General features: G+C 38.7%; 3 protein-coding genes and 1 pseudogene across 4 annotated transcripts; 2 read left to right on the top strand and 2 right to left on the bottom strand.

The window, feature by feature from the left end:
- Nucleotides 1-6,282: 6,282 nt before the first annotated feature.
- Nucleotides 6,283-8,318, bottom strand: LOC131691169 (small ribosomal subunit protein eS4). Its single transcript, XM_058977372.1, has 4 exons — nt 8,196-8,318; nt 7,481-7,739; nt 6,902-6,999; nt 6,283-6,843 (listed from the first exon to the last, which is right to left on the bottom strand). The coding sequence occupies exons 1-4, from the start codon at nt 8,196-8,198 to the stop codon at nt 6,415-6,417; spliced, it is 789 nt and encodes a 262-aa protein (XP_058833355.1). The 5' UTR covers nt 8,199-8,318; the 3' UTR covers nt 6,283-6,414.
- On the top strand, nt 8,239-11,762 carry LOC131688073 (reticulon-1-A-like; annotated as a pseudogene).
- A 9,129-nt stretch (nt 11,763-20,891) lies between these two features.
- On the top strand, nt 20,892-34,929 carry LOC131693525 (serine/arginine repetitive matrix protein 1). 2 transcript variants are annotated; one of them, XM_058981430.1, is made up of 6 exons: nt 20,892-21,273; nt 21,427-22,544; nt 22,601-22,671; nt 22,728-22,917; nt 22,979-23,503; nt 32,714-34,929. In XM_058981430.1, exons 1-6 carry the CDS (start codon nt 21,262-21,264, stop codon nt 34,434-34,436), a joined length of 3,639 nt encoding a protein of 1,212 aa, XP_058837413.1. In that variant the 5' UTR covers nt 20,892-21,261; the 3' UTR covers nt 34,437-34,929. The 2 variants fall into 2 exon arrangements, with proteins under 2 accessions (XP_058837413.1, XP_058837414.1); XM_058981431.1 differs by having other exon boundaries at nt 22,776-22,917.
- Nucleotides 34,930-38,505: 3,576 nt separating this feature from the next.
- On the bottom strand, nt 38,506-57,008 carry LOC131689422 (paternally-expressed gene 3 protein). The gene is made up of 3 exons (XM_058974502.1): nt 56,507-57,008; nt 39,317-41,599; nt 38,506-39,251 (listed from the first exon to the last, which is right to left on the bottom strand). The coding sequence occupies exons 1-3, from the start codon at nt 56,510-56,512 to the stop codon at nt 39,000-39,002; spliced, it is 2,541 nt and encodes an 846-aa protein (XP_058830485.1). The 5' UTR covers nt 56,513-57,008; the 3' UTR covers nt 38,506-38,999.
- Nucleotides 57,009-72,089: the final 15,081 nt, after the last annotated feature.

A 72,089-nucleotide genomic window follows, 5' to 3' on the forward strand; every position in this document is an offset into this window, starting at 1 on the left:
CAGCTGCAAGCTGTCTTACCATGCTGGAAATGAATAGACCTCGTTATATGCAAGAAAACTGATGCGATTCGCCCGTTGCAAGGATAGGTGGTTTGAATTTCTGTTGAGAGCAAGCTTTTTGTTTCGTCTCAAATATCGAGGTCTAACAGGATAGTTTCTTGATTAACTTCCGAATATAGAGCAGTTTTTCAATCGGCCGATACGAGTTGTGATCGAAGGCCGGTTTTCCTGATTTTGGAATGACAATGACGAAGAAACATAGAATTACTTAGGGTTTTTAATGTTCTAGGAAGTGTTGGGAACTCCTTTCAAATGTATAGATTCCATTTTTATTGTACATGACATGACAACTATATACAAAAAAAGAAATCTTTATTCGATTTCTAGAATTTTGTAAAAGAAAAACGGCCACATCCAAACTTGAACCATCAGAACCAGTAATCGGCGATTTGAGACTTAGTTTGGACGTCTTGATCAGATGGTGGGTACAGTCCGCACCATGTGTAGGTAGGATACTTTATGCCCAAATGGTCTAAACACCAAAAAAGGTTGCGAAAAAAATTCGAAACAGCCACGGTAATGTAAATTGAAAAACCTGTTTTAATCCACCTAGTGGTGCAATTTCGCCCTTTATCCAAACTATGATTCATTAGGTGGTTTTGTTCAATAGAATTGTGGAAATGTCTATTACATTCTTATTTCACTTAGCACGTATCCCACGACTACCACGAAAGTAGACCAGACTCATATAAACATACAGGGGAGACCGGGGCTAGTTTGCGGTGTTTTCAGTTTCCATTTTATATCGCTTTGATGTACAAAATAGAACATGCGCCTGTAGCTAACAGCCCAGAATTTTATCAAAGTGTTTGTTGCATTTTCTTTTTTTTTATAGACAAAAATGTGTCACGCAGAAATCCCGCCAATATACTCCGGCCGCGGGGTAAGTTGGCGGTATGTATTAATATGCCAGAAAATGGAGATTCAATTATATCAAAGGTTCGTGCTGAATGCCTTTTCAATAAAATTGTATATTAACCGACAATTGACAATATATTTCAGTCTCAATACACCGGCATTTTACTTTGACGCGTATTCCATATTAAGACTGTGTTGTCAGATGAATTAATTAAATAAATAACATATTCAAAAGCATATTTTTGAAATTCTTCAGGCGATTGGCCGAAGTAAATATCCCCTGGATTGACGAAAAACACAAAGTTTTACTTTGGAGTGAATTCCAAAAATAAAAATATTTGAAATAACTATTTTGCACTGTAAATAGTAGCGTCAACTTGCCCCGCGTGCGTCACTGCCAACATACTTCAATCGCTTATTTTTCAAAAAAACTATTTAAAAAATAACTTTAATTCATGGATAGATTTAATATCTATACGGATACTGAAAGCGCTTTTTACGCACTATCGAAAAATAAAATCAATTGGGAAATAGATTTAAAATCACCCTAATTAACACAAAGTGTTCAAATTAAAAAAAAAATTACTTGGTATGCACGACAACACAATGCCCACAACTTTTACAAAACAAAATGTTAAAAAAATACAATGGATAATAAGTTTCACATAACTTGAGCTACACAATGAGATGCAGTGCTATATGTCTAATAGAAACGAAAACAAAGAGATTCCCCAACCACCAACTAGCCCCAGGCTCCCCTAATATTTAATTAACTTAATCGACGTGAGTTCAATGTTATCTTCATGTGATTATATTTTGAAATGTTGGTGAAATGGGTCTGGAAGTGGAGCGTGTGGTGGTTTAGTAGAGTGGGAGTGGAGGATGCGTCAGAAATCCTTCATCTTATTTCGATATACGGGGTGGATGAAGGGAATGCGGATGTGAGGGTGGTCCAAAGGGAGAGGTGTGATGAAGGAGCGAGGTGTGAGGGCAGGCGGGAAGGGGAGTGGGGGTGCTGAGTGGCGACACAATACTCAACCGCAAATGTTGCCTTTCATTTGAGACTTGGTTTGAGAACATCGGTTCAGTCATCACCGAAGAACCGAAATAACTTATATTGTGGAATATGCCCGGAATCCGGGACTTCCGGAATCTTCGATGTGGACAATATATCCAAAGAATGTTTGATTGGCAATCAGTGATCTAGACGTGCGAATCGATGTAATTTGGTGACCATTTCAAATAGATTTTAGCCTCTGCGGTGTTACGATTGTACTGATTTATATGGGAAATTCCAGTGTAACCTTACTAACCAACCTGTAACTCCGGAACCAGGAGTCAGCACCAAATGAAATTCAGCAGCAGTCAACGGCATTACTGTATCTTTCATTTGAAATCAAGTTTGTGAAAATCGGTAGAGAATTCGCTGGGTAACAGGTGTGATATTAGCTTAGGAACTTGGCGAGTTCCCCGGTGGCATCATGAACCGTCATAGGTGGCCAATGTGGTCAAAGCTGCTTTGATTGATCATTAGTGATCCAGACCCGCAAACTAGAGTAATGTTGAACCCATTTTAATATGTTCGACGTCATTTGGACATCATGGTTGTACCGGTTTATATGGGAATTTGCTGGGTGACCACACTCTTCAACCCGTAACTCCGAAACAGGAAGTCGGATCAACCAAAAATTCAATAGCAGCTTATGGGAGCGTTGTACCTTTCAGATGAAACTAAGTTCGGTCCAGCCATCTCTGTGAAAATTGTGTGAGTTTAAATGACACACACACATACACACATACATACACACACAGACATTTGCCGATCTCGACGAACTGAATCGAATGGTGTATGATACTCGGCCCTCCGAGCCTCGATTGAAAAGTCGATTTTTTCAGTGATTGCATAGCCTTTCTTTATATGAGAAAGGCAAAAACTGTTAAAATCCACCTGGTGGTGCAATTGTGCCTTTCTCATTTTTCCAAACTATTATTTCATGGCTGGTTATGTTCGTTTCAATTGTGGAAATATCTAGTTCACTTTGCACCTACACACAATGGCTCGCCAACCACGAACCTGATGAGCTACGTGTCGACGGTGAAACACTTGAAAACAAAAAATATCATACTTAGTTAGCCTATAATTGTAATTTGTTTACTGAGGGCTTTAACCGGGTGGTCATTCGCCCGTTAATTAGCCTAATCAGCATTATTTCAATGTTGTCTTCCTGCTAACTAACTGTATCACGCGAGGGTGGGTGTGCGAGGAGTGTGAAAAACCCACGATATTGTGATATAGCGGTGGTATAAAGATGATGTGGTTGAAAGGGGGAAGGACATGAGTGATGGATGGGATGGTGGTCTGAGGAGGGTGCAATGAGGGGTCATCTAAGAGGAATTTAAAGTGGTGGTGACAAGAGAGGGGGAGGGGGTATAACCCCTCTCCGTACACTCCTAGCTAGCCCCTGTTAAACTCCAGAAAGCTTGCAGGTCGAAAAAAAATATTTGGGATTAGGTTGATGATTTTCAGAGTGATTGCATATCCTTTCAATATGATAAAGGCAAAAATTTCTGTGTGGTCGCACTCTTAAGCCCATAACCCCGGAACCGAAATTCCGATCAACTAAAAATTCAATAGCAGCTTATGGGAGTGTTACACCGTTCATTTGAATCTAAGTTTAAGCAATTTGGTTCAACCATCTCTGAGAAAAGTGAGTGAGCCTAGAAAATACATACACACATACATACACACAATCGAACTATCTCATCAGAGACAGAACTACCTTGTCAGAGGCAGCCTACGTGACAGCTGGAACGATTCCCATTAACCTTCTATTCGAAGAAGATTGCGAGTGTTATAGGGATTGAGGCACGAGAGGAGTCTGTAAACGAGCCCGAGCTGACACCTTAAGCAAGTGGCAACATATGTGGGATAGCGCTGTAAACGGTAGATGGACCCATAAACTAGTTCCATGCTTGTCGGTGTGGGTGAACATAGCACACGGTGAGCTGAACTTGCACATGACGCAGTTCTTGGTTGGAAATGGCTCTTTCAAAAAGTATCTGATCAGGTGCGGCCACGCTATTTCGCCGTTCTGCATCGCGTGCGGGGATGCAGAGGAAATGCTCGAGCATGTGGTCCTCGAATGCCCGCGATTCTAGCACGAACAAGGCAAAATGAGAACCATTGTCGGTGAGGACGTTAGCATGAACAATATTGTCCAAAGAATGTGCGCTGACAAAGAAAAATGGGACGCGATGAACAGAACAGTTGTTCAGATCATATCAGCGTTGCAACGAAGCTGGCGAGAGGAGCAACGACAGGAACGCAGCAGTAGACGGCCTCGGGTCGTCGAAGCATCGATGAACTGGAAGTTTTACTCCAACTGGAATCGTCAGACCAAGACACACTTGACAAGTCAGTCTGAAGAAGAGAGACAAAGTAGACAACCGGGCGCGACCGGAGTAGGCTAGATCCACCTCCGGGGACTAGACTGAGCGCACCCATCGTCGACGGTAGGTCGTCGGGGCACCTGAGAACCGGACACTTAACCGACAGCATCGAGATATCGGTTTCGAGAGAAATTTCAACGTCGGGAAATTTCTCCGTTGGAATAGGCTAGGCCTACCGCCGAGGACTAGTTCTAGTAGATCGGGAATTAGCACCGGCAAGTGGTCGTCGGGGTGCCTGGGAACTGGAAGTCACCCTCAACCCAGAACCTCGGCATCTGCCCTGGTAGCATCGGTTTCGGAACATCTTACACTGCCGGGGAACTCTTCGTCGGAGTAGTAAAGATCCACCGTCGGGGACTATTCCGAGTAGTCCGTAACGAATCGCCAGCTTGAATCATCGGGGCAACTCCACCCGGAATCGCTGGACTGACCTCGGCATTCTGCCAGACGGCATCGAAGCAAGAAAAACGCGTCCGTTAACGGCTGCGGGAGACATTCTTTCATCGGGGAACTCTCCGCCGAGGTAGGCTAGCTCCACCGTCGGGGACTACGCCGAGTAGCACCGAACGCGACAAACCACCAGTATAGGGTCGTCGGGGCACCAGTGAACCGGAAGCCACCCTACAACCGGAATCGCTGGATCGACCACGGCATCCAATTGCTCAACGTAGAGAGGAGGGCATGTAGAATATCATGCCGTGCAGGACTGATATGGCGGTTATGAGACCAGCGAACTAGCACGACCAGCAAGACCTGGAGTCAAGCGGAGTGCATTAGCACGCCTCCCCCTGAAGTAGTCATTTTAAATGTAGGACTCCTTGGTGAAGTTTTGAGGAGTAGGATTCAGAGTTATCTTCTTTGTTCAGAGTCTCTCACTCTGGAACACGGTGGACGAAATCGGTAGTATGGCCTAACCACTGAACGTGTGCTGGGGCGGCGTAAAAGCTTTACCGCCAAGTAAAACAAAAAACAAACTCACATACAGACATTTGCTGATCTCGAGTGAGTCGAGTGGGATATCACACACGGCCGTCCGGGCCGGGATTAGCTAGACGATTTTCAGAGTGAAAGCATATCCTTTCTATATGAGAAAGGCAAAAAGTCGATTTTCATCAATAAAAACTTTTTTTAGTTAAAATAAAATCTCGACGTTTCAAGCATTTTAACGATATTTAACGTCAAAACTACGAATTGCATTTTTAAGATTTCATTTCCCCTCCATAAAAACATTTTATTTCCGGCTTATATGAGAATTTCATACGAGAACGGACGGTTCAGTCTTTATTTCCGGAACCATATAAGCGATCTGTAGTAAAGTAGATCCACCGAAGCTCGCCAGATATTTTTAATGAATGTTGATAATAGTCCTACTTCATATCCCCACAAAGGTGTGAGCTGAACGATTTGCATAGAAAATTATTTTTTGGCACATGTCAAAACCAGTTAACAAAACAAACTATTCCGCACACAACCAGGGTCCGTTAAGAAAATTCGCATCCCGGAAAGATACTTGATAGAATCGGGAATTGAACCCAATGTCCTCCATTTTCGATAATATTCTGTAAAACTCCTCCCGCCTAATCAAGACGATTTATCAACCAAGCTCTCGTTCGATTAATAAATCAATAGTAATTCTTCAAAAGGCTAATGAGACTTTTGTAAACAAACTTATTACGCTCATTTTTCAGCTACAGAGTTGAATTTTATGAAAAATACACATGAATCAACATCTTTGCCCTTGGTAGAATCAATTTCAAATGTTTTCTGTGTTGAAATGATAACAAATTAAGAGAAATCAGCAAAACAAAAGTTTGTTTACAAATCTAATTAGCCCTATTCAAATGTTGATATGGAAATTACAAATTTATCATGGAATCTTTAGAAGGAAGATGTCATCGTAAATGATTGAAAAGATTATTTAGCTTTTCATTACTCAGTTATTTTCAGCATTTGAGTACAGCTGTAGAACTTCAAATAAACCTTCCGAAAGTTACTTCCTTGCCACTTTAACTGAACAAATATAACACTCGTAAACTTTCGGGATGTTTAGTGTGCAGCCTTGCTAGCCAGTCGTCGGTCGCGTTCCTCGGCAATGGACAGCTTAACACCCTTACCCTTCGGCAGCGAGATAAAAGCTTTGATGCTCTTGCCGATGATGAAGACATTGGTCAACCGAGTTGCGAAAACGTGCCCAGTGGAATCCTTCACGTGCACAATTTCGAATGATCCTGGATGCTTCTCACGCTGGATGACCGTACCGCAACGACCCAAATTCCTTCCGCCAGTAATCATACACAGATTGCCCGGTTCGAACTTGAGTACGTCCATTACCTTACCGGTGGCGATATCGTACTGAATCGAATCGTTCTGGTGAATGATCGGGTCTGGATAGCGAATCGTACGTCCATCGTGAGTTAGAATGTAGGGGACGCGTTTTGGTCCGATTTGGACGCGTTTAACTTTCAGAAGCTTGTACTGTTTAAATAGAAATGATGAAAATCAAAAGAATTAGTCAATATTTAGTTATACTAACTTTGGCTTCCTCGGGGGTGATACGATGAACAGTGAAACGACCCTTAACATCATAGATCAAACGGAAGTTCTCACTGGTCTTGTCAATAGTGATGACATCTGCAAAATAGATTTGACATGTGAATATCTAAACACTAAGTATAAAAATACACAGTCGGATTGTATACACAACATAATTTTCAAGCCAACGAGAAAAATGAACTTTTTATACCGCACGTATCATCCGCTTCAAAAAACTGATTGTTTATTGTTTATTATTAATCGTACGATAGCCTGTCAGTTTAGTACTATAAATCAGGTCAAGGAACTATAACGATAGACTAATTCAATAAAATCGCCAAATATTTTCCATGATCTGAGTTAAAGGGTATGCCAACAGGTTATTTTATTAATAATTAACTAAAAAAACTAGATCTGTACACCGTCAGTAATGTTATTAAAGAACCACCAAGATTTTTAATGACCGTCGACGGAAGAGCTGCTCTAGGCCAACATATTGACAGATAACCCGCAGAATTTCGTGTTATTCTGCTTCGATAAGGCCGAATCTGCAAAATCACTGGTGACAACTAAAACTTACCCATGAATCCAGCTGGATAATTTGGATCGGTGCGAACCTTGCCGTCAATCTTGATGTGACGCTGCATCACAATCCTTGTGACCTCATTGTTAGTCAGGGCGTACTTCAGTCGGTTACGCAGAAAGATTACCAAGGGCAAGGACTCACGCAGTTTGTGTGGACCAGTGGACGGCCGTGGTGCAAAGGTACCACCGGTTTTGTCCAACATCCATCCTCTAGGAGCATTCAAACGCTTCAAATGTTTCTTGGGTCCGCGAGCCTGTAAAAGTAAAAGAGTAATAAATAGTGGCAGTATTCTTTCCGAAGCAGTATCATTGGCGTAGTGACAGATTGAGCTGACAGCTGAACAAGGTTTCAAATAAACTGTAAATATCTCTATTTAAACAAAACACAATATTTACTGCTAAATAAAGCTATGGATACACAATTCGTCAAAGTTATTGCTTTAAAAAACTAACTATCAAAGCTTATTCAGCTTTATAGCCAACCGCAAATGAACATTTCGATTGCCAAGCTTACATCAACAACCAATCACATGCGGCTCCAAAAACACTTCATTTTTTCAGCTATATCGCTATGAACCACAAACAACTTAATGCCCGAGCCACTAGTATGTTCAGTTTATTCATTTCAACATAAAATTAGATGAAAAACAGGAAATTTTGCAATTGAATACGCCAAAATACCACAGCGAACAAAGTTACACGTTACTTACCATCTTGACAGTTTTGGACGAAAAGAAAAGTACACAAGACAAAATGCCGGAAGTTGTCAGTACAAGTTCAGTGGATCCGGGCGATATAATTTGACACTAGTAGCGCCGCTGCGTTTGTAGGCGCCGCAATAATTTGTGATGTTCAAAAACAGGGCCAAAGGACATTGTTGAAAAACGGTGTTCTAATAAACGAAAAAACAAATCAGAGTGCTTAATAGAAATCTCGATAAACATATGATTACGGCTTAAAAGCCAACTGTCAAAATTCTCTTTGAAAGGAAATTCCGAAAAAACCGTTACTGGCCAAACACAGTACACAGCAGTTTATGAAAAAGAAAACTTTTCTCTTTTGTTTACTACCGACATCTGTGATTGGTAGGTAACGGTTTGTCCGAAATTTCCTTTCAAAGAGAATTTTGACAGTTGGCTTTTAAGCCGTAATCATATGTTTGTCGAGAAATGCATAACAACAAAACCAACTTAACGTTGACCATACCCTAATAAAAAAAATACCCGAGCTTTAACCCATATAGTGCGATAATTCCACATATTGTTTGGATGATACTCTGAACAGGTCGTTTGGCTAGATGTTTTTTAGGGTAATCTATACTGTAACAGTACAAAAATTTTGCAATAACTTTCAGGAAAGTTCAATGATTCAAATACAATAAACATTTATGTTTTTGCAGCAAATCAGTGCAGCTAAAATCAAGTACAGACTGCATGGTTGACGACTTTAATTTTTACTCAATGTGTTACCACTGAGAACTGACATACAAGTAAAGTTTTCAACTTGTGTAAGAAATAAAACTGTCGCTTTGAAATGACAACAGCAAGTAGCAACTTGCCACTGGCCGGCGCTTCGATCGGCCAGCAATCGCTATACGAGACTTGTGTGCAAACTTGGATACAATGGTCTCACGCATGCGAACCTGTATGCGATGGTGATTTTCAACGTATTTTCATTTAAATGTTTACACAGGTTTTTCGGGAAAGTTTGTTCCAGCTTATATGTCTCTGTGGTATTACTGAAATTTGTACACGGTAAAGATTATTACGTCTAATCCTAATGATTTTACATTCGAATCAGTTTGCCGTACACTACATAAATTGAAGTGATTCAACATTGATTTTCTAGTGATTGACGACTCGCATAAAAGTGATCTGTCTTTGAAATATCTTCAAACCAAAATTTGTATCTTTTGCAGTAGCACTACTGTCCATATCTATTGAATTTGAATGCTCTCAACTTTGTTGACAAATGTCAAATTTATTCAACAGCTGGCCAGTGCTCGACACTTATTGCCAATTTCTTCACTTGGATAACTTCAACTGTACACGTATATTAGTATTTATGTAGATTCTATGTCTACATAAATACTAATATACGTATCAAGTTGAAATGTAAGACTTCTGATTAAATCACTTTTGCTCTAACGGCTAATTTCTTCACTGGATGAAAACTGGTTTTCTCTGAAAACCGGTTTTCTCTGAAAACCTGTTTCCGGGTTGCTGTTGGTGAATTAGCCGAAAACCGGTGTATTTTCAACATCTCGTCATGGGGAAATTTAAAGAGCTATACTTTGTTTTCAGGTCACCAAATGAACCTGAGAAAGGACGTCCCAGGAAAGAACCAGTCGGACTCTTTGCTGCAACCAATATTTTCAAATTGAGGATCGCGACATTTACATGTTTATTTAAATTGACATAAGATTCATGAATATAACTTAAATTCAATGAAACCCTTATTTTAAAAATTTTGAATTCAAGGATAAATAAGATAAATCTTGATGTGGTATATAGTTGATTCCAGTACGGTAAACATTCAAAAATTCAAAACATGAGACGACCACAACGGTGTGCAAAGCATTACAATTTGAAGTTATTTGCTGTTGATTTGATGCTTGTTTCGATACGAACGCTCCCAATAGATTTGCACTTCGTTTTTAACTGTTTGGCAAGTAGTGCGAATTCAACGGTAAATCATTTTACATTAACATGATGATTTTTTACCGTGTAGTTGTAGTTATTCCACCAAATCGATTTGGGTTGCTGTCAAAGCTACTCCAATCGATTGGGTGGAAAAACCAAATACAAATATGTTAATACGGAATGCTCTAACGATTTTTCAAGGACACGTTGTATAACCCAGGTACACCGATAAAGGTACACTGTCAGAGTGACAGCATACTTTGATGAAATATTGCCAAACCAGCAACACAGCTTTTGCTTTGTTGTTATGTTTGAAAATTTATGACAAGCACAACTGCACAAAATCAAAAGCTTGAAGTGCCATCCGGTGCTCCTGCTGCTGCTTCCGATAGTGTAGAAAAAGATATATATTCAGTGTTTTCGCCAGTCACAACAAAAAGGAGCAATTCGTGGAGCCACAGTTCGAAGACTATCAGCTGGTGTGGCTGCTTGTGCTGTTGCTGCTGATGCGACTGCGGCTGTTGCTACTCCCGATCCCGCACCAGTTGCGGCCCCGCTCCCGGTTGTCACCCCAAAAGCGGCGACCCCGGTGAGACAATCATCGGAGGAAACGCCAAAACCGGTAGAAGCTTCTTGCAGTAAACCTGCTGAGCAGTGTATACAGGCGGAGAAATTGTTCAAGCAGTTTGGTTTGGATGCTTGGTTCAAGCCGGAGAAATTGCATCCGAAAGTGAAATTCCTGATCTACTGGCGCGATGTTAAGAAATCAGCAATCGTGTTCGGCAGTGGCCAATCCTGCTCGCCATGTCGCTAATTTCGCTGATCAGCGTTTTCTCGTACGTTTCGCTGCTGGTCCTTTTCGGAACCGTTTAGTTCCGAATCTACAAGAACGTGCTTCAGGCCGTACAAAAGACCTCCGATGGACACCTGTTCAAAGAATACCTGGACTTTGCGCCCTATCGCAGGAGAAAGTACAGCAGCTGATCACGGTTGCTGTAGCGCATGCCAGCGCCCTGCTGTCGGAGTTACGCCGTCTGTTCCTGGTGGAAGATCTAGTCGATTCTATCAAATTTGGCGTTGTCCTTTACTGCTTAACCTATGTCGGCGCCATTTTCAACGGAATGACGTGTGTCATCATTGCATTCGTTGCACTCTTCACCTTGCCAAAGGTCTACGAAAATAACCAGTCGATTGACGCTTACTTGGAACTGGCCAGAAGCAAAATTCTGGAAATCACAGAAAAATTAAAAGCGGCCGTTCCTCTGGTCTAGAAAGCTTAATCCTATAAGGAGAAATAAGTTGATAGCTTGTAATTGTAAAAGAACCCTTTTATTTTTTAATTTATTTAACATGATAACTTTCAAACAAGTGAACAAGCTAATGCAACCAACCACAAAATAAGATGCGCAAAACACTTACGAAAATCGAATATTTTATTTTGAAATCAATTTGATGGAAATATATCCGTTTTAGTACCAAGTCAGTGAAGCATGGATTCTAGATTAACGACTACGTTCTTACTAAGGAAAACCATGTTGACGACGGAAAAAATAATAAATAGATGAAAAACAAAACGATTTCTCCTTTCGTTTCATTTGATTTAAATGCCGTGATTTCTGGATGAGATCCGCGAAAACACACATTTCAGAAAAACAGGACGCATATAGTCATTATATTAATCTTTCAAGGTCCAAAGCGGCGCAAAAGCACTGTAGATCCGTCGCACGAAGTGTCTGCCAATTCTCCTTCGGAAGCGCAAGGAAATCCGTGGTCGACTGATTTGCGTGTGTAACTGGACGCTACTAATACTGGTGCGTCTAATACTGCCCAAAAACGCGTACACTATCATCACAGACTAACAGACATAACACTATGAGGGAATTCCCTCAAAAACATCGATCCGACAATTTTCACAGAACACTAGCTCCACCTTTTATTCACAGTCCCAAACACTTATTTACTGGTGGGTTACCCCTCAGGTTTGGGAACAATTTTTCACTAGTGGTCTATCCCCCATATGCTTGTTCATATGTCAGTGGCGCCATAATTTCAAATGTGGCCACAGTCCCAACTACAAATATATTTAAAATGACCGTTAAAGCGGGCGAAGCTTTGTTTTTGAGTGTTATGTCAGTTAGTCTGTGCTATCATCACCACTTGCCAAAAACATGCCGAGGGCAAATTGCTTAAGGTACCCGGTGTTGTAGCTGGTAGCTTTAACAAGTTATTTCAGCTTCCGCAAATCGCCTATTCTTCGTCCGTCTCTAGATCTCTCAAATTTCTGTCGAATCGCTTGTGTTTGCCGCTCATTTGGTACACGACGTTCTGCTGATGCTTGAATGTTTGGCTGCAGATTTTACACAAATACATCTTCTCCTTCACTACGGTCTTTGAAGCCTTGCATTTATGCGCACAGGTATACTTTATACCACAATCGCGACAATCGTGCAGCCAGAAACTTTTCGCCGATCGGTAGACCTTGCCATGTACTCGACATTTGTGCTCGGGCAGCACGCCGACTTCGCATCCTCGGTATACCGTTATGGTTGTGTTGGGTTCACAAATTGTAGGATTGAGTGAACCCTCGTTCGCAGTATTCGCACACGTACGGAGTTCTCCCTGATGTGTATCTTAAGCGTTACCGATTGAGTGAATGTTTTCAAGCAGAAAGGTGTTCACCTGTTTACAAAGATTATCATTATGTGTGCGTGTTACTACAATTACCTGTATGAGTCTGCACGTGTAGAGTAAGTTTTTGGTTTTCGCAAAATCCTTTTCAACAAAATTCACATTCAAAGGACTTTTCTCCTGTAACAGTAAACATTATATAATTAGAATTTATGGAAAGACATGAGTAAAACCTTAACCTACCCGTGTGCTATTGAATGTGCGTTGTTATCAGGTACTTGTCTGCAAACCCTTTATTTCAATGTGGACATCGATGCCGAATGGGTAATGAACAATCCTCATTTAGCAGCAAATCATCAAGTCCCAAATTACTTTGTTTTATCTTGTGATCCGGATCCATAAATTCGACGAAAACGCTCTGCAAATCACTCATTTAAACTTTTTCCCCTCCCATCCCGCCAATAACGTAAATCTTCCCATTTGCTCCTCTGATGCGCATTTCGGGTTTCGGTTCCAAAGAAAAATGTGGTAATTCATCAGCATGCGTTTTCGATATCTGATCACTCATTCTTCTTAGCTTGGTCGAATCTGAAAGTAGCTCTCGGAAATAAGTAGCTGATGTATGAGTGTTCGGCGGCATTTGTCACATGTAATGTAGCTAGATTGTATTAGCGAGGCGATGGGGGAGTTCAGCTTCGTCAGGACGCACCTGATTTGTACCTTTCGTTCTTCCGTAACGGCTAACACGTGTCGAAAGGGTCATGTACATAAGCCATCGCTGAAACTACACCCGCCGGAGCTGTGGCAGTAATGAGGCTACTTAACTGTAGAAATGACAAAGTACATAAATAAGTGAGCGGGAAATGCAACTAGAATCCATACCGTGTACATCGCCGTTTTTCATATCCAAAAATACAAGAGGATTAATTGTTTTTCAAAATTCCGTGATAATTAATTTTTCTTCTACTACTGAACTTGTCACTATAAAATGAAAACAAAGAAATGAAAATTTCAGCATACTTTGATCGAACAGCGTTTCCAGTTTTATTTTTCTTCAGCAATTCTGACCTGTCAACACGAAAGAGATGAATAGGGTAGACAAATTTGATTGCTTGGTGAGTCAAAAAACGATGGCACTTTTGTATGGGACCTTGGCGTATTTAATTTGTATTTGGGAAAAACGATGTTGTCTGTTGTCAAACTCTGTATGTTGTGATACACTTTCGGTTCGGTATTATCAACGACACGACCAGAAACTTAGTGAAATATTTTGACGAAAAAGTGTCCGAATAATTTATCGCCAGTTACCAATGCATTGACTCGCCCCTCGGTAATGATGAAAAAATATTTTCTTGGGCAACACTGCTTTGATTTTGATATGCGTATCCTAGCAATACATGACAAAAATAAACAAAACATCTAGTGAAAAAATGGATTGAAGAGCCGGACTGGATTTGTTTGACTGGTTTTTGTGAGTTTAAAAGACGTTATTTGGTAAAAAAATACAAACATTGCTTCATAAAATACTTTCGTTTCAGCGCTCACAAACATTTGACTATTGTGACTGGCAGGATTTGTATACACTGAGTTTTTTCCTTAACTTGAATTAATACATCGGCTTCTGAAAGTCGAAAATTTTCTTAGATTGATTCGGGGTTCCACAACTTGCCTATAATTGCCACAACGCTGCATTCTGCAAAAGTTGTTCTTCGACCCGACTCAGCTGGATTTGTACGATTCGGTTGTAGAATCGTAAACAAATTTCGCAGCCTGTTCACGAGACATCTTCGGCTGTGGGATGGGAGAAAACTAAGCCGCTAAAGTCCTAGTATTGAAGATCTTGCTCCTGAGGACCTGAGATGTGCGGTGAAAGTCGAAAATTCCGCTGATTATCCCGATGAAATGGGTGTTCATCAAAATGTGTAACCGTCAAAAATGCCAATTATGCATAGCTCATTAGAATTTTCGCTCCAAGGACATTTCTTGTTCTATAAAATTTATTTATTGGAATTATACTTATTACAAAATATCTGTTGCTTACGCTTACTCTAGAAAGCAAGGTCAAAAGCAAAACTTTTCACACAGACAACCAACTATAAATCTTACTATTCATCTCAATTACTGACCTTACTTTACCATTATGTCTAATGCTACCCATTAATTAACTGTATACTGTTGCTCCCCAATGCATTGTGAAATATACTCAGTCTTATTCTGCATTACGATAGATCGATTTTTCGAACGAATGTCATTTGCCTTCTCAATAACGACAGCAAAATCAAACGGGTGTCGGATTCGATCGTATTACATTCGTTCGAAAAATCAATTAGTTGTAATCCAGAATAATTGATGAGGGAACTTTTGATGGGAAGCCAGTTTTTTGAGCTGCAGAAATATGTTCACTGCCGTTTATATAAAAGTAGATTTATTAGTTGTAGCAGATTGTGACAGAAAGACAAACTGACAGATCTGACGGAGGCGGCATGGCTATACATTCCGCTGCAGTGATTGCGGATTGGATTGTGTGGATTGCGCCACTTTCAGGTCATTCGCCGCATTGTCACTAAACACAGCTTGCGGATTTTCTTCAACCAAGTAACTGTGTTTGAAACGATTCTTAACCGGTATCATTGTTATCATCTGTAACAAAAATGTATTGAAATATTGCAAAACACCTATTACGTTACATGACCCTACCATCGGAACCATTTTAGGGCACGGTAGCAGAAAGTTGAATACAGCGTCCACTTAAGATCGGGTCATCAAGGTGGTGAGGCACTGAGTACATTATCAATGATCATTATAAAATCGACCATAAGCTAACCATCTTCCAGTATGTATGTTTCGTGTATGCTCCAGTCCATCATGCTATTTTTTGGCTTTGGCAAACCACCAGTCATTGAGCGTATCGGTAGTGGAAACGTTTTCCTACAGCAATCAGCAATTCATTGATATATTCACCCTAGTCGGATGCATCATAAAAGTCCATCAAATAATTAATTTTTGCCTAGTTGTACTATTTCAACGGAAGCACCAAATTCAATACCTGATATATTTGAATTACCCCGGCTGGGAAGCGGAGATCCGGATTATTGCTTGGAAGATATTTCAGAAACTAAATACTCCGATCACAAAACTAAACATAAAAATGTTTCAAAGTTTGTTCTTTGAGAGTTGACATGCTGAAAAATTAACAGAAATACTCCTAGAGAAACTGAAGAATCCGAATCCGAACACAGGAGAGAATCCACAATTTTTTTAAGTGTTACATGATTGCATCGCAAATGCATGCATTTACACTTATACGTAAACGCAGCCTAAGGTCGTCTTTAAATTGCTGAAAATAGTAGAAAGATTAGCGCACTATAATCGCAGAGAATTTGAGAAGAGTTTCTCGATCCTGAACAAATGTGGTGATTTTTCTCTAGTCCTTCCGTTCATTAAAAATGTAGTTATTTTTCCTTGGCCTGAAAAAAAAGTTTTAACTATTATTATCTACTTTAAAGAGCAAACGATTTGTTTTCTTGCCAATTTGTTTTTTCTTGCGTAACCATGGGTTATTTGGAAAAAATAACAACAGACTATTCAGTGTTGCTAGTTTCAAACATTCTCTACCCAAAAGTCATATTTGACAGTACGAGTTACCTGAGTCACTGAGGGGTAGTCAGATTTGCGATGCAGTTTTAGAATGCCAGTGTCTAGTCGTGTCGTTGGTATTATAGTATCGCGAATGAATATTAAAAAACAAAAATATTTTCAATGCGCAATATATGAAATTAAGGGTGCTTACAGAGTGGCCGCGAGAAGCTGAGCAGGGGCTGGCACTGACATTAAAATGCGAGATGCGAGAAAATGGAACCTGTCAGAGTAAAAGCAGGCAGTCGCCGCCGATCCGCTCAGCTTTCACTCTGACATCATCCCTTTGGTTTGCAGCAAGCAGGTTTCTCGCATTCTAATGTCAGCATCAGCGCCAGCTCAGCTTCTCGCCGCCACTCTGTAATCACCCTAAGAGCCTGTTCAAGAGCGTTTTATTTTATATAGGAGTTTCAAAACAGAACTGGAGCAGAAACAGTCCCATCACCAGCAGAACTTTTTGTTTTATAATTTCGAACAGTTTTGTTCTACAATTTAAAATTATTATTCGAAGCACACATTCCCTGGGGAAAAATTATTTTCTGTCCAGTAACGCTGAAGATATAACGAGACATGAACTTTAACCTTTGCGTCCCCGTGATAATTTTCACGCATCAATTTAGGTGCTTAGGGGGTCATATTCAAAGTTGGAACACGAAAAATGGAAAAAAATGAATATTCTGAACGTACACACTTTAGAAAATATCTGAGCGAAATTTCATCCAGTCGGAGCACTATCTCGGAATGAAGCATTTTGAAAAATACCGTTGCAGTGAATGTTATCTTAAAAACTATTCATCCAATTTTTATAAGTTTTTGAATTGTTTGTATCTACATTCTCGTGTACTTGAACGGTTCCTTTTTTAACAAAAAAAAATTCAATTCTTTGCAATGAATTTTTGTTTAAAATTTTGAACACAACAGAACTCAATTTTTTGGTCAACATGGTTTTTTTACAAGAATTTTTTTATTGGGAAACCGATCCGTTTAAATACACCACAACACATTTTTCTTCAGTAATCGTTTTAGTTTCTGAATTTCAGTTGAGCGGTTCGGTTTGGAGAGCGTTCATCGCAAACCTCTGCCAACTTCGGGGGATGGGCCATAACTTCGACAACCTTGAACAATCTTATAAATCCAACTTGTTTTTTCTATCTTCGAGAGTGCTACCAGTTTGTCTTTCGCTTTTTCAAATGAAATTTGCATAAAACACTTTAAAAATCACCAACTTTGCTCACTTTTTCGCCAAAACCTTGTATAGAACCTCTTAATTCGCTCTAGTTTTAACAATTGTCAACGGATTTCAATCAAACCAGTTACAAATGATCGGGAATTTGATCTAGTTTATTAGCCTGTATACGTTGATTAGGTCAGATAGCCGGTTCCGGATTTATTCGGAAATTTCGGGTCTGTCCGAGGGTCATTTATGCTGCTTTCGTTATTTTTTTTAATGTCTAGCTTTAAGTCTGGCATTGCTATACCCAACAAACATTAGGAGCTGAACTATAAGACTACGTGTTGATTTAAAGCAGATTAAAGGTTATGTAAGCTGAATAAAACTTTCGCTGAACTATTTAAACATTAACAGTTTATTCAGCCTATTTAAAATCCAGTATTCGCCAGTTCCAACTAGGCTGAACTATACTGCTAATAAATGTAATAGCGACAATATTAAAGCTTTTATTCAACCATCTTAATTAGACCGAATTGCGAGTTGAATAAACGATGCTGTTACCAATAGTATTACCTTTAATCATTAAGCTGCACTGCATGTCTTCAAAAGGTTGTTTCTACCTTTACATTTGCCGTTGTACCACCTTTGACTTTTAGCTGAATTATGTGTTTAACAAAGGTAATTGTAACTACTGCAAAAATTGACGCGGTTAGCAAATCATGAGGAATGACAACCGACCTGGGTTCGAGTCCCAATACACACACAATATTTTTTTTTACTATTAAGTGAAGGATTTTTTTATTATTTCGGTATATTCCAATTGAGATGTTTTGCATATATTACAGTTAAGGAGCAATAGATCAATAAATGAATAAAGAAATAAAGAAAGTTTATTTAGTTTTTTATATCTACTGAGTTCTCACCACGGGAAATGCACGATTTACAGTTTTTCAATGTACAAGCTTACCAAATCATACGCGCCCTCGTTTATGTAAATTTACCTTTTAATTCGAAACGGCCTGTTTACTTGTGAAACATGAATATTCTCATATTGAACACAAGAGAAATTTTTTGTTCCAACGTCGCTATAAATTTTTGACACCAGCATTGTTACCATGATTTTTTTCTATCCATCGTCTTGCAAACAAAGGTACAATGAAATGATTATTCACGCTGGCGAACTTAGTTGATATAAATAAATAAACTATTGAATTCGAACAGAGACTTCCGCTTACAAAAAAAAATCACAATGGAAAGAAAATCATTTGGCAGGGAGTGGTAAATAAATTGAGGAGATTGCCACCTTAGAATTATAAATGACTTCAATCCATCATTCAGTTACCACCACTTTCGTATAACACCCATTTTTACTTATCTAAATGTTTTGTGACAACCATAAATCCTCACCTTGGAAACAAAAACGACTATAATCAACATTTTTGAAATAAATAAATTATCTAATTTAAAATTCCCGAATGTTCTAAAAATTATTAATTTAAAAAAAAATTAAATAAAAAAATTATCGTAGGTTGGGATTCGAACCCAAGCCGACTAGGTTCACTCAAATCTATAGAAGGCTACTGTAGCCTTTGTACAGACTCTATTCAGCAGCCTAGACTTGTCGGTACATCGGTGAAATCTTAAGCATTCGATGTATGCAAGATTGGTGCAGACAGTAAGGTAAGTGCTTAGTATTCAACAGGTTGCTGGTTCGGATCCAGGTACGTGATATGATATCCAACAAGGTAATACAATTTTTCTCTAACTGTAACGTAACACTAATAAAAGAATATGGCTTCCAAAGAGATTGATGGCGTGTGTAACTTGAAATAAATGTCTTTTTTAACAATTTTCCTATGATAATTCTCTCAGCTGAATAGCGGTAACGAAAAGGTTTATTGATAAAGCTGAACTGTGGTTTTCTTCAGGCTGTATACGTGCTGAAGAATTGTTCTTTCATGTGTCTTAATCAGACAAGCTGAATAAATTCTCCAAATCCCGGATGTTTAAGGGTGGAATAAACGATATATGATTACACGTATACTTCCAATGTTCAGCTAGAGCTGAATAAAGCAACTGTTAAAACGTTTATAAAACCACGAAATGTTTGTTGGGTAGCCCGTACATTATTAAAACTTATATGCGAACCCTTCGAAGTCACTTTGGGATCGTAATGGCCATATCCGGGTATTCTGGCATCGATTCCGACAGACTTTGAGGACCCGATTCCCGGAATCAGTTAGCCTTATCCGTGGAAGATTTGAACCAGTATATACATTTTTTGACACATCAAATTACATCAGTTTGATGATCTACGAACAATGTATTCACGTTTTAGGTCATCTGGACACACGAGGACATTTTACGACCGGTTCCGGATATTCCGGAATCAGGTTCTTCGGACCAAACATTTTTTTGTGAATATACCTAGCCGATACGATCCCAAAATGACTATAATAATGCCAGACTTGAAGCCAGACGTTGAAAAATTTATGAAAACTGCATAAATGACCTTTGGACGGACTCCATGGAAATTCCGTATAAATCCGGAACCGGTTATCTGAGCTGACCAATACATATAAACTAAGAAACTTGAATGAATTTGCGCTCGTTTGCAAGTGGTTTGGTTGTAATAGGTTGACAGTTGTTTAAACTAGAGCCAATTGAGTATCTAAATTGATGAGTGAAAAGTATCACGGGGACGCAAAGAAACAGAACACCATGCTAAAACTGATGCTGGGGAGAGGCAAGTTCTAGTTTTAAAATATTCAGTTTTCTACTTACAGAACTGTTAAAATTATGAATCTAAACATTATTTTGTTTTCAATAATTTATTATTTAAGCAAGAGAATAATATCACGTCATATTACCGTACTCAATATAAGAACTTTGTAACAAAATGAACGAAATTCGTTCTAAATACGAACGAGGAGCATTTTAGTTTGCATCTAATCAGAGAAAGTGTGCATTGTTGTCTTTTGTTTACTGCTGCTGCTGTTTGTTGATAACATTTCAAGAGATTTTGTATACATACAGAGTTTTATAATAGAAAACCTCGTTTTTTCACCGATCGATGCGGGTCTGTTTGACAACGTCAATATCGCTTGAAATGTTATCAACAAGTAGCAGCAGCAATAAACAGAAGACAATTCTGCTTTGATGCCAACTAAAATGCTCATCGGTTGCATTTGGAATGAATTTCGATAGATAAGGATGTCAGTTTCCAGGATTTATTACAGTGTAGGCTAATGTGATGTTCGTTAGCAACGCTTCATTTTTCATGTGCATAGCTCTTCGACTGCAGTCCATTCCCTCGTTTGAACGGCACAAACTGTCAGATTCGCTGTCAACAAAGTTGCCGAAAAAATAGATCGCATTTTTTTTTCAAATTTTTCATCTTGGTACTGTAGAAACGAAAATCGCCATTTTGCATGTGTCGGTTCTGATACGGGAAAAAATGCTATTACAGTTGGAAAAGTGCAGTTTTTCCTTGAAAGGGTAAAGCCCTTTGTGTTTTGAACCGTCTTCTGAAGAAATTGTGAAAGATTGAACGGTTTCTATCGGTATTATCAGTGTAGCATCGAGCACTAGATCGTTTGGCGAAAAGCGGTGGTGAAAATTGATTTTATTAAAGCTTTGATATTGAATCTGTGGCGGATAACATTTTGGGTTTGATTGGTGGTATAAAAAATAATTAATATGATGTTCACGGTAAGTTTCTCAACTGATTCGATTCTTTTTACACTCAATCATCTGGGAGGGGCGGCGACCCACATCTTGGGTGGCGCAGTAAGAGTGGCTTTATTTTTGGTCTTGTTTATCCTTCGTCCGAAAATAATTCGATTTTTTAACAATAATTCTCAGGGAACTAATCAACAACAGGACACTCGCTTCAGTGACAAGGAGAAAAAGTTGCTGAAGCAGATGAAGTTTGGCGATAGTTTGAACAAGCGCGTGGACATGTCTAAGGTTAAACTAGATGTACTTCGGCCGTGGATCAGCAAGAAAATAACTGACATGTTGAATATTGAGGATGATGTGATTGTAGAGTTTGTCTACAATCAACTTGAGGAAGAAAAGTATCCCTGTCCTAAAAAAATGCAAATTAACATGACTGGATTTTTAAACGGAAAGAACGCGCGCGTTTTTATGGAGGACTTGTGGAGCTTGTTACTATCTACGCAGGAGTCCGAAAGCGGAATACCCGCTGAGTTTATTGAGCAGAAAAAGGAGGAGATAATGAAAAGGGAGGAGGAAACAAAGTTGCTGGAAGAAGTTAGGTCACGAAGATCGCGTAGTCGTGGAGGAAGCCGCGACAGGGATGATCATCGAAAATCCAAGAAAGAAATACGTCCTATGTACAAACCGGAACCAGAAGATTATCTCGATGACGAAGAGAAAATGATTGAAGATTTTATCGAAGCAGATGTTCCGATTTCAAAGGATAAAGAGCACAAAAAACCAAAAGAGGAACCCAAAGCGATCCCAGCAGGAGAAGCTAATTTTTTGGAAAAGTCTCCAGAGAAATCTCGTGAAGCTCCAAAATCGAATGACAATGCTGATAAGGGTCGTCGGAAGTCTCGTGACCGTTCGCGTTCTCGAGATCGCCGTCGTTCCCGTGAAAGACGCTCGTCTAGAGATAAAAAGTCTTCGCGGGACCGGAAACCTTCGCGAGATCGAAAGCCTTCGCGAGACCGGAAGCCTTCGCGTGACAGAAAGACTTCGCGGGATAGGAAACCTTCACGAGATCGCAAGCCTTCGAGGGATCGAAAGCCTTCACGAGATCGTAAGGCTTCACGAGATCGGCGCAGATCAAGATCACCTCGTCGTTCGCCAGATCGTTCTAAGAAGCGCAGTCGTTCGCCGGATCGGTCTAAGAATCGAAGCCGTTCACCGGATCGGTCTAAGAATCGAAGCCGTTCACCGGATCGGTCTAAGAATCGAAGCCGTTCGCCGAAAGACAAACGGGATCGTGATGTTCGGTAGGTATCTTGTGCTAACATACTCGCGAGTAAATAATTAATATATCTTTTTACAGAAACAGTGATCGAAAGCGCTCTAGAAGCATATCTAGAACTAAAAAGAATGAGCCGCGTGAAAAACCAACCGGTAAGATTTTTGTTATATTTATTTTTTAGTGCGTATAATTACTTACGTTTTGCTAGACAATGGAGCAATATCAAAGTTACAGTCAAAGCTAATGAACTTTGCAGAGGGTAAAAAAATATCTCCTGCTGTCAAGCGTCGCAGTCGCAGTCAGTCGACATCACGCTCCCGGTCCAGATCCCGATCGGTAAGCCGAAAGAAGAGTGCCAGCCGTTCCCGATCCCGCTCCAGATCAAAGTCAAAACCAAAGTAAGTTTGTTTGGTTCGCTTTTGTGTAGATAGGTGATTGTTATAAAGTACATAATTTCAGAGTTGTTAAGGGAAACAGAAAATCGCGTTCACGATCAAAGGTTTCTCCCCATAGCTCTGGTTCTTCGCGTTCATCCTCCAGTAGCCGCAGTGGCGATCGCAAGAAAAAATCTGCGGTTGCAAGCGTCGGTAAGAAACCACGTAACGGTAAAAGCCGTAGTCGTAGCCGTAGTCGCAGTCACAGTCGTCGGGATACTTCAAGATCGAGAAGCCGCTCCCGCAGTAGTAGATCCTCGTCGCGTCCGAACAAGACGGCAGATTTCGAAATCCAAAAGAAAGAAAACAGTATCCAGAAGAAACGTCACTATCGATCAAACAAGGACTCGTCGGACTCGGAGTCAGATCGTGGTGGCAGAGGTGGCGCTAGGAAGGGCGATCGAGGCCGTCGTTCTCCAAGAGGTAGAAAGGACCGTTCCAGATCCAGGAACCGTTCCAGATCACGCAACCGCTCACGTTCCAGAAATCGTTCCCGCTCACCGAGGCGCTGGTCACGTTCACCCAGAGACAACCGCGGACGATCCAATCGGTATGTATAGAAACCCTTCGCTATTGTTTATTTCATCGTTCACTAGACCCATCTCTGGTACCAGCTTATTGTTGCCTACTTGCCTTTGTTTTATGTTAAATATTCAAATGAACCATCATTTGATCTTGCTCCTCGTTTTTCTTTCTCTTGAAAGTGTTACCTTATTTGTGCGACCCTCTCAATTTCCTCAGTTAGAACAGCAAAAGTCGAATTCAGGCGCTTACAAAGGGCCGATCGGGCTCAACTGCTTGGGTTCGTTCGTGACCATTGCTGACCATTTGGGTGTGCATCTGCCGACTGTGGCGCTTCGATTGATTGATTTCTGTTCAGCCCAACTTGTTGCTGATTTGATCTTCGGCGGCGGATGACATTTGTTCCAGACATTTTGAGAAACAAAAACAACGAAACTATCCGAAATATCCGATATTGGATCCATTGCACGATTCGGAAGCTTCCAGCCGGTGTGGTCTATGATGACAGGTCGTGTCAAGATGCACTGAATACTATGATGACAACTGCCAGGAAGTACACGCTGCCCAATACCGTCCTATCCGAAATAATATCACTTTATTCATCCTTCAAACGGCGGTTCTTACGTGTCTCAACGGGTAAACCAAACGTCAGTTCACATGGCGTTGCTAGCAGCCAACCATCTTTACGGGTCCACATTCTTTACCGCTGAATGGTTCGATTTGATTTCAAGCACTCACACAACATAGATAAATTCGGTTTCAATCTGGACGAGAGATATTCACACTGAGACGAAGAAGAAAAAAGATGATGAAGAAGAGGTAGGCGAGTAAGTTTTGCTCAAACGAGCGTAATTTTTCCGTTTTTAGATACTCAATGAGATAATTTGTACAATCCAACTAATATATGGTTTTGGTGCCCGGAAAGTGAATCAAATCGCAGCGGTAAAGGTTTATCGGAATTGACGTTGATTTCGAAGTAGATCGTTTTTTTCAGGATTAACATCTTGCTAAGCAGTATTCCAGATCATTACAACAGGTCATTGTCGTGGCATTGGAGCAGTCTGTATTATCCAAACGTCGGTTGGTCTATTTCTTTTTAAAATTAAACTTACATTTAAAAAAGGACACGCAGATTGTGCCATTATTTTTTGCTAGTTTTTTCATAAGCAAAGTAAAACTATTTTAGTTTAATACTACGCTGGAAGAGGACATGAATCTATGAATAAATATCCCCTTCAACTTTGGCATTTTGAATCTGGCAGGGGTCGTAATCTTAAGAGGGTCCTCTTATATAATTGTGCAAAAAGTACCGACGTGTGCGCTATTCTGCCAAATGTTTATTAAGGTTAAATCTTAAATAAAATTTTTCGAGTGCATGGCGTCAAAAATGGAGCCGCCATTTTTGACGCCATGCACTCGAAAATTTTGATTTCATAGATTTAACCTTAAACATGTGTTTTGAAAACCGATTTCTTCTGCAGGCTCGATACAGGTCGCAATTCATCGTCTATACAAGCAGAAAACCAAAACGATAATGAAGAATACATTCGAAAGAGGCGCGCCAAGACAAAAACATTAAAAAAATGGCGGCCACTTGAAAATAAAGTATCGTTTTTTGCATAATTTTTCCACTTTGGCCGGCTGTAAAAAATCGTTAATTATCAAAATATTGTGATTTTGTAGGATACAGCGCCGGGAAATGTTGTCTTCTTTAGGCGGGTAAATCGCGAAGAATGGTTCAAAAGCGAGAATGTCGGGAAAATTTTGTTTTGAGTGTCGAAGGTTAAATAAAAACAGTTTTTTGTGTACAATTTAAGTTGCTCGATGTATTTGCCTAAGAATAAGTGAATTCATAGGTTTCTAAGGTCACTAAAACCGAATTTGAAGTTAGATTTGGAAAATTCAAAATGGAGGATCCAATATGGCGAACTAAAAACAAAATATCAATTTGAATGAGACTTTGCATATATGGCTTTTGGGGTCGCTGAACACGAATTTGTGGTCAAATTTGACAAATTCATGATGGCGGATCCAATATGGCGGCCTCAAAAAGTGAAATATTAATATCAATGAAACTTTGAATATAAGGATATATGGGGTCACTGAAGACGAATTTGAGGAGAGATTTGAAAATTTATATATTGTCTTCGAATTAATTTTCGTACAGACTGAAATACTATACTAACTTAAACCTATTTTCAATTTGAACATTTCTCTACTTAAATTAAAGTCAAAATGATGTAAAACGCTATTGAAGAGCTCACAGCAAACATCTACCGGATTATTCTGGCCGTACTGCGTGCGATGAGTAGAGCGCCGAAAGAAGTCCATTCTCCGCAGAGACCTACTAGGAACGTTGAAGTGCAGCTTACCGAGAAGCAGAGGGCAGTCAATGTTGTCAGCGAGAAGATCGAACACAAAAAGTCGCTGCAGAAAAACTCTCCTGTTTCGTAGCGTAGGCAGGTTGATAAGAGCACAACGATGCTCATACGGTGGTAGTTCAAATCGATTTCGCCAGGGAAGCCGTCGAAGGGCATACCGGACGAAGTTCTTTTGCACCCGTTCTATGCGATTAATGTGTACGGTGTGATACGGGGCCCAAACGATAACTCCATACTCTAGAATGCTGCGTACCAGACTGATGTACAGTGCCTTCAGGCAGTAGACGTCGTTGAAATCTTGGGTGTTTCGTTTGATAAGTCCTAGTACTGCATAGGCTTTAGCAGTTACTGCATTGAAGTGTTCGATGAAACGTAGCTTACGGTCAAGTATAACACCAAGGTCCTTGATTGATGAAACTCGTTCTACTGGTGCAGCGCTCACTGCATACTCAAATGTAATTGGCGAGAGTATTCGTGTGAATGTGATTATGTTGCATTTCTGAATGTTTATAGTCATTCCGTTTCTATCACACCAATTCATGATTCTATCTATGTCCATCTGAAGTGCACAACAATCTACCAGAGTTGTTATGATGCGATAAATTTTCAGATCATCTGCGTACATCAACTTACATGATGTCAATTCGCTGCAAATGTCATTCACAAAGAGCACGAAGAGAAGAGGTCCAAGGTGATTCCCTTGAGGTACACCCGTGATGTCGAATGGGTCTGAAAGTACAGTTACAATATGGCGGCCAAAAAGTGATTATGAATAATGTTCATGAAATTTTGATCAAAACAAGTGTTTTCGAGAAGAATGAACAAAAATTTAAGATTAGTTTAGAAGAATTCAAATGATCAACTTACGATTAATCCGCCATGCCTTCTTCTTCCTCAAACCATTGGTTTCTCCTGGATTCGCTGTTTTCGGTTAAAAGTGGTCGCTGTTCTTGCGGCGCTGCTTAATCGCTGCTCAGCCTTCTTGATTCGATAGTTGTTCATGGTATCAGCGTAGTTGTATGTTGTCAGACCAACAGAAATTTCCAATGTGTTCATTACTTTCAGCACACTAGATTAAATTTTTTTAAATTTTCAAATTTTTTGCGCAAATCGCCCGAAATACTTCTAAGAATAGATTCCAATAGATGAACCCAAGGATTTTTGATATCATAGCATTAATAAATTAAATAATATACAACCTTGTCAAAATATCGCGCATTAACACACAAAAGATAGCGCTTCCCAAGCCCTGTACGACGGATTGGTGTACCTAGCGCGCAACGCTTCTATGAATGACGTCATCATCGACTATTTAAAGAACGGACTTGACCAGACACGCTCAGTTCCCTGGTAAACGGCTGGCGAAGCAGATCACTGCGCTGTGTTTTTTACAGCCAGTGTAGCTGAGCTAGAAGTCCGTTACACTGGCTGTGGAGGGACGCTACCCTGTGTCGTCCAACAGGCGACCGCCCCAACTGCTTCCTAAATGCCGCTGTAATGTTGCCAGTAAATTTTTGGTTTAACTAGCACATGTATTTGCTATTTTCGCATGAAATTAAGTAATGTAGTGGTAGTAATAAGCTTCCCATTTTGGTTTAAACGCAAGGACAGCTTTTAAAACAGGATTTGATTAATTAGTTTAGCTCATCTAAGCAATTTTATCAATTCTGTAATTTAAAAGGAATTTTACGGAACTTGGTGAATTTGGCCCCACTTGCAACTGGTATAATCAACCTCCACAAAGTGTTGCATAACGCAGGGCTGTTTTTGGAACAAAATCATTCAGCCCTTCGCTATGCAAAATCACGATATTATGACAGATGGGCTAAGCTCGGCCGTTCCTTTCAATCGGGAAAGGCCACGTGGAATTTTGGTGAAATGCGCTAATAGTGTCGTGGTGGTACTAGTTGTCTCTTTCGCTCTACCCATCATCATCAGCGTTGACTCATTTTGCATTGTGCGCTTGGGTTCAATGGTTGTGGCGAATGTGTTGGTAGGTAGGGGAACTGGCGGTAAAATGAACACGTTAAGCAAAGTCATTATTTTCTAACTAATAAGTGAATGGGATATTACAATCACCTTATATGTTTGTTGTTAGACTTGTTTTGTACATATCTGGTAAAAATACTTCGTCATAAACACATTTTTTCAATCATGATTCTTGATTTCTAAACATGTCCAAAAATGAGACATGTTAGCGAGTGAGTAAAATGAACATGTGGCGGTGGTAAGGGACCATTCATAAATTACGTAACGCAAAAATTGCCCAAAATTGACTCCCCCCTCCCCCCATGTAACAAATTGTCACAAATTTCTTCATCCCCCCCTCCCCTGTTACGTAACAAATTCCTAGAAAAAATTTTTTTTCTTCGGTGAAAACATGTTACGTAACGATCTAGCTAACTCCCCCTCCCCCCTATGTCACAACATGTCACAACTTGTTGTACCCCCTCCCCCCCTAAAAGCGTTACGTAATTTATGAATGGTCCCTAAAAGGAACAGCTTCTGGTGACCTGCAAAATGTCCTGTATGTATGCAATGCGCAGCGTTGAAAAGCATCTTCCGATCCATGCTAATATCCCAACAAATCATGAGCTTTGCATACACACAGGGCATTTTGCAGGCAAAAAAAAAAATTGTCACGGAAGAATTGAATTTTCATGACGTAATATTAACCATTTTACAATCCTGTGGCATCGAAACACATCTACAAACTTGGGGTTATCCATGGGTGTTTGAACTTTTAGGATCTGTTTGAGAGCAACTAGAAAGCTTGTTCTATACATGAGATGTGATTATATTGTACAAAATTTGATTTTTCTTCACCGGTCCGGGTGTTTTTTTCCCACACACTAAGTACTAAGAAAATAAATATTTTACATTAAGTGGTATAGTCGTACGTCTACAGTTCGTGCAACCCCATAGGGCTGCCCCTTGTAGTTTTTCATTTACCAAAATCAGACGACAATGACGAGACAGCGACGCTACTTTCCAAAGCACTAGTACTTTGTGAAAACGAAAATGAGACAATCAAGGATGTAAAATGTTTACCTTTTTTGCGGCTGTAATTTTTCTGTCTACATTCTCATTTCTCTTTCGACGCTGCTGTCGTTCGCTAGTGCAGGACGCCCAGCGCTGTACGGCAGTCTGCAAGCAAAGTAGTAACATGACAAAAATACTGCGCCCAGTACAGCCACCAGACGCGAGCGGTACAGCTTCTCTTTCCTTATTTTACACTTTTTAATATTTTTAATCACAAACGACGACAATGAATGCGGTTCGTTTACGCCACGACCGGCATCAACGCTTTCGTGTGCGGGCCTCTCCCTTTGACTATGCAGAGAAAAGTACAAAGCAAGAGAACAAACTTTACTACGCCACACTCTCACCGAGCAGTCGGAGTACAGCAGCAAAAAAATGTATTCTACTGCTACACGGGAAAATGTACTTGGTTTGGCTACCGTTCTGGCAAGAGCTGTAGTGATGCGTCGCTGTAGCGGGCTGTACGGCTTGTGCAAATGTAAATATATCGAAAAAAAATGTAGTTTACCGGTACCGTTGGCATCCCTGGAGCCTAGGACAGCATAGTGTAAATTCAAATTCATTATTTGCTCGGCACACTTGTTTTCGCTTTGAGATTGAGAGCGACATTTGTCGCTTCGATATTGAACGTAGTGCTGGGCGAACGAAAATACACTATCAACGATATTTACTTGTCGTTGTTCGATTTCGTGGAATTGGGAGCTAGCGTTGATATTGGACGATTGAAGCATTATTGGTGTGCATATTTCCCGTTGTTGCCGCGTTCTAGTTGTAGTTCTATGATGCACATTGCTATAACATAATTTTTCGTGAAGAAGACGAGAAATGATTAAAAACTACGTTTTTGGTTTGCTTCTAGCAGATCAGGGTCAATTTTTATGACCGTTTGAAGATTTTCTCAATTTTGGCCAATAAAAATGGATTTTTATATGAGAAAATGGGAGTTTTTCCCTTCAAAACGGCATATCTCAGGATGCGCTCATATTATATTGGAATGATAAGTGATTTTTATGTAAAAATGTCTGAGGAACGCGATGGCATTAGAATTTTCAAAATTAAAATATATGTATTGAGAGAAAAATTAACTTTTAATATTGAACAGAAAAAATCGCATAGTTGGAAGTCCTGCTGGCAAAAAACAGACTCCTTGAACAATTTTCTTTAAAAGTCAACTTGCGGTTTGACTCTAGAGTAAAGAGAACCGGAGATATGATCAAAAGAAAATCAAGCGTTTTGGCAATTTGCCAAAACGGGGGTGCTCCTATAACCCGAGGGGTGGTTCAATTGCCACAAAAATTTGGGTTTTTATATATTGGCCCTAGATGAATAATTCCTCCAAATTTTGTTCAAATTCGTGAAGGTCGATTTCAAGTTTGCATCTTTTTTTGATCACTTCGCGTGGAATGACCCATATTCCTTTCGCTGACGAGTCCTCCAGCGGTAACAAACACAATTTCCCGATAGATCGCTTGATTTTGCCCTTAGGGATCAATAAGGTAGCAACACGCGTATTGCCATCAGGACCGGGATATGCCTGTATCACTCGCCCCGATATCCATGAAAACGGGGCGAGATTCTCATCCTTCACCAAGAAGAGTTGTTCAACTTCCAGGTTTGGTTGTTTTACGGAGAGTCTCTTCGCCCGTTGCTGAAGGTTGTTCAGGTATCCCATCTGTTCCAGAACAACTGCACATTTTTTTGAATTTTCCGTAAGTCTGTTGCTCGAATCGATTACATTTTCTAACGTAGTGTTCCTCTCCACAGGCAATACACCCTTGCTCTTGCTCAGCTCGAACAGTCATTGTCCTTATCTCTGGTCTGTACCTTTTTTGGTGAGAAACGTGTTCGGACGTCACTCTGCGCTTTTTAGGCATTGAATCCAACATTTGACACCTGTCCAAAACAAATTGCTCCAATTTTTCATAGGAAGGAGGAGTGGTTCCAGAAGCTGATGATTCCCATTCTTTACGAGTTGTTGTGTCCAGTTTGTTAGCCATTAGATGAATAAGCACTGCATCCCAGGATTACACCGGCTGTTCCAATATTTGTAAGCAACGTAGATGTTTTCTGGCTGAATCGATCAAATTTCGCAGGCCATTGGCAGATTCCTCCTCCACAGTTTTTAATTCGAAAAGATCGCGGGTTTGCTTCTGTACTAATAACTGTCGATTGTTGTAGCGTTTGGTTAGAAGCTCGTATGCGTTAGCGTAGTTTGACTCGGTTGTTGGCAGTGAGTCGATTATTGCCAAAGCGGTTCCTCTGAGCGAGAGTTTTGTATACTCAAATTTCTGGATGACAGCCAAAGTCGAGCGGTTGTGGATCAAAGCGTAATACCTATCGTGTCATTCGAACCAGTTTTTACTACCTCCGTCGAAAATTGATAAGTCCACTGATGGAAGGCCTACATTGTCTTTTCCAATTAATTCCGAAGCAGCACTTTTTGCTTTCAATCGATTTTTCAAATAGTGCAAGACCGCTTACGTACTACATTTCAACCGCATCTCGCCTGTTGAATTCTTCGGGAATCCATTGCTCTTACCAACTTTGTGCTTGGTCACAGTTTTTATAGCACTTTTTCAACCTCTGAAATTAAGAAATCCTTAACAATTTGTAGGACTTTACTGAAATTTGCAGGACGTAGAGTTACATTGAACTTAAAGTAAAGTAAAAAAAAATTGCATAGAAATTCTTACTACCCATAATCGCAAGTAAGTTCCATTTTCAATAGTGTGATATTGAAATACAATAAAATTTAGTTAAGTATCAATGTTGAAACCCTGTTCCGAATTTGTGTGCGCTAAAAAACTAAAAATCTATCGCAGAATATCGCTAAAACGTTCAAAATAGCAAGAGCTTTCATCGAATCTAACTCTCGAGAGTTATCTGGTTCCATCAGGCACATAATCGTAGTTTGCTTCGAGCCGATTTCTTCACTCACACTTAACTTTTAATCCGGCCAATAAAGTTCAACTAAGAAAGCCGTTCAACAAGCGGCTATTTTTGAAAACGTAATAAGCTGTCTTTTCGCTACACTTCGCACAAGTTCATAATGATCAACCAATACATTCAAGGCATTGTTAGAATCTCACTGATTGATTTTGCTAAAAGTGTGAAAAAATTGCTTTTTTCGCTTTCTCAGAGCCGCTTTTTGAGCCTTTCTCAGTTGACCAAAAACCTGGTAAGAAAGTAGTTAATCCTGGGTGAAAAAATTGACCCTTAGCTTCGGCTATGTTGGTGTTAAAAGCATCATTTCACTCAATTATTTTGAAAATATAAACATCTTGTTCCATTGAATACTCACTGTATGATCGTAATCTAGAATTGATAACTTAGGATTCTTCAATTTCCATGGTTTGTCGTTCTACTTTCATAATCCATTTTCTTAGCGTATCAGGACAATCACATAGCTATGAAATGATTTCAATAACGTCAATCGTTCAGGTTAACAATGGCCTATCTACCGTGTCCCCTTTGCTATTCCAAAAATTGTACCCTTCGGGTCCGACTTCTCAGAATCAACACTTCAAATACATAATCATTTATTGTCTACGAAAAAATTGTCTTTTTATCACAACTTCCCTAAATTTGACTCAGTGAGAAGAGCTCAAAAAGATACATTTTTATATAAATCCTACGTATGCTATGAACCGTTGTTTTTTCACGATTTTACATTCAATTTTACACACATATAATTAATGTTTTATTCTTTTACAGTTCGATATCCTCGGTAAGATGACTATCACAAATGACCGCCTGTATTCTTCTGTAACGATTCAATTTCTGATCAAATATTTTCTCTATTTTTATCGTTATAGCGATAAGCCACCTGCTGGTGGCCGCGGGACTGGAAGCGCTAGAGGAGGTATAGGTGGAAGTGCACCGAACAGTGGTGGTGCGGGATGGCGTCAATCACCTAAACGAGGAGGAGGAGGAGGAATGGGAGGATCCGGGGGAGGTCGAGGTGGTGGAGGTGGTAGCGCATCCGGAGGTTATCCACCAGCACCATCCCGCCAGAGAGCTGAGAGTCCTTCGCCTCGTGAGTATAACAACTACAACCGGCGTCCATCACGGGAACGGCAGGGTAATCAGTGGCGTCGCTCGGATGAACTGCAACAATCTGGACGACCCCCGATGGGGCCACCTGTTTCGAGATTTGATGACAGGCGTGGTAGCACAAACAATAGTCAACACAGTAGAGATAGCAGCAGAGAACAAACTGACACCAGACGAAAACCAATCGAGACCAGACCCGCTTGGAGCGACGAAAGAAAACCCACCACAGGCAAAGCAGTGGATACCTTAGATTCAGGAGAATTATGGGATGATGGTGCCAATGCTCCACCAGCTAGCGATTTGAAATATAGCAAAGAGAAAAAAGACGAAGTTGACTATGAGGATACCAAGAAGGTATCCAAAAAGCAGGAAACCACCAAAAAGGAAGAATCTAATAAGAAAGAAGATATTAAGGTAGAAGAGAAGAAACCTGCACCAAGACCGAGATATAGCAGCAGTTTGTCGCGAACTCCTTCGCCTTTCTTGAAACCACACGAACGGGCTGCTGCGGCGGCCGCTGCAGCCAATGTTGTTACCAACACTGCAAAAACTGCCTCTGCTTCCAACAGTCATACTTCGGTTGGAAGTGTAACCTCAAACAAGGAGGACAAATCTGCCTCTAAGGTTAGTGCTGCCCCAGTCGTCGCCAATAAGTCAAAGGCCAAAACCAACACCAACAATAAAAAGGATACCAGTGACAGTGACAGTTCTGGCAGCAGCAGTGAATCGGAAGAGGAAACAAAGTCCAACAAGAAGAAAATAAAGAAGAAGCAACCCAAGAAACGAAGACATTCTTCATCATCTAGCGGAGAAGATTCGTCTAACGACAGTGATCAACAGGAGGAGCCACCGAAAAAATCATCAAAACAAGAGGCTGCCTTGGCACTACAGGAGGAACGCAAACGTGTCCTTAAGTTGGAGAAAGAAAAAGAGGCAGCAGCTGCAGCTGCTGCTGCTGCCGCCGCAGCTCAAGCTGCAGCCGCTGCTCAAGCTGCCGCCGCTGCCCAGGCTGCCGCTGCGGCTTCTGCAGCTGCGGCAAAGGCACGCGAAGAAAGTGAAAGGAAGCGTAAGCGTACAATTAGCTCCGAGTCTAAAAATGTCGAAGACAAAAAAGTCGCACCGAAAGAAGTCAAGAAGAAAATTGAAAAACCTTCTTCCTCATCGTCAAGTGATTCAGAAGCCGAACGTCTGAAGAAAAAGCGTCGTAAGGAGAAGAAAAAGAAGGAGGTTTCCGATGGAAGCTCATCGGAATCCGATGGCACCAAGAAAAAGAAACATAAGAAACACAAGAAGCATGCCAAGAAACACAAGAAACACAAGAAGCATAAGAAAATTAAGAGCAAGAAACGTGACAGCAGTTCGTCGTCGGATGATGACGAGAATGTGCGTGGTCCTGGCGGACCAGCCATCAATGACGATCTGGAGAAGCAGTTGCGCGAACGGGCTTTAAAGTCGATGAAGAAACAGCACAGCAATTCCGACTGAGAGCGACGGTGGTTCCGGTATGGTAAGGACAAATTTTACTAATTGTAGGTTTAAGTTTTAGGGTATTATGATTGTCAACGATTGGGGTTTTCAACTGTTTACAAAGAACATGATTGTAATGTTGAATAATAAATTGATATTCTACTTCCTAGAATCGTAGGTATTCGCGCCACTTTTTTTTTTAATTTTGCTATGATGCATTCAGTCATTTGGGTATATAAACACATTCTTCAGTTATCATATGAATGTAACGTCTACTACAGAGTATCAGTCCTGCCTCTTTATCGCAATAGTTCCTTTCAAAATTTCATTAGATGTTAGGTTGTTTATGGGGAACACAAATAACTCGTCTAGCGAAGCAACACGATCGTATGCTATAAAAATGTTGAAATATCTTTCAAATATTGCAGATTTTGAGGTATAGAATTGGTATACCATTTCAGCATCCTGTACAACATTATTGAAAAACATAATAAATATTGAATACGTCGAACCATTGTGTTTTTTCCCTATCATTTTCTTCGAACACTACCAACGAACAGGAAAAATGTTTTTTAATAAATCGCTGGGCTCGGTTGCTCTAAAAATGTCTTTGTTTGGCGATCACGTTTGTAGATTTGTCCAACAATTGCGGTGCTCGAACGAAGTAATACAATGGACAGGGCGGGCTCAGGACCGACGAAGTCAACCGCTGCACCTGAGCTGGACAATTCATTAGTACATTCATTTCCAGTATTACTGGAATTCTCGGGTACCCAGACAAGGTAGATAGTGTTGACAATACTTAGATCTTCGATTTGGGGCCGGCGCGTGATCTTAGACCGTGATTTGTTTGAGCTAAGAGCCTTGATTGCAACCTGACCTATCAAACTCTTCATTCCTGTTTCTAACGCCGCATACTGTCGATAGCTAGCAGGTAAAACGCAGTGGCGTAGTAAGAAAATTTTTCGGGGGGGGGGGGGGGGGATATGAATTTTTTTTGTATATATATGAAAAAATGTTCAAAAACATTCTGAGCAGGGAAAAAATGTTCAAAACCAACAACTCAGGGAACGGGTTTGAGTAGTCAAGGTAGGAAAGCTAGCTGTTGGAATAGAATTAATGCTCTTCCCCTACGAGGACAATCTGGGCGGCAAACTTCAGACTGTCTAATTTACTGAGCCCTTCAGTTCCCTTGTGCAATTCAGTACCACTTCCTCGTTGAGCTTCCGACTGGTTCGCGAACTACTCGGTCTAATCCCCGACGATAGATCTAGCATACTCCGACGAAAAGTTCCCCGGCGAGAGAAGTTCGAAAGCTAGCCAACCAGCCAGGTGCTGCGGTCAGTTCGGCGATTCCGGTAGAGTAGGGCATCCGGTTTGCTGAAGCCCCGGCGCGGCTGGTGGTGTATCGTCGCGATCTACGCGGTCTCGTTCCCGGCGGTGAATCTGACTGTCGCTGACGGAGAGGTCCCAGACGAAAGAAGTTCTCCCTAAACCAATTCTTATTTGGTTTCAGTACCACAACTTCTTGGGCCCTTTGGCTCCGTGACCGGTGCCATTTAGCACCGCAACTACTTTAAGCCCTTTAGTTCTCTTCTTGGGCCCTTTAGTACTACTTCCTTGATGATCCATTCAGCTCCTCGACTTGTACGCTAACAACTCGGTCTATTCCCCGACGATGGACCTGACCTACTCCGACAGAGAATTTCCCGGCGAGAGAAGTTCTCCCGAGATCGAGCTCATCAGCTAGGTGCCGAGGTCAGTTCCTCGATTCTGGTGAAGCAGGGTGTCCGGTGCACTGGTGCGCCGATGACCCGCGACTAGTGTCTCATCGCTGTCTACTCAGTCTAGTCCCCAGCGGTGAATCTAGCTTACGCTAACGGAGAGTTCCCTGGCGAAAAAAGTTCTCCCTATATCGATTCTTCTTTGGTTTTCGCTATTTTTCTATCGGAACAACCGGTGGGGTGCCGTGGTTGGTCTGACGAATCGACGTCCGGTTCGCTGGTGTTTCGACGACTCATACTCGCTGCTCTGTTGCAGTCTACTCGAGTAGTCCTCGGCGGTGAATCTAGCTTATTCCTGCGGAGCGTTCGCTGACGGTGACGGTTAGTTGCTTCTCTAATCTTCCGGTCATCACATCACATGCTTTGGTATTCTTTGTATGTATAACAAACATGAAGATGTGACACAAGGCTCCAAGAGCGCACTAAAATCCTGTCAATCCTGTTTTTCTCTGGATTTTTTACTGAAAATATATCACCAGGGGACCATTCATAAATGATATCGGAAATTGACAATAGGGGAAGAGCGTCACGTAACGAGATAAAAACTAAAAATGAATTTTAGACGTATCAGCGGATCAGGGATAAAAAAACGAACAACATTGTTTACGAATGGCCCCCAAACAAAGAATATTCCATAACGAAGATCACGTAACATCGGCGACAGAGCATTGGGATTAAGGCCAAGTTCCCCCTGGGTCGTGCAAAACTGAGAAACAACATCAATTTAGGCACAGATAGCAGACGTCCATCTATTTTCATTTTTTTTTGTCTTCATTTGTTTCTCTTGCTACAATATCTGCAACTCGGTGCAAGAGAACGTGACGGCCAAGGAAACGGAAAGCCAATAGCCCAAACAGATCAGGAACAGGAAGGAGGACTACGAACAAGGAAACAAACAACAGATGAGAAATCGTTTACTTATTTATTATAACTACGATACTAATCACAATTATTTTGCTTTTCTTGTTTCGTTTCAGCAAACCAAAATCTATACGGACTAGCACATACGAACAGTTAGGCTTTGCAGGTTCTCATCTTGACAGAGTCTAGATGGGCGGATGAACGTCTGCCAGGGTGTGGGCTGTGAAATGACAATGCTGTTGATCAATTCGCTTGGGTGGGGGACATGTGGATCCTACTAGTTGTCGACTTGTTTGATCGTGAGTATGAGGCTAGTTTAGGAAAGGAGTGCAGGACTGGCACCTAAGAGATAGTTAATTATTCAGGACTTGTTCTCATGATTATTAAACTCGATCAATCACACCGGCTCTCAGAAATGATAAGCAACCCTTTCGGGTCGGTGTGGTCTATTCGAGTCGAACCAGGCGGGCATTCGGTTCAAGCAAACTTTATGGGGAATAGTTGATAAATATTTCTTACGCCTTTATTGGCAGAGATTCTTTTGCGAAATCCTAAAATACCTTCACTGGTACAGCTATTCAGGATAATAATAATAGAAAAATCAAGGGTTTGCCTGGTCCATAATGTAATGAATAATATCGATAATCGGGATAATCGAGTTATGTTATAAGATAGAGAAGAAACAGCACAGTTGTAAGTTCAATTAATAGTCGATTGATCCGCTTCGTACCTAGGAGACAAAAAGGAGATTAGGAAGAGACAGAAGCGGATTCAATGCGAAATTTGCCAATATGACGTTGACCCCATGGCGATGGTAAGATGATTTTCCTTAGGATGACAGACTAGATGACATGACGTTACACGCTCTAAACTTACGCCAAATAGTTTGTATGTATTTATGAATGTAAGCCCGTATGTATTCCTGTATGCATGGATGTGTATAGGACCAATATATCCCTGAGCAACTTGGAAGGACAGCTTCTGAGCCGCCAAAACGCTCATGGGAAGCCGGTTGCGCGGTCGTAGGTGAGACCATAAAGCACTGAACACACTTTCAAGTGCAACGGAGAGACGGTAGGTGTGTATAGTTAATGCACATAGGTTGCAGAAACAGGTTGTTGAGACAGCCCGATTGCACACTGATAAATAACAATAACAATAAAATGGTGTCGCGAAGCATCTAGTGTAGACAGAAACTTCCAACGTTTGCACAGTAAAAAAAATGGTCATCTGTGGTAAGTTGAACGTGTCGTTCGAATACTGTTCAGTAATAACTCTTGGATCTGGTTTGGTAGGCACAAGAAGAAACACAGAGTCTTCGTACCGAGCGGCTGGCTAAGGATCCATACCTACTGGAGTCATTTTTATAATATAGCAAAGGACTTCACGACTTCTCATTTGAACGGATACTGCTGAGGCTAGTTATCAAATCATCAATAAGGTATTTTTCATATTTTTATTAATTTTCTTTCTTTTAGACAAATACAAATAATATTTTATGACACGTTTATCACATTGAAATCATGCGTTTTCCTTTTAATGAGTCAAATGCTTAATATCTCTTACAGTTGCTGGCATTTCTCTTTAAAACCATAGATTTTGACAGAATGAAGGATAACAGGAAAGTGAAAAATAATAAGAAAGGGTAATGGCATTGAATTAGTTTTAGTGATGCTTAATGTTTGATTAAAATTAGTATATACAAGAAATACAGGACGGAACGGAACAAATGGAAGATCGAGGCTAAAAACAACAAATATTTAAACAAATGGCTCGTTTAAAAGCTTCCTCTCTCGCTGTAGCTGGCGTTTTGCTTTGATCAATAAATAATTTGCGTGGGTTCTTTTCTTCATTACTTACAATCTAACAACTAAAAACATTTATACACAGTTTCGTCGTGGGTCAATTAGGCGGCAGAAAGTTTTCGCCTGAAGTTTTACGCTTTAACAACGGCACGTTTTCCTAGTACTTTAGTCGCATGGACCTGGTCCCTACTGTTGGTCACGGTGGCGTGGAAACCGGTAGCCCAATCGGCGTAGTAGTCAACCGTGCGCACATTACCATCTGGTTCGACCAAAGAGTACTGACCCCGCACAACATCGCCATCGCGTTCCTCCTTTTGGTGCTTGTGATCTCCTGTTAGCGGATCATTGACTCCGTATTCGAACGCATACCGTGGATGATCATCCTACAAACGAAAAAAAAACTAAGGTAAGATCAAATTGAAATATCAACAGAAATTGTTGGAATTACGTAGTATTCGAGATGCTTCTCTGCAACTGTCTTCACAATGGTAGCTGGAACTGCAGACTTCACGATAGTAGCAACTGGTGCAGCCGCATAGCTAGTAGAAATTGCTGGAACAGCTGAAGCATAGCGAATTCCTCCATAGTGTGCAGAAGAGAAATCCGATCCTCCATAGTATCCGTGACTAGCACCGGAGGATGCATAGGTGGCGATAGCGGGGGAGGTAGCGTACTTAGCTACTGTGGGTGCAACCGAGTAGGCTGAATATGCTGGACCAGCACTGTACGCAGCTACTGCTGGGGTGGAAATCACCTTCGAAATGGCCGGAGTACTGTGGTAGCTGGAATATGCCGGTCCTGACACCAGTTTTGAAAAAGCAGCCCCGGAACTGTAACTAGAAACGGCTGGAGCTACGGAATACTTGGAAATGGCTGGACCAGAACTATATCCGGCATATGACGGACCTGACAGGTATCCTCCAGCAGCCGGTCCGGATACATAGGCAGTAGAGATTGCTGGCGCTGCTGAAATTTTAGAAATAGCTGGCGCGACATAAGCAGATGATACAGCGGGTGCCACGTACGATGTCGAAACAGCCGGAATTGCAGCCACCTTGGCAATGGCGGGAGCTGACACATATGAAGAATACGCAGGACTGGATACCACTTTTGATATGGCAGGAGCAGAGTAATAGGACGATACAGCCGGTGTAGCTGAGTACGAGGAAATGGCAGGACCAGATACGTATTTTGAAACAGCTGGTGTATATGCGTGCGCTGAGTATGGTGCTGAGACATAAGAGCTGGAAATTGCCGGTCCGGCAGTATATTTAGAGAGACCTGGCGTTGAGTAATATGAAGACACTGCAGGCGTAGAAACATATTTTGATATGGCAGGAGTAGCGGCAGCATAGGAGACGGCTGGAGCAGCGTATGCAACCTTTGCTGCAGGTGCATACGAAGCATAAGCTGCCGGGGCAGCGTACGCGGCAACTTTCGCGACTGGAGCTGCATAGGCGACTTTAGAGCTGGTGGCATAAGATGTTGCATACGATGCTGGAGCCGCATAAGCTACTTTCGCTGCAGGAGCGTACGAAGCATAACTAGCTGGTGCAGCGTAGGTTGCTACTTTCGATATCGGAGCGTATGACGCGTAGGCAGCTGGGGCAGCGTATGTGGCAACTTTTGCAGCTGGAGCGTATGACGCATACGCTGGTGCAGCTACAGCGACCTTAGCGACTGGCGATGCGTAACTTACAGAGGGTGCGGCATAAGTCGCTATCTTGGCTGCAGGAACATATGATGCGTAAGTAGCTGGAGCTGCGTAACTTGCCACTTTGGTAGCTGGGGCGTAGGATGCGTAAGAAACGGCGGGAGCAGCATAAGTTGCTACCTTTGCAGTTGGAACATATGAGGCGTAAGCAGCCGGTGCGGCGTAGCTGGCCACCTTAGTAGCAGGAGCGTATGAGGCATAGGACACTGCGGGAGCGGCATAAGTTGCTACCTTTGCAGCTGGAACATAAGAGGCGTAAGAAGCTGGTGCAGAATAAGTCGCCACTTTGGCAGCCGGAGCGTACGAGGCATACGAAACGGATGGAGCTGAATATGCCACTTTAGCAGCTGGAGCATAGGCACCATAAGAAACAGCAGGAGCAGCAACCTTAGCGTAACTTACGGCAGGAGTAGCGTACGCAACTTTAGCAACGGGTGCGGCAAAACTGTAGGCTGGAGAACTCACGAACTTGCCAACTGCTGGTGTAGAAATATAAGAAGAAACGGCGGGCGTTGCAGAGTATGCTGAAATAGCTGGACTAGCATCGTACGATGAATAAGCTGGACCCGTGGATACCACGGTTTTTACAGGCGGTAAATATTCCTTGGAAACATAAGCAGGTGCAGCCGATACTAATTTTGTCGCTGGTAATACTGAAGCAAATGAAGCGGCTGGTGATTTACCCGCGTACACAATTCCAGGAGTTGCCGAGATGGTTTTCACAGCTGGAACATAACTGGAAAGTTTCAGTCCGGAATCACTTCCATATGCAGAGTAGGCTGGGGATGCTTCGTACGAACTGTACGAAGGACCAACGGATGCATATTTGACAGCGCCATCAACCGAATATGACGAAAATCCTGGGGTGACACTAACCGAATTGATTGCTTTGCCTACTGATAGTTGTACTTCTGGTGCTGGGTAAGAGTAACCACCATGCCCACCGGGCGGACAGTCTGGGGCAGGGTTCCCTAAACTAGGTGCTGCTAAAGCCACAATCAAGATTGCAGCGAAAAACTAAGAAAAGAAACAGAAAAGAAGAAAACATCGAATTAATAACCCATATCTGTACATATTTTCAAGTGCACGGTTCTGTCCGGCGATCGTTATAATATATGCTTGAATGGAACGATATGGTATACAGAACGGATGAAAAAGGTTTATCACGATTTGATCAGACTCACGGAATGTAAACAACCTTGCATCGTTTACTTCATACCTGCATGGGGCTGCGCGACAAACCGTCTAGAGTAATATAGAATGGACAACGAACTCATTGAGTGCATTACGCCGTATCTCGTGACAAGGCTTGGTTTGCCGTGATTCATTCAATTCAATGGTTAACGAACTTGTTATGCGATAGTCTGACCAAATTAGAGCAGTTTTGAAAGATCGATCACCGACCACTGCGGGTTAGTCGGGCATGTGATTCGGAGTTGTTTGATCGTTTAATTAGTTAGGAACGGTTCACATGTCACGTGACAAAAAACTTCATTTCGACACAGTCCTCCGTGGTCAAGTGACAATTTCTGCCCTCCTACCTCTCCTTCGCACAATAACTACGTGGACTTTTCTAATATTTTTGTCGGTAATTACATAAAAATGGTTTACAATTCCGTTTTATTTACTAAAGTTTTTCTTAGTTTATTGAGAAAAATTCATCGAATTATAAGTCCTCCGAACATAAATAAAAATTGAGTTTTCATATTTTTTTTCCTTTTTTAACTACCATGATTTTATTTTCGTTTTTATGTTATCACGAGAATCAATGGACTGGAAGATATGTAATATTTTTAGTATTAGGAGCCCTAGCATTAAAGGAAGAGTTAGGCGCTAAAAAGAGTGTTTAGAACAGCGTGGAATAGGATCATATGAACAAGCCAAGAGTTTCCGGAAGATCTAAAATTTTGTCTTCTACCACAAGAGTCCGGATGTTTTGATATTTTTATCAAATGCGTATCACCTGAATCTGTGAGTTTCTATTGGAGTGTTTCATGCAGGTATTTGATATTGATGTAATTCGGCAACTATAGGATTCCGATTAATCGATCAGTTGCAGATCAGGATACCATTCCCACAATTTTCCAAAAGTTCCCATGATACTTTAAATAATAGATTCTCAATGTACTGATCAGACAATTATTATTAGGTTTGTTCCAGTACACGGAAGTCACTCCGGAGTAAACAGAAGCCAAAAATACTTGCTCCTTTTTACTCCGGTTTACTTACAGAAGAAGAAAAAAGAGAAGACGACAGTACAGGAACGATTTTCTCCGGAGTACTTCCAGTTTCTCCTGGTACTGGAACAAACCTATTGCATTAAATCTGTCAGCATCAAAGCATTTTTTCTTCGATCACCTTTCCTCTCTGGGCTATGCGGCTGCTTGAAGTTACTTATTTCGATTCTAATTTTCCGAGATATGTTCTAGATCGATCTGATGGTAATAACTTGAAATTGTCGAAAGGTTCGCTCAAATGAAAATTGCTCAGTGGTTATTTCTAGAGGTGGTGGATATAAAAATGAAATACGTAAAATCTCATCCTTTTCCGTTTTATCGGAATAGAATTCGGCTTATTTAAACGGATCATAGCTATATTGAGCAATAAATAGGCGACAAAGGGTAATCTACGAACAAGCCATAGCTTTTAAAATATTCAAGATAGATATTTGATGTCTTCAGTAAAGTTTTTCGCAGTAGTAAGAGCTACAAATTTGCTAAAGGCGTCTTCTCGAAACAATCAATTCAATGAAAATTTATGAAAATATCCCACTTATAGGGGGATTAATCTGCCAAACCACAATATCAAATAAAGTGGCACATTGCATCCTTTAGCTTCTCTGAAGAAGCTATTGGTATGTAATTAGCCGCTTTGGCGTTAATAATAGATTGCCTCTTATATCTAGCTAAGGGAAATGATAAAAATCTTTCGCTTGAATTCAATGTTAAATCGTCGCTGTTTTGATATCTTATGACAAACGCCAATTTGGAGGTAAACTGAGTTAGATATGCCACATTCCTTATCTGAAAAATCTGCACAAAGTGCCGTTTTCAAAATTTTGAAATTCTACTTGGTTACTGAGGTATTGCAAAAAGCGTGATGAGAAATTAAGAGTTTTTTGTTTCAAATTCCTGTATCTTGGGATTGACTAAAGTGATGTTGAAGTTTCAGATGATTTTATGTGTAAAAATGTCTGAGGTACACACTGGCACAATGATTTTCAAAATAAAAATACGTGTGTTGCGAGAAAAATGCAGTTTTACTTTCAAATTGAAAAAATTGTATATTTGGCAACACTGTAAATAAAAGTTATTATTTTGTCTAGATTCCTTGACTAATTTCCTTTAAAAATGCATTTCACCAATTGTTTTTAGACCTAATTGAGCCGAATATATGTTTAAAAGTTAAAAATTGTTGATTTATTTGTATAGAAAATTTTCCATGCGCCGATATAACACGCCATACAATTTTTTGTCATCAATACGTACCTTTGACATGTATTAGTGCGACTTTTATTTACATTTTTAGCAAAAACATTTAATATAGTTATCAGTTTTCCGTAATATTTGAGAGATTAATACAGAATAGATAGAAGCGTAAATTGTCTCCTCTGAATTTATTCTACTATTTATAAGTTTAAAGATATTCAAACTTAAACTTTAAAAATCGTTTTTCTCGAAATCTGCTAAATGGCGTTTGTCATAAGATAGCACGACAGCGACGAAATGGCTCATTTGATACTAGTTCGATTATAACAGTCTATAGCTCGTTGTGAAGGAAATCGTATAAGTTTTCTGGTGATATACATTTATCTTTAAAGTCAATTTTGATAGATAATCTAAAAAATATGTTTTAATGCAATTGTGTCTTTCTCATGTATCATAGCTATGTTTTAATAGCTGGGTACGTTCAATGTAACATTGTGGAAATGTCTATTACATTATTATTACACTGCCACGAACCTGATGAGCAACATGTCGACACTGACACACTTTAATCAAACAAAAATATAATATTTAATTAGCTTAATCAGTGTGAGTTCAATGTTGTCTTCATGTTAACATATTTTGAAATGCGAGGTGGTAAGGAAGTGGGGGATAATAAGTCGGAGGGGGAGGATACGTCGGTAACAACCTGACATATTTTGGTATATAGGTGGATGAAGCGAATGCGGGTGTGAGTTTGGTCTGAGAGGGAGGGGTGAGAGAGTTGGGAAGGGGTGTGAGAGGAAGGAGGGAGAGGGATGGATGGGGAGTGCAACATCCAACTTCATATTATACCTCTTATTTGAGACTAGGTTAGTGATAATTGATTCAGTCATCACCGAAGTGGCTTTAGTTCTGGAATATGCCCGGAACCCAGGAATTATCAATAGTGGACAATATATTCCAAGAATCTTTAATTCACCATCAGTAGTCTAGGCCAGTTTGTAAAAATCGGTAAAGAGTTCGGTGGAAAATAGGACAGTAACTTTGGAACTTGTCGAGTTCCCCGGGGGCCAATGTGGTCAAAGCTTCTTTGATTGGTCATTAGTGATCTAGACTCGCTAATCCAAGTAATGTTGAATCCATTTATATATGTATTACATCATTCGGACACCATGGTGTTACCAGTTTATATGGGGATTTGTTGTGTGTCCGTACTTTTCAACCCGTAACTCCGGAACCGGAAGTCGGATCAACTAAAAAATCAATTGCAGCTTATGGGAGCGGTATACTTTCCATTTGAAACTGTGCAAAGCGGTTCAGCCATCTCTGAGAAAATTGAGCGACATTATTTGACACACGCATGCGCACACACATACATACATACACGCACACATTTTGCTATCTCGACGAAGTGAATCGAAAAATATAAGCGAATCGGCCTTGCCGGCCTCGGTTAAGTCAAGTCAAAATTTCGACCGATTGCATAACCTTTCCAAAAAGTCCCAAAAAAGCGGGAATAACATATAATCTCGAAATTACATGCTTTTTAAAGAAATTTGGCATCAAAAATACGAATTCGATTCCTGCAATTTCATGTTTCGGAAATTTTAGTCCCGGCAAATCTGACGATTTCTTATATGACCGGACGATTCATTCTACATTTCCGGAACTATTTAACCGACGCATACGAAATTTCATAGCAGTCTGTCGAGATAATGTACATAATGTAGATAATCATTTAAGACTAAGTTTGTGAAAATCTTCCCAACCATCTCCGAGCATCTAATATGAGTTTGTTAAGGGAGGCGTCTGTAAAGTGCTCAAACCGAAAGTAATTTTGTTTTAGGCAGGTCAGGGCTAAATACATTTGTCTCAGGAAAGGACTAAAGGAGTGACATTAACCCTCTTATCCAAGTCACATTCAACGATTTATCAAACCCTCATCAAATTGAAATGGTCGGTACGGTTGTCCACGTTTCTTCCTTATTCAAGGTTCAAAATGATTCGCTGATTAAATAAATAATTTGATTGTCGTATAATTTTGAATCATCTTCATTTTGTACGCTGCAGAGTTGGTCTGGCCGCTTTAATGAATGTATCACATTTCACATGTGCCACAAACATTAATATTGACAAGAAAAATTGCAGGCGAACGTCTGCAATTTTCCCGGACCTCTACATGTATTGGCTGTGTAGGTGTAGACTAGTCTAGACTAGACAACATGAAAGTAATTTTGTTTTACGATTTCGAAAGTAAGGCAACAATGTACCTCTTGTGTACTGTAAGGATTTATTTAGGATTTTTCAGTCACGCATAGCCACACATGCGAGCGTGCCAAGAGTTCATGTTAAAAAATCAAGTCAATCAAGTTGAACAGTTTTTTAGTAATCGTGACAATTTGAAAAATGCGGTTTCGAGAAAAACGCTATTGATATTTCCGATAGATTGAAATCTGCATGTGTTACAGCAAATACGCGCGAGGAACGCATGGTTGTTTGAAACAAAAGCTCAGCGTGGCAACAGAGATTGCGGAAGACTATTCTAGAGGTTCCATACTAACAATTAAACGAATAAAAACACCAGACGCCTCCCTTAATTTTGAAAGATCTCTTTTCCTAGGCACGTCTATGGTGGTCAATGTGGTCAACACGACTTCGATGGGGCGTCAGTAACCTAGAGCTACAAAAGCAAAATGTTTGGCTCCCATTTTAGCAGAAAAATCCTTTTTGTATTTATCGCGGTATCGGTTTAAATAGGAGTTTTCTATGTGACCACACTTCCACAACCCGTAACTCCGCAGCCGGAAGTTGGATCGAAATGGTCTTTAATCAGGGGCGGCGAAACACTTTACGCCCAAGTGGGTAGAAAGCATAGGGTGAGGGGTCCATTAGTAAGGATTTTTTTCCCTTTCCGCAATGCACACGCTTACATTACATTCACATTAAATCACGTTCGTTTATGCAAATGTAATTGTGGTACATCGATGTTTTCGAATGTGTGTAGTGCGAGATACATGCGTTGCACATCTAAATTTTTTTGAAATGGTTCAAGATTTCGAGTGGGTAATTACCTACTCGGTTATTTTCGAGTTGGTAGTACTACCCATACTACCCACGCTTTCCGCCGGCCCTGTCTTTAATAATAGTTTTTGCGCACGCAACACCGTTCATTTGCGACTGAGTTTGGTCAAATCGGTTCAGTCATTACTGAGAAATCTACTGTATAACTTTCATTCTAAATTTGGATACTTTCGCCGGGCCTTCCGGAACCGTTGATGGTGGCCAATGTGACCAAAGAGACTTTGAATTACTATTAGTGACCTAGAACTACAAATCCAAGCAGTTGTGGTCACATTTTCGAAAAATATTCACCTTTTTACATTCATGGCAGTATACGTTGAAATCGGGATTTGTTGTGTGTTTGTATTCAAAACCCTATACTTCCGGATCCGGAAGTAGGATCAATTAGAAATTAAATAGCAATAGGGGGCATCAAGAACCGTCATAGGTGGCCAATGTGGTCAAGGTGACTTCGATGGGTTATTGGTGATCTAGACACGCAAATCCATGCAATGTTGTGCACATTTTAATATGTAATGCAATTTTAGACATTTTAGACATCATGGTGGTACCAGTTCACATGGGAATTTGCTGTGTGATCGAACTCTTCAACCCGTAACTGCGGAACCAGAAGTCCGATCAATAATAAATTCAATAGCAACCTATGGGAAAGTTGTACCTTTCATTTGAGACTAAGTTTGTGCAAATAGGTCCAGCCATCTCTGAGAAAAATCAGTAAGATTTCTTTACACATACATACATACTTACACACATACAGACGGGCCTCGGTTAAAAAGTCGAAATTCCGACCGATTGCTACATGAGAAAGGCAAAAAAACTGGAAAAAACTGGATGCTCGAAAAAAGCCTACTTTACCCTTGTAATGTTTAAGATTCTCTGAACCTAATTTTAAGTATACACGTATGTTCCATACCTTTTACTGATAATTTGAGTAAGTTTTTTGATATTGTTGTCTAAATTACCAAAAAACCTGTTTTAATCCAGCTAGCGGTGCAATTGTGCCTATCTCCAAACTATGAATCCTTAGCTGTTTTTTCCTTTTTTTATGAACGACTTAGAGTGAGTATTTTTTTTTTTCCTTATTTATATTGTAACGATATTTAATAAGCAAGGGACTGGAAGGTGTGAAATATTTTTCAATATTAAGAGCCATAGTACTCAAGAAAAAAGGGGGTGATCCCAAGGAAGAAAGTTTTGAAAAGCGTGGAATAGGATCATATGAGCAAGCTTAGAGTTTCCCGGTTTTGGCAGCATAGTGACTTTACGCTTGTTTGGGCATGCCGCAGACTCAAGTGATTCGCATTTAATGCCAAAATGTCCTTACCCCTGCGTTGCAGAAGACAAAAGGTTAAATCGCCGGAAAACTCTAAGCTTGCTCAAGTGACCCTATTCCACGCTTTTCTAAACTTTCTTCCTTCAACTCCTTGCTCCTCCTTGAGTACTATAGCTCTTAATATTGAAAAATTTCACACCTTCCAGTCCCTTGCTAGTTAGTTGGGATTGTTTAATTTAATTGTGAAAATGTCTATTACGGATACGTAGCACGTATCCCATTACTACCACGAAAGTTGACGCCGAATCACTTTAAACAAAAAAATATAATATTTATTTGACTTCATCAGCCTGAGTTCAATGTTATATTCATGTGATCTGATTTTGGAATGTTGGGGGTATGGGTTTGTAAGTGGTGGGGGTGGGGTTTAGTGGCTTGAGAATGGAGGATGCCTCAGAAACCCTTCATCTTATTTCGGTATACGGGGTGGATGAAGGGAATGCAGGTGTGAGTGTGGTCCAGGAGGGAGGGTGATGAAGGGGGAAGGTGTAAGGGTAAGGGGGGGGGGGGGCGATGCTACATCTAACTGCATATTATATCTTCCATTTTAAACTGGAAGGTTGGAATCGCTGCTTTAGTATAAGAATCGCTTAAAAATTCTCTCCCGCAAAACTCGGTAAGGTTGCACCATCAGTATAAAATTCGGTTAAAAATAAATAAATCGTACGCAAGAGCATCCGTATATCGTGATGTTCAAGATTAAAAGTCGACTAGAAAAAAACTACTTTGTAAGAATCGGAAATGCTTTTTTTCGGTTTTCAAACTGAAGATTTTTTTAGTCGACTGTTACAAAGGAGAGTTCCTGTCCGATTTTTATACTTGAAGTTTGTATCCACTTTTTATATTCTAATATATATGAAGCTTGTTTTACGAACTATATTCTGCCCTTGCGACTTTTATTTTCGGTTGCTCATTTATAACTGAATGACATGATCGTTACTTCTCAAATGATTTTGATATTTATAAAATATGCGTCAGACACGCACATTTAATTTCAAAGTTCATATTAATGATAATCGAATTTCTTCTTCAAAAATCACAACCATGTAAACGAATTCAATGCACTCAGTAATTTATTGAATAACATAAAAAACAATGATTTAAATTATTTAAATTTTTTTTTCAATTTCACAAAAAAATTCGGTTATTTTGCTTCAAAACGCGGTAACCAAAAAGTGCTGGTCTAAAACTATTAGCTTCTGGTTAGCCTTCTATGCCAGTACTGAATTCATAAGATTCAATTATGAACTTTTCACAAAAGTGACGTTTATGAGATATAAAATATATTTTATAGTATCAATAACACATCTACTTTGTACAGTTCCAGAACCATACTTCATACTAGGGGATTTTAATTCTGATATTTTTTCTTGGGGTTGCGACAGGGAATATGGCAGAGGTCTCATACTTTTAGATATTATTGATATATTACATCTATCAGTTTTAAATAATGGTTCACCAGCTAGAATAGCTGTTCCCACAGCTAGAAATTTAGGTTCCCGGACCATGCATTTGTATTGTTCTTATAAAACTATTGATGACTTAAACGTTAGTGACCATTTACCAATAATATTAAATTATCAATATACAACCAATTTAAATCACTCTGTTGAACACATCATGTTTGATTTAACATCTAGTTTCATCTCCATTAGAAAATTTTGATTATTCAGTAGATCCTCTCAATAATTACAAATTATTTTGCATAATATTTCAAAATTTATTATAAGCTTAAATCAAACGCCATTCAAATTCTAGCATTAATAGAAAATCTCCAGCATTTTGGTGGGATTCTGAATGTATCTTTTAAATTCAAAATCAGTAGCGTTTAAACAATTTAAATCATCTGGTTTAATCAATGATTATTTAATCTATCGTAAAATGGAAGCTATGTTTTCACGCACAACTAAATTTAAAAAACTTAATTTCGTTCAGAATATTCATAAACATTCTTCAATGTCCACTCTATGGTCTCTATGCCAAGAGACTACGTAATTGTACTTTTACTACATCTTCTAACTCAGAATATTCAGACAATTGGGTAGAGCTATTTGCATAAAAAAATGTCCTGATTATGTTTCTTCGAATACAAAAATATTCACTCAACTTTTTTCTAGTCCGTTTCCTCATTTAGGTCCGCCTATTTCGTTGCAAAAATTCAATTACGCTTTATCTACCAGTAATAATAGTTCTCCTGGTTTAGATAAAATAAAATTTATTGTGTTTTCTACTTTACCTGATGATGGAAAAATCCATCTAGTAAATTTATTTAATATTTTTATAACACAATAATGATTGGCGCGAAATTAAGATTGTAAGTATTCTCAAACCTGGTGGGAATCCATTTTTAGTAATTGATAGTAGACGTCGTATTAGTTTACTTTCTTGTGTACGTAAATTTCTAGAAATTCTAAATCGTCTTGAAATATGGGCAGAACGAGATTTTTTTTTTTCAAATTCACAATACGGTTTTAGAAAAGGAAGTAGTACTAGGGATTGTACTGCCCTTTTAGCATCCCAAATTCAACTTTGTTGCAATAGGAAAGAAGACATGGTAGCTACATTTTTGGATATTTCAGGAGCTTATTATTCAGTATTGATCAATAATCTATCGCTAACAATGTTTGAATTGGGAATTCCTTCTGTAATTGTTAATTTTCTTAATAACCTTTTCTCCTTCAAAATTATGCACCTTTATTTAAATGATTCAATTAAACTATCTGAATATAGTTATTTTGGCTTGTCTCAAGGATCTTGTTGAAGTCCCCTTTTATATACCTAATATTTACACAAGCGATATATCCAATGGATGTATTTTTATCAATTTGCAGATGATAAGGTGCTTTCAGTTGTAGGAAAAGATAAGATCGTTATTCAAAATTTTATGTAGATCGCGTTAGATAGATTAGAACAATGGTCTTTTGACAATGGATTCACTTTTTCAGTTTGTAAAACTGAATATATTATTTTTCTCGAAAACGTGCCGTTCCAAATTTTCATTTATATCTGTACGATCAGGAAGTCATGAAGGTTGATGAATATAAATATCTAGGTATTTGGTTTGATAGTAAACTTACATGGAAAAAACATATTGACTACCTTATTAAACTTTGTGATAAAAGAATAAATTTCATGAGAAGCATCACTGGCACGTGGTGGGGTGTTGCTCCTTCTGATATGATAATGCTTTATAAATCTACTATTTTATCAGTTTCAGAATATGGTTGCTACACTTTTGGATCCGCTACAAACTCACACTTTTTAAATTAGAGAAAACTCAAAATCGTTGTATAAGAATGTGTTTAGGTTTAATGCAATCTACACATAATAAATCACTCGAAGTTATTTCTTCTATTCTTCCTCTAAAACTTAGATTTCATGAACTTAACTGTAAATTTTTAACTCAATGTTTATCTACTGCCAATCCAATAGTTTCTATTCTTAATTCGTTATTTCAAATCAATCCCACTAGTAGAATTTTAATTACTTACAAATAAAGTATTATAGAAGAAATAGCTCAATTACCTTCCTATTTTTATTATTCATTGTAAATGGTCATTGTACTAAACCATTAATTGACACAGCTTTGGTAACACAACTTATAAATATTCCTACTATTCATTATTCACAATTTGCTCAAACTTTTTTCGATCAGAAAATTATAAACATTAATGAGGAACATATATTTTTTACTGATGGATCAAAGATTGATGAAAAATCGGGATTTGGAATCTATAATTCGCAAATTTGTTATTTATTTCGTTTGCATTCTCCATGTTCAATATTTATTGCAGAATTAACAGCGTTATATTTTACATGCCCAGTTATTAAAACCTTAACTTCTCAATCTTATTGCATATGCTTTGATAGTCCATGTTCATTATTAGCTTTTGATTCTATAAATTTTAACAACAAAACACATTATTTTATATAGTTAATTCCAGATCTGATTAACAAAATGAAGATATAATAAGAAGAATTCTCAATAACATTTATTTGCGTACCGTCGCATTGTGAAATATATGGGAATGAACAAGCAGATAGGTTAGCTAAATTAGAATCATCAGAGGTATTTTTTATGATCGAAGAATTCAAGCTAATGAATACTTTCCTTTAATTCGACATAAAATTAATATACTTTGGCAGTAAGCATGGGATTCTAGTGAAATGGGGCGAATGTGCCATTATATTTTACCAAAAGTTGATCGTAAACCTTGGTTTTATGGATTAAATGCTGTAAGATTATTTATACAAAAAATATCTCGCATAATATTAAATCACTATTCATGCAAAAGCCATTCGCATTAATATAATTAATTCTAATTTATGTGAGTGTTTAGAGTCATATGTCATATTTATCATATCATTTTACGTTGTTCACGATTTTCAGAAACAAGACTGTTTCTGCCTATCTTCTGTAGGAAAATCTATCTTTCATTCTGTTAGAGATGTATTAGCCAATAGAGACAATGCTATCCTTAAAATCATCTTTGAATTTCTTATGAATTCCAATCTTAAACTTTGATACTTCATAAAATTTATATATTTTCAGACATTTAAAGACGACTCACTGATCGAATGAATTTACACAATCAAGCATTACATTTTACATACATAGGAAGAATGAAGCTTAGCTCTGTTATTGTTTTATTTATCCGAGTGAGCTAAAAGTGATTTAAGAATTTATTATATTTATATATTTTGAAAAGATAAGTAGGTTTTTATGCCTTTTTGTGAAGACATTACAAAATGAAATTTCACTCAAAGGGGCTTTTCCCTACTTTAAAAAAAATTATCAAGTTATAATAAATCAAGCAATTAAATCAAGAAAAAAACGTCTCATAAGGGTTTCATAAGAAAAATTTATGAAATTCTTAAACACATATATTGGAGCGGAGTCATAAGACTGTCTTATGGAATACATAATTTGGACTTCCATGTAGTGCATGAATAAAAAAAAATATCTTCATAAGCCTGACTATGGCATTCTAAATAGTTTAATGGTATCGTCGGAAGGCTGGTTCATATGCCAGGACTTATGAAATTCTCAGGTGCTTTTTCCTCATTGTAGCTTCATGAAACTAAGCTGAATACACCTCACCACGAAAACATCAACGAGAGCCAAAAAATACTTTTGTTCACCATTTTTCAGTTTCGGACCACGGTCTTACCCGCACATACGGCATTTCACCCGAATTGACCATTGTTTTTAAAATGTTCGTGGAAATTTGATGATTTTTTTTTCACGATAAAACCTATTTCAGTGTATTTTAGATACTTGTCGTTATTCATGAAAATGATTTCAACATATATTGTATCGTTTACATTGATGCAAGATTAATTTTTGATTCCCGAAATTACTTTTCCGCTTTAAAATTTTTCTTTATAGCAAAAATCAATTTTTCGAAACTTTGGGCACTAAAAACTTTTCTATGCAGTTATTTTTCAATCAATTTTCAGTTTTTTTAGTGTTCTGGAAAGAGAAATTAATTACCTTTCAACAATATAAAAACAATAATTATTTTGTGATTTTTTCATGAAAATTATGAAAATTGCTCAACAGTTTTATATAGAAGCATCTTTATTTTATTAAAAATTTTGATGGAATATTTAGTTCTTCACCTAACAACTGTTTATCATCGAAATCGGTAGAAAATGGCAGTTATTTTTTCAAAATTCGAAACTTGCTAGCATGAATTCTTAACAAACGAAAAAAGCAGTTTTTCCCATGCCGTGTGTTAGATCTCTATAAAAATCAATCAGCTTATGTAGAATGTTGTAGTAGTACTGCTGAATGATTTTTATGAAGATCTAACACACGGTGTGGAAAAAGACTGCTTTTTTCGTTTTCGATTAGTGATTAGTGAATCCCAATTAGTGAGGCATTGTCGCGCACTATGTGATTCTATTATTATATTTTCCGTTATTTTTTCCAATTATTATTTCACATTCTATTGCTTGTATACGTTATCGAGCAAAAAATCGAAAATTTTATGAGACAATTCCCTTCAAAGTTCATGCGAGTAAGTTTCTAATTTGGAAAAAATGAATACTTCGGTCCGTTTTTCAACCAATTTTGATAATAATTGGGTCGTTAGATGCATGCAGAATACTTAGTTTTATCAAAACAAATCCTCTATAAAAATGTAGAGCTATTTTCATATGTTTCATGAAATAATCACAAATCAATTGTTAGTTTCATATTATTGTCTCAAAATCGTAAAGTATTTTTTACAAAAGAACAAAATATAGTATCTTTTTCTTTGTAAGGTAATTGAAGAACGGAAAATCGGTTGAAAAATGACCGCGCAGCTAAACAAGTTTGCTATAATTTAATATTTTGAGAGAATATTAATTTGATCAAACAAGGTTTTGTATTGTATTTGATCAGACCTTTAACTTTTACCAGATCACTTGAAAAGAACATTGAATATATTTTATTTTGTAGCACCGTGCAATATTTCAAGATTTATCGAATTGTCTCAGTGGAAAACTGCGTGCGATTTTTGCACAAAATTGCATACTATATGAGCTATATCATATAAGTGGTAGCCTAATGTATGGTTTAGTAAAATCACGCAGATGTCATAAAGTGATGCTACTCACTCCGTGCATATTTTGACATTTTAGCGAGAATATTACATAGTCTTTTACTAAGAACATCAATCAAAAAGCACCCACTAATCTCTTTCATTATATTTAATATGTTTTATTTGTGTACAACGTAGTCCAGTTCGGGCCAGAATCACATCAAGTGTCGAAAAGTTTGCGGTGAAGATTTGTAGCTATCCTCTATTAGTATACAAATTGCCAACTTACCAAGTTACATGCAACATGCTTAGTATTATTTACCGATAAATGTCCTCTTCGATCTATTTGCACTTCTCAGTCCATTTTGTGGATCGATCACATAATTGTTCGTTCTAATACCACATTCAGTCGTCCAACAGTCCACGAATGACTCACTAAGTAAATGTTGTTTCTTCTGTTAGTTCTCACCGCAGCAGTAGCGCAATTAATCAGAACGGTTATAATTTATTCATTTATCTATTTGCCACCACGCACTATTAGATCACACTTGAACGGCCTGTGAGAAAAGGGCGCTACAAAACACTAGTTCTTATTTTTTTATCGACTCTTTCGTGTTCCTAAGCCGGATTCAGCAGGCGGAATACATTATCGCGCCGAGTTGCCACAACAAAATTGCGGCAGTATGATTTGCATTTCCTGTTGCGGCAGCCTATCCGCGTACCTTCGAGCTGCTTATGGAATTACCATTGGGCGTGTGCTTGCTCCATCACCCTGCTCGATTCTCAGCTGACATTTACCATACCAACGCTGTTACAACCCCGGAGCTATACTAGCGATTCTGAGGTTGGTCACAGTTTAGCATTTTCTAGCATAATCTAATCGGACAAATTGGCACATTGTAGCTAGCACACGCCAAACGGTGTTCACTTGTACGTCTGTCGGTCGATCGGTCACCAGGTCGTTCTAGTTATGGCCACTTTGTATGCGATCAAATTGGCCATTGATATAACTGGTTGGTGTTCAGGTTTCAGACTGTTGCTTTGCTCCTAAACGGGCTGTCAAAGCCGTACGACGAAATCCTTAGACGGTTGCCGTACAGCAGTAACTACTGTATCGATTCAGGTGCCTCACGCCGGTACACCGTACGACCTTAAAACATCACTCATGCGGTTTCACAGGCTACAACAGGATCTATCAAAGCTATGTGGATCAATTAGTCTAGTCACCACTAAACAACCTTCGCAATGGTGGCTCATGTCACTAGTTTGTTGGCTGCAACCACTTTTTGCACGATCATGCGCTAAATCGATCAGGTGTCGAAGATCGCTTTCAATAGTTCATTAGTCAATATCCTGCATGATTTCACTACATACATTCTATATGTTCTTGACTGCGGAAACATTTGGTTGTTCACTTAAGATAATTTGAACGAAATTTCACTAATAAAATGTTTGTACACTACAATCTTGGTCCTTCCAATTCCTTGAGCATAATTCGATCCTTTTCATCCGTTCAACAAAATCCTCCATAAAGCTCGTCCTTGAAACTCACCTTCATTCTGAAGTTTTTTGTAAATCACCAAAATTTCAGCAGAATATTGGACCGATACGCACGCACGAAAAATAGAACACAGACAGAACTCCCGGTTAGAACCCGAAACAGGATACTCGAAATAAACGCACAAAAAAAACGCTCTACATTAGCGTAGAGCGACCTAAAATTACTACTGATGGCTCGGCCTAGCCCTCTAGTCGCTTATATACTGTAAACCGTCACCGGTTCGGAATCGAAATATGCCGCCAAACGTGCGAAACGCGTTGCGATCTACTGTACACAGAATATGTCCCCCCTGTGCTTACACGCACACGAGATCACCCTTCTCACGCGCTACTCGTGCGGAGGACCTCCGCGACAACAGCTCTCGGATATCGCACCCTCTTGCTCTGCTCTAGTTGTTCGGATTTTCACGCGCAGTATTATCATTCTACACCACCAGTTTACCCCGGTTGGGACCCTAGAACACAGATCACGACTCGCACGAAGATATCCTTCTCTCTTCTCTCTTACTATATAGGCTCGGGGATTGACTGCTGACTACACCCGATAGTAAAACACCGACCGACAGCCAGCGTAAAGAATGTCCCCACCTTGCGTGCAGAGCCGCGAGTGCAATATTTGATACACTTACTAAAGTGGGCACTGCCAGCATCACCCTTCTTTCCGCACGCCACGACAACGATTAAATATGACGCCGAGGGGAGAGTTCAAACGAGAGTGAAAAGGAGAATGACTCGTAGGCTGCAGCCGTTACGCTACCGGTACGGTGGTGGAAAAAGGGTAACAACTATACCGCAGCCAGCGCCAGAAACGCTGAGATTATTATTACTAGAAGTGAAAAAATAATCTAAGTAAACGAGCTTTTCTCCTACAATGCGGTTGATCCAGAACCGATGCTGAAAATATACAAATTATATAGTAGGTCAGGTATCAGCACTTACTGGCGCGTCTAGTAGGTACGGCCTGTGGCGACGGATTGAATTTCTGCTAGTAGATTTAGGTTCATAAGGACTGTTCCGGGTTGAATATCGGAGCTTGGATAGCGAAATATCATTGAATGAATGTAGCAAAATCTTCCATTTAGCTACACATTTAGAAAAAAAAGTCATTTACGTTTATGTCATGCGGATGTACATAAATCGCCATGTACATGCATTTACGTTTGAGAACTTGTAGTAATAGGAGGCTGTCCCAATTATCAGGATTGCCTAGTCGAATTATACATTAAAGAGAGTTTATTTCACATGACAGAATATGTAGTCAGTAGTATTAATTACAATCATAAAAATGAGTAGCAATGTTATTTATGCCAAACGCCTAAACCTTTTTTTATCTAAGCGTGTATATAAGAGATGTTTGACACATATGATGTGATGTGATTGCCACAGGCTATCGAATGCAGCATTGTCATTAATTGTAGAAAACTTAGAAATTATTCAACTGTTGCTACGGCATTTAATTAGCAAGGGACTGGAAGCTGAAGTGTATTTTTCAAAATGAAGAGCCATAGTACTCAAGGACTTGCTCTTCCTTGAGTTGAAGGAAAAAAGTTTAGAAAAGCGTGGAAAGGCTCATAGTAGCAAACTTAGAGTTTCCCGGCGATTAACCCTTTGTCTGCTACCGCTGGAGTCCGGATCTTTTGGCATTGGAGATGCGAATCACCTGAGTCTGTGGCATGTCCGGACGAGCGTAAAGTAGCTTTGTACTTTATGCTGTCGGAGCCGATGGTACAAAGCTACTATACGCTCGTCCGGACATGTCACAGACTCAGGTGATTCGCATTTCCAATGCCAAAAGATCCTGACTTCTGCGGTAGCAGACAAAGGGTTAAGTCGCCCGGAAACTCTAAGCTTGCTAATATGACCCTTTCCACGCTTTTTTCTAAATTTTCTTCCTTCAACTCCTTGCTCCCCCTTGAGCACTATGGCTCTTAATATTGAAACATATACTTCACCTTCCAGTCCCTTGCTAATTAAATGCCGTAACAACAGTTGACAAATTGGCTGAATAGGTCGTTAACAACTAGAAACTATTAATATTGTAACCACTACAAGTAGAGCCCACGGGTGGCGGAGCTGTAAACAGAGACATTTACATAGAATCGCCAGCTTTGGTTCGTAAATGAAATAGCATGAATTTGAATTTGTCATGAAAATCCCTCCAACTTTTGAAGTGCAGGCTTTGAATTTGAATTGTGGTTGGTGTGAATTGTACTGAAAGTTGGCATTTGAATATGAAAATTCGCATCACTGCGTGAGCCGTAAGCAGAGATACTTACCAAAAATCGTTTTCCAATATGGTAGAATTGTACCATTTCATTTAATTAGTATTTTCCATTTACGTACCGTCGGCTTATGTCCGCATTGAATGGTAACTCTAGTATTTGGACCCTAGATACCTACCGATCAACATATGGACCGGTACCTAGGGACACACTTACAACGCATACGACTATACAAGTTGTTATAGAAGAACGCGTTTAACTTTGAACTTTATTTTAAACGAAAGGATAGGTATAATTAAGATAACAAACGTATTGAATTTAACTAGTAAGTCAATACTTAGAACTATTTTTGCTCATATAGAAAGGTTGGGTAGTTATTCTGAAAATCATGTTTTTATCCAAGGTCCGGAGATTCCTTTAAGTTTTATTCGAATTTTATTGTTTTACATTTCTTACAAAAGAAATGTATAGGATTCGCTCAAACTTTGAAAACTTTGGGACAAATTGGGACAATGTCTGTATGTGTGTGTATGTATGTACACAAATGTCATGTAATTATCTCAGCAATGAGTGAACCGATCTCAATGAAAGTTCAAGTGAAAGGCCTAACGTGACAATTTGACACTATTATTTTTGTTGTTCGATATGTTGTTTACTTTCTGAGATATGGGTGAGTTTGCCAAAACACAACAGGTTTTAAGCAAATAACTTTCGAACAAAGCAATGTAGTCGAGCAACGTCAGGAATCAGGAATCTTGTAGAAATACCTCTCTAACAAGCTATTGATTGTCAAAATCCGTTCACGAGCGGCGGAGATATTAAACATTTTGTATTTTTATTGCTCGCTTACCAATTTCCACTAACTAAAAATGCGACCGTTACATACGTATTATAGTATACTAATAACTAATTATGATCCATAAATAAAGTAGAAACACCAGATAATTTTGAACGACGCCGGCAAGAAAAGAAGAACAAAAAAGAAAAGGTGAAACCAAAAAGGATTGAAACACTAGGAAGTGCATTGTATATTGATTACCCATTTTCAAATATTGGCATTTTCACAAAAATTTCAGAAATATCCGGAACAAAGGTTTCCAAATTCGTACAATTCGTTTTATGGATTTGCTTTATTTTTTTTAAATTTCATTCTATATAGGGGAACTGGGCTAATTCGGACCTAGTAAGGGTTTATGAGTTAGAGAACGGGAACGTATCAACCGATCCACAAATAAATATTTTTCCCTGAAATCCTGATCAATTGCGCATATTGTTTTCTTACGCGATCCGATCTTTTACCGTATTGTGTATAAACGGTTTTGCGTAATAATACATGAAAAGTTACCCCAACCCTATTCCAATTCGGACCACCCTTTTCTTATCGATTTTTTTGCAATAGAAATGAATTCCTTTTTTTGACCTAAGTTCATTTTATTTGATTTTCAATAAATTTCGAATTGTGAAATGAAAAGTTCTCTTTGATATATAAAACTTTGTAGTAAATCTATATATATAAAAGTCAATGTTTGTATGTATATGATTTATAGACTCCCAAACGACTTAACCGATTGTTGTAAAAATTTGTACATAGTAGGCGTTTGTTATGGAGCGTGTTTGTGTGCTATTGGTTGGGGATTATCAGCCCGCCAGATGGCGCTTCGGAACAAATTGTGTTTTCCTCCTATTTCGATGAAAATCGCAGCAACGCGGGATGGGTATTAGCTAGTATATAATAAAAAGTAAGAGCTGGGCTAAATTACCTAAAAATAGGTTATGAGCTATAACATCGAAATCTTGCAACCGATTTTCGAAAACCTATGTTTTCCTGAAAGCTCGACCGACTGCGTAGACTTTCCTCTCAAACGGTTTTTCGCGATCGAGTATCAGATCGTATGTACGGTAAAATGTCCGAATTGAATAAACCCACATTCTATTATTCACGCATCAATTCATTTAATTGATTATTGAACAGTTGATAGTCTCTCCCAAAAACAAGTTATTAAATAAAATATATTATCCGGCAGATCCGAAATCACGATAATGCACTTGATTTATTTAAATGTTGTTGTCAACAAAAATCTTGTTTTTCGGCTTACACATTTTGCAAAAAAAAAACATTCGCCCCTATCGCACGCACACGAGAACTGCTAACCGCCAAATTTTGTGAGATAGAACAGAGCTACAGGACAGCCATGAAAATGATATATACGCTTTTCATAATATTACCATAGCTACTCATTTTTTCATTTATTTTGAATATGTGGCTAATTTTGAATGTATGATCATTTCATTTTAATCATTTATTTCATTCAGAACTTTTTGTTCATTTTTTCATTTGGATTCATTTTATCTATTTTTTGTTTAATTCTTTGGACTAATTTTGATCATGCGTTTTATTCATATCCATTTAATTTATTTTGTACACGGTTTTAATCTTATGCATTACATTCATTTGTGCAAGTTCATATATTTTATTCAGTTTCTTCGGTTTAATAACCTGACTATTTATTTCAATCCTTCATTTTATTCATTCCGTCCAAATTATTAATTTGGCACAATTTAATTTATTCAATTAATTTTAAAATCTATTTAGTATCGTTTAATGTTCCATTTTATTCATAAAATTCTTTTATTATGTTTTGTTCTTATTCTTTTTATTATTTTAGCAATTCTATTAATTTTGATTACTTTTTTCATTACATTAATTTTAATTATTTTATTAATGTTATACATATTATTCATTGATTTTTTTTTAGTTTATTTTTTTTTATCCATTTCGTTTATTTTTTATTTTGATTATTTATTTTTTTCATATAATACACTCAAGTTTTTTTTTACGCGGTTTTTTTTTGCGCGGTATTTTTTTACGCGGTTTTTTTACGCGGATTTTGAAATTTACGCGGTTTTCATTTACGCGGATTTTGAAATTTACGCGGTTTTCATTTACGCGGATTTTGAAATTTACGCGGTTTTCATTTACGCGGTTTTCATTTACGCGGCTCGTATCCCCCGCGTAAAAAAAAACCTGAGTGTATATACTTCCGAAAAGAGCCGAGACAATCGTATTTTTTCACCTTAGAATAATCTCAACAATTTCGGCTGGGATTGAACCCAGATTAACTGGGGTGAGTGGCGGTCACGCTTTTACACCAAAGGAGTCATTATCTTCAATTTTACCTATCAGAACATGTCAAATCCCAATATTAGACAGAAAACTACGTCGCTACTCTTTAATATCCAAGGTAATTTTCCTTTTTTCTCAGGGTGTAAACGCTAGATTGGATAGAAAAAGAAGAAAGTATCTCAAAAACCCATCTCACGAATCTTTACACATATTTGGTGGAGAAAATCTTCGTCAAGGTTGTCTCTATGGATAGGAATATATCAGCGTGAAATCCAAGTTTACAGTTACAGAGAATGTTCGTACAAACAGAATGTCGGAATTTGCTCTAAATCTTGTGATCACGCAGGTGATTTGTAGATGCGGAGAAACGTTTCAACTCCTATTTTCAGGCGTCTTGCCACTATTACCACGTCTCGGTTTCTCAACTTTATGATATTTTCAATTTAAATGGCACTACATTAAAGACTATCTTCGGAAATATTATTAGACAAGTGGGAACCGTTATTTATTTGTCTTTTTAAAAGTATTAAGATTCTTTCGCAAATATTTTATATGAAATTGAAATTTTTTATATCATTGGACCTACGAATTAAAAATATCGTGGACTGATCTTTCCAGTTCAGAAGAATTCCTTCAATTTAGGCCTTGATTTTTAAAGAAATCAGTAGTCTTATTGCACACATTTTACATTTTGACAATGAAAATTACTGGCAAACTAGCAATTCCATTGTCATGCTTATAGGTTTTATTTTGGATGTCATGGATTTTTGAATAATGCGAAATATATATATATATATATATATATATATATATATATATATATATATATATATATATATATATATATATATATATATATATATATATATATATATATATATATATATATATATATATATATATATATATATATATATATATATATATATATATATATATATATATATATATATATATATATATATAGGGTGTTTGGTTCATGAGTAAGAATCTCTCGAGAGGTGATTTACTGTCATATTTGGAGCAAAAAATCGTTCTACACATACCATCGAATCTCAACCGTTACAGAGTTATTGAACTTTTTGCGTAAAAAACTTATTTATCTTAAAATACCTCTAATTCAAAAAGTATACCTCGTATTTTAAATCTTTTAGTGCCATTGGAAAGATGAGAAAATTTTCTATTAAATAATGTTCTCATATCTTTCAGATAATTAGTTTTAATTGCCTTTTAGCTGTAAAGTAGTTAAAAGTTCGTGTTTTTGATGAGGTTTTTATTAATTTTTCTCAAAATAATGAATTATGATTATAGCAATATCTTTTATCCAAAAGTTGGGTTTGAGGACGATTCATAATTTGTTCTTCAACATAATATTCCTATCTCTTCTCGTTTCCTTGTAATTTGACTTCTAAACTTTTACTGTAATTCACTTGCAAGTTCTTAAATGACTCTAATCTAAAAAATGTGCTTTATATCGCTATTATCAGGGCTTCATTGGAAAGCTGAGATTGTTCATTTGGTGCCCCTTAATATTATCCACAACTTGTTATTTGATACTTTATCCCTATCGCTTTTCATTTCGCTGAAATTTAATAGTTAACACAGCATGGCCTTATCACAAATGCGGGTGGGTTCGAAATCGTTGTTTTTGCATATGAAACGAGAAGATAAAAATGAGTTTGATTCGAAACTAAAAGAGATAATTGAATGGAGTCAAAGGAAGAATTGTAGAACTTGCTGAGATGCATTAATTCCATGATAAAAATGGCGAAGTTTATTATTTACTATTTTAAGAAATAACGAAAATGCTAGTAATAACACTAACGTTTAACTAATTAGCTTCTAAAAGAATACTAAATTCACTTAACTGAAAGGTATTAATACATTTTTCTCTGCAAAATTTTCCTGGCTTTCGAATAAAAATAAGAAAAGGTACAATAAGTGCCATACTTTTTCAATAAGTGCTAGTATTAGTGAATATGAGATAAAAATATCCAAGTTCAATAAACCAAACACATGAAAACAAGACAAGATAATTATATCATGTCCAAGAACAAATTATACAACTTTTCAAGACTAACAATTTTAATTATTAAAATAGTGATGTTAATTATTAAGATTTTCGCGGAGTGAACGAAAAATCGATCAAAATTGTTAAATTTGAAATAAATTACTGTGAAAAGATTACTTAACCTCATTAGCAGAAACATTTGAAGACATTTTTTAATGGAAAATTTTCTCACCTATCCAATGGATCTAAAAGATATGAAATACGAAGTATATTTTTTGAGTTAGAGCTATTTTAAGACAACTAAGTTTTCAACACAAAAAGTTCAATAACTTAGTAACGGTTGAGATTTCATGGTATGTGTAGAACGATTTTTTCTCCAAATATGAAAATCAATCATCCCTCGAGAGGTTCTTAACCATGAACCAAACACCCTATATGTATATATATATATATATATATATATATATATATATATATATATATATATATATATATATATATATATATATATATATATATATATATATATATATATATATATATATATATATATATATATATATATATATATATATATATATATATATATATATATATATATATATATATATATATATATATATATATATATATATATATATATATATATATATATATATATATATATATATATACGTTACAAGTGCAACCCAGCCTGACTCCAAAATGATTCCAATCACAAAGTCACAAGTAACATACAGCCCAGTCATCAATTCATCAGTTCATCGTCATCAGTTCCCATCGCCGAAACCATCGGACACATCCGTCCAGTCCATGGCACCTGCACCAAGAATGATTCGTCAGCTGAGCACCCAGACTGCAACGCCAACAATTTGTGTATTCAACAAATAATATGTAGGTTCAGGTTTAATCGATATGAAGCAAAAGTCAGTCTTAGTTCGATCGTCAAACCATATAGTTTAACTTTTTAAAAAACCATCCGAAGTCCATACTTCGGTAAGTGGCGCAGTCTAGTTCGCGGAGAGTGAAGTGATAATCATAGTGCGATTGCAGTGATCAGGATCCAAGCTTTACTTATCCGCACGAATAACGCTCCAGTTTTCCCTGCCGAGGAAACTCATCCGTGGAAGAACACCAAAGGATTTGAGCAGAGAAACGTTAAGGTTAGTCTAATTTTAATTTAAACGCAAGTTATAAAACCTAGCATAGGTTCATATAACTTTGCCAGCATTATAAACCCTACTAATAGCACAGAGGCAAGCCCCCACCAGTGGTAAGCAAACCTCTAAAATATCACAACGCGACAACTAACATAAAATATATAAAACTTTAAATCCGAACGTATCGAAAAATAATTTTAAGAGAAGTGTTTATTTTGTAACTAAATAACAGTGAACGTGATCATAGTTTTCCAGAATTTTGACTAGCTTTTACGCCTACCTATTATTTCCTAGTAACTAATCTAAAGATGATGAACGAGTCTATTAGACTAGACGCTCTGCAGCAAGAGCTAAACGAGACCGTAGGGAGATTGAATGCAAGAGAAATTGAATTAGCTAGAATGCAGGCCGATGTGCCCGAGCTGCAGCGAAGACTCAACGAGGCTTTGCAGCAGGTTGAAGCTCGCGAAGAAGAGATAAGACAGTTTAATTTTCCCTCCAATGACCAGGAGCTAGACCAACTGAGACAGCAGGTAGCTCAATTACAACAACAATTACAAGGCAATTCACAAGGGACTGTAATTAATATTGACAATGAATTTTCTAGAGGCAGAGTGCCCGACTTGATCAAAGGCCTTCCGCAATTCTCGGGGAATGCCAAGCAATTGAGCCAGTGGATACAATCCGTCGAAAGGATTCTCAATTTATATAAGCATTTAGAAAATACTTCACTTTTCCCCCTCTGGTTGCAAGAAATCAGAAATAAAATCATCGGAGAAGCTGGTGACGGAGACAAGAGGGAGCTTTCAACACTCCTTCAGAAGCTCTTTTCGTTACGCCAAAATCGCAACTCAGTAAACGAATTTTATACGCAAATTCAAGATTGTTTCACAGGGATATCCACACAGATCCAGATGAGCTCTGAGTGGAACCATCCAGCAGATTTAGTCAAATTTGTCGATAAACTATGCCTAGAGAAATTCATTGACGGACTCGAAGAACCATACACGTCACATGTCGGTATTCTTCAACCTAAAAATCTTAATCAAGCCTTCCAATATGCAATCGAAAAGGCAAACAAAATTGCACGAAGAACAGGTGACTTTGACATTAACTACAAAACGAAAACGACTCAGCTCAATAAACCACCCCCAGTTCCGATGAGACAAAATTTCCCTTACATTCAAAACTCACAGAAAACTGGTCAGCTCCCTAGATTGCCATATAACCCACCATTTGTACCACGAGACCCACGAACATTTCAACCGAAACCATCATACCCAAACCAACAACCCTTCAGACCACCGGCATACAATAACCAATTTCAACAAATTAATTCCTATAGAGCTGCAAATAATGACCGACCATTAAATTTCAAACCTCCACAAAAAGTTGAACCAATGGACGTCGATCGATCTATCCGCTCTCGTCAAGTTAATTATATGAATCGACCTAACAATCAACAACCGTACCCACATTATAACATTGAGGAGACAAACCAGAACGAACAAAATTTTCAAAACCACTTCGAATATAACGAATGGCAAAATTATTACTACCCCGAAACAGAATTAGGCGATACCTCTGCAACGATCGCTCAGAACGAAGAACCTCAAACAGAATCAAGTACAAACTTAAACTCCAACATTCCAGGCACAGATGACCTAAATTTTCACTTGAATCTCGATACACCCAACGCAACATGAACAATTTCATTCCATATATAGTTCTACACAGTTCTAAAGGTGAACTGAAATTTTTAATTGACACGGGTGCTAACAAAAACTACATAAGCACACGCCTCGTCAACATAAATAATTGCAGGAAAACCGTGCCAGCACGAGTTAGAAACATCAACGGCACCCATTCTATAGATAAATTCATTGAATTCAACCCCTTTCCAAAAATACAACCAAATAAACTAATTTTCTATGTTTTCGATTTTCATTCGTTTTTTGATGGACTTATCGGCTACGAGACTCTTAGACAATTGGAAGCCGAAATCCTGACAGCATCGAATGAGTTAAAAATCTCTGGTGTTAACATACGAATGCTACGAAAATACCCAGAGCAATCTCGCACCCAACTAAATGCACATGAGACCAAATTCGTTCGTGTTAAATTTGAAACTGACGGTGACCTTTATATCTCAAACGATCGAGAAATTGCCCCAGGAATATTCATTCTCCCAGGACTGTATCGATCTGACAATCACTTTGCCAGTGTACTTGCGACAAATCGAAATTCGGAACCGAAAGAACTAGAGTTGGAAAACAACATCAAGTTGGAATTAAATAACATAGAATCCACATCATTTACTGCCCCTCCGATATCCAAAAAGAAGCAAAAGACAAGCATAATGGAACAGATTCGGACTGATCATTTAAATTCAGAAGAACTTAGCGGCTTGCAAAAATTAATCTCTCAATATGAAGAAATATTCCATCAAGAAGGGAAACCTCTTACCTTCACCAATGCGGTAAAACATAGAATAAACACTAAGGATGATATACCCACACACACCAAATCATACCGTTATCCCTATTGCCACAAAGAAGAAGTTCAAAGGCAAATTTCCAAAATGTTAAGCCAAGGGATAATCAGAGCATCAACTAGCCCCTGGACATCTCCCATTTGGATTGTCCCGAAAAAAAGAGATGCTTCCGGACAACCCAAATGGAGGTTAGTTATTGATTACCGGAAAGTAAACGAAAAAACTATTAGCGACCGGTATCCAATTCCAAATATAAACGAAATCCTAGACAAACTAGGAAGAAGCATGTACTTTTCCACCATCGATTTGGCTTCAGGATTTCACCAAATCGAGGTTCACGAAAAAGACATTCAAAAAACCGCTTTTAGTGTAGACAACGGTCATTATGAATTTCTTAGAATGCCTTTTGGGCTCAAAAATGCTCCCTCGACATTCCAGAGAGTAATGGACCATATACTGAGAGAACACATCGGCGTAAGATGTTTGGTTTATATGGACGATATAATCGTCTTTTCCACTAGTTTACAAGAACACCTTGTAAACCTTGCAAAAATATTTGAAACTTTGAAATCTTTCAATATGAAAGTCCAACTAGACAAAAGTGAATTCCTCCATAAGGAAGTATCCTTCTTAGGACACGTTGTTACGCCCGAAGGAGTGAAACCAAATCCAGCCAAAATTGGCGCTATTAAACAGTGGCCATTACCTAAGAACGAAAAGGAACTCCGCGGTTTCTTAGGCGTTCTAGGTTACTATAGGAAATTCATTAGGGACTTTGCAAAAATAGCAAAGCCACTCACACAAGCCTTAAGAAAAGGAGAAACCATCGAACATACAAAGGAATTCGTTTCAGCTTTCGAAAGATGCAAAAGCATCCTCACAAGCAGTGATGTACTGATCTATCCAGACTTCTCGAAAACATTCATTTTAACTACAGACGCATCTAAGTATGCGATTGGTGCCGTTCTATCGCAAGGTTCCATTGGGCAAGATAGACCGATTTCTTTTGCTTCTAGAACATTGACGAAAAGTGAGGAGAACTACTCTACTATAGAAAAAGAGCTCCTTGCTATCGATTGGGCTTGTAAATATTTTAGACCGTACCTATTCGGTCGAAAATTTACCTTGTTCACAGATCACAAGCCGTTAACATACGCTATCAATTTGAAGGACCCTCATAGTAAGCTCGTGAGATGGAAATTAAGGTTAGAGGAATTTGACTATGAAATCCGACACAGACCAGGAAAGCAAAACGTTGTAGCAGATGGCTTATCACGAATCATATCCAACAAAACTGAGATGAATAACAATGAACAAGACGACGATTCATCTGACAGCCAAACAGTACACTCTGCCGATACTGACGACGGAGAATTTATTCAAATGACCGAGCTACCTATTAACTTCTTCAAAAATCAAATCATACTGAAAAAATCTGACGGACAAGAAGACAATATTTATGAACAAATCTTCCCTAATATTTATCGCAGAACTATTACAAGAACTACAATAGGCGTTCCTTTCGCATTAAAAATGTTTAGAGATTACCTACATCCATCAAGAATAAATTGCATAATGTGTCCGGAAGAATGGATAAACATTCTCCAGCACACATACAGGACATACTTCTCCCGGAGTCATTCCATAAAAGTAAAACTAACACAATCTATCTTGCAGGATCTCCGCACACCAGAAGAACAAAATACAGCCATGGAAGAAACACACGACAGAGCGCACAGGGGTGCCGAGGAAAATCAATCAGTACTAATAAAAAAATTTTATTTTCCACAGATGAAGAAAAAGATACAATGTTTCGTTAATCTTTGCGCTATTTGTTTAGAGAACAAATATGAGAGAAATCCGTACAAAATTAAATTTGCCGAGACACCCATTCCCAAAAAACCTCTCGATATTTTGCATGTAGACATTTTCATTTCTATGCCCAACATATTTCTTTCGGCAGTAGACAAACTTTCTAGATACGCGATACTAATACCCACCAAGTCTCGATCTATCCCAGACATAAAACGAAGCATTACAAAACTTTTTACAACGTACGGTACTCCCAACATGATTAAGCCGTGTGGTGTCCGGCGGGCTGAAATCTTTTTGCACTATTTCAACCAAGAATAGAACCTCTGGGAACTGCTCCCATGTCGTAAGAGGCGACTAACAACATGCTAGGAGTTCCTAGGCCGACGTTTTGCTCCGTACCGAAGACTTAATCTGGACGGACCTTAAGGTTTTCCATATTACCCTCTTTCCAGTCTGTATTTAGTGAATCACTGACATATACTCACCTTTTCTGATTCGCCTTTCTTGATTGTGTACCAACGTTTTAAGTTTCTTCTGGCGGTTGTATATTAGCCGTAAATGACGAAATCTAATTCTACACTAAGTAACAGAATATATTAATATACCGGCACTTCCACGCCAAGGTTTAACTTCCAAAGCTTTGGTTTAAAAACCGTTTTTAAAAAATGGAAACTTTCATGTAGGAAATTTATTGAATTGGCCTAAGATGGAGCTGTCGAATTTCACAAAAAGCTTTTTATGTTGCAAGTGATCTGTAGTTGTGTTAAATTAGGTATTTTTCTATTATATTTGGAACCGTCTACTGACAAATCTACATTTACGAATACCTCCAAAAGTGACTCCTTGAGGTCTCATGAAGGCCTGACACTAGCTTTATGATACTTTTGCTTTTCTAAACAGTAATAAAAATCTCAACATTCAAGAACTTCACTTTGTCAGAAAATGTAGGGCCATCGGAAGCTAAAACTTCGTAAAATCGCACTCCTGGTCCTTTTTTCAGTGCAGTACTCTACGTCACTCGTTCAAATTTGCACCGCTCTTATGGTAGTCGGTATTTGCTAGTATTACTGTTCTCCCATCCATTCTGGTAGTCAAACGGTGGGATAGCAAAATTCTTACAAGTTTCCTATCTCATGCCTCCACGCGAGTCTAAGTCTATTGATGATATTTGGTCCTTAGACCGCAGAATGAGAGGGTGCGAACAGAATGAGAGGGTGCGAACAGATCTAGTCGAGAAAACATTGCCGTAAAAATGAATAGTTGATCGGAAATTAGCCCCAATACGACTAATCTGACTAGTATCTATGAAGACGGGTCAATACGTATTGAAAATTCGCCGCGTCTGTTTTTATGAACCTAATTTAAAGCTCCGTTATTGCTAACAAGCCCGTGCATCAGGTTAACAATCCTTTATATTTCCCTTCAGTGTTCGGTATTATCGCTCGTATACTTGTATTCCACAAACAATCCGATATGGAAAATAAGAAATACTTTCCTTGATTTATAACATCTCTCGCTATTTTTGCCTGTATAATGTGTTATCACTCGGTAGTTTTCAAGCCAATAAATATATCGTAGAGAAGAAGTAGCGAATTCTGTCCAAATACTGTTGCAATAAATAGTGATCCGGCCCATTACGCGGATAAGATTAGCTTTTCTAGGCAATACTCCCACGGTCGGCCGTGTGGAGTTCAAATTGCTTTTGTTTAGGGAACATAGTATACTCTCGGTAGCCGGCTGCCCAGAGTTTAAAAATAACCAAAAACTAAACAAGATCATCTCTTTTTCGAGTGATCGTGCACTCGAAGACTAACTAAACAACTACCTAATAAAAAATGCTTTACAGGTCGCATCGTTTGCTTGGAGCGAATCCTAGACCTGATACCCTTCCAAACCACCAACTCCGCGACACCTATGGAAGAGTCTGATGAATCGTCGTCCTTCCGTTAAGTAGGTGGAGCATCAACACTTCCCGTCTACCTTATCCTTTATCCTTCCCCGTGAACGATGGAGATGGGGGCGGCCGGCAATGATGGCTATCATGCTGTTGAGGTTTTAATATGGGTCGGATTGGTATGAATTCCTACTTACCACTTCCTAAGCAACTCTTATTAGATAATCAGCAGTCAAACATGATGAAGTCAGTGTGCAATCCGCCAAAATCATCGTCACAACGCAACGCAACGCAACGCAACGTACGGTACTCCCAACATGATTGTCTGTGATAATGAACCTGCTTTTAAATCGGTTGAAATCCGAGGCCTTCTGCAAAGACTAAACGTTGAAATTTATTTTACCCCTTCAAACAGTAGCGAGTCGAATGGGATCGTAGAACGGTTTCATTCCACTCTGTCTGAAATCTTTTTATGCATCAAACAAAAATATAATGATCTATCAGACAAAGAGTTATACAGAGTGGCAACTTCCTTATACAATTCAACCATACATACTGCAACTAAATTAAAACCTGTTGAGTTATTTTTCGGAATTAAGGAGGGAGAAGAACGACCATTTAATTTAGAAAGGATTTTAGAGAACCGTAATGAAATATTCGATGAAACCGTTAATAGACTTCAGCAATATCAACAGAAATCGATAGGCTTTCATAATAAATCCAGATCAGAAGAACCTACATTAGATAGGGACGAAATGGTTCTCAATAAAAGACAAGGCATCAAAAACAAAAAGAAACACAGATATAAATTCCAAAAAGTAAAACTGAATAGACGAAAAACTTACATTGATTACA

Source organism: Topomyia yanbarensis, chromosome 3, assembly GCF_030247195.1.
Source record: "Topomyia yanbarensis strain Yona2022 chromosome 3, ASM3024719v1, whole genome shotgun sequence".
Lineage (NCBI taxonomy): Eukaryota > Metazoa > Arthropoda > Insecta > Diptera > Culicidae > Topomyia > Topomyia yanbarensis.

Coding starts and splice junctions, on each gene's coding strand:
- LOC131691169 (XM_058977372.1), bottom strand. Junction 7,000..7,480: donor TTATCCAGCTGGATTCATGG/GTAAGTTTTAGT, acceptor TCTATTTTGCAG/ATGTCATCACTATTGACAAG. Junction 6,844..6,901: donor TCACCCCCGAGGAAGCCAAA/GTTAGTATAACT, acceptor CTATTTAAACAG/TACAAGCTTCTGAAAGTTAA.
- LOC131693525 (XM_058981430.1), top strand. Junction 22,545..22,600: donor AAACGGGATCGTGATGTTCG/GTAGGTATCTTG, acceptor ATCTTTTTACAG/AAACAGTGATCGAAAGCGCT. Junction 22,672..22,727: donor GCCGCGTGAAAAACCAACCG/GTAAGATTTTTG, acceptor ACGTTTTGCTAG/ACAATGGAGCAATATCAAAG.
- LOC131689422 (XM_058974502.1), bottom strand. Junction 39,252..39,316: donor AGAAGCATCTCGAATACTAC/GTAATTCCAACA, acceptor TTTCGTTTGTAG/GATGATCATCCACGGTATGC.